The sequence below is a fragment of the Siphateles boraxobius genome, unplaced genomic scaffold, assembly GCF_051911475.1.
Source record: "Siphateles boraxobius isolate OS27281-9 unplaced genomic scaffold, OSU_SipBor_1 19, whole genome shotgun sequence".
Classification (NCBI taxonomy): Eukaryota; Metazoa; Chordata; class Actinopteri; order Cypriniformes; family Leuciscidae; genus Siphateles; species Siphateles boraxobius.
This window is the reverse complement of record NW_027508799.1, coordinates 16,067,903-16,139,664: the sequence shown is the minus strand read 5'-3', so window position 1 is coordinate 16,139,664 and position 71,762 is coordinate 16,067,903. Positions and strand designations below refer to the sequence as shown.

General features: G+C 41.7%; 3 protein-coding genes across 6 annotated transcripts; all 3 read right to left on the bottom strand.

Annotated features, from left to right (window-relative positions):
- Positions 1 to 896: 896 nt before the first annotated feature.
- LOC143741657 (solute carrier organic anion transporter family member 1C1-like) lies at positions 897 to 8,178 on the bottom strand. 3 transcript variants are annotated; one of them, XM_077233949.1, is made up of 14 exons: positions 8,052 to 8,178; positions 7,743 to 7,884; positions 7,413 to 7,545; positions 6,869 to 6,975; positions 6,622 to 6,774; positions 6,409 to 6,507; positions 3,550 to 3,753; positions 2,937 to 3,101; positions 2,649 to 2,844; positions 2,326 to 2,491; positions 2,042 to 2,226; positions 1,850 to 1,914; positions 1,587 to 1,704; positions 897 to 1,515 (listed from the first exon to the last, which is right to left on the bottom strand). In XM_077233949.1, exons 1-14 carry the CDS (start codon positions 8,112 to 8,114, stop codon positions 1,353 to 1,355), a joined length of 1,959 nt encoding a protein of 652 aa, XP_077090064.1. In that variant the 5' UTR covers positions 8,115 to 8,178; the 3' UTR covers positions 897 to 1,352. The 3 variants fall into 3 exon arrangements, with proteins under 3 accessions (XP_077090064.1, XP_077090063.1, XP_077090062.1); XM_077233948.1 differs by lacking the exons at positions 7,743 to 7,884; positions 8,052 to 8,178 and having other exon boundaries at positions 2,649 to 2,693; positions 2,784 to 2,844; positions 7,413 to 7,581; XM_077233947.1 differs by lacking the exons at positions 7,743 to 7,884; positions 8,052 to 8,178 and having other exon boundaries at positions 2,326 to 2,421; positions 2,639 to 2,844; positions 7,413 to 7,581.
- Positions 8,179 to 17,423: 9,245 nt separating this feature from the next.
- On the bottom strand, positions 17,424 to 36,874 carry slco1e1 (solute carrier organic anion transporter family, member 1E1). The gene is made up of 15 exons (XM_077233946.1): positions 36,800 to 36,874; positions 33,066 to 33,174; positions 32,768 to 32,909; positions 31,806 to 31,938; positions 31,566 to 31,693; positions 29,871 to 30,017; positions 29,141 to 29,239; positions 28,497 to 28,727; positions 28,113 to 28,277; positions 26,884 to 27,079; positions 26,152 to 26,317; positions 25,809 to 25,993; positions 18,304 to 18,368; positions 18,061 to 18,178; positions 17,424 to 17,877 (listed from the first exon to the last, which is right to left on the bottom strand). Exons 2-15 carry the CDS (start codon positions 33,168 to 33,170, stop codon positions 17,649 to 17,651), a joined length of 2,109 nt encoding a protein of 702 aa, XP_077090061.1. The 5' UTR covers positions 33,171 to 33,174; positions 36,800 to 36,874; the 3' UTR covers positions 17,424 to 17,648.
- An 11,675-nt stretch (positions 36,875 to 48,549) lies between these two features.
- Positions 48,550 to 68,973, bottom strand: slco1d1 (solute carrier organic anion transporter family, member 1D1). Of its 2 annotated transcripts, XM_077233944.1 has the most exons (15): positions 68,814 to 68,973; positions 67,421 to 67,477; positions 64,402 to 64,543; positions 62,394 to 62,526; positions 62,097 to 62,221; positions 61,423 to 61,569; positions 60,941 to 61,039; positions 59,614 to 59,874; positions 59,341 to 59,505; positions 57,488 to 57,683; positions 56,913 to 57,078; positions 54,690 to 54,874; positions 54,068 to 54,132; positions 53,852 to 53,969; positions 48,550 to 49,415 (listed from the first exon to the last, which is right to left on the bottom strand). In XM_077233944.1, exons 2-15 carry the CDS (start codon positions 67,469 to 67,471, stop codon positions 49,196 to 49,198), a joined length of 2,073 nt encoding a protein of 690 aa, XP_077090059.1. In that variant the 5' UTR covers positions 67,472 to 67,477; positions 68,814 to 68,973; the 3' UTR covers positions 48,550 to 49,195. The 2 variants fall into 2 exon arrangements, with proteins under 2 accessions (XP_077090059.1, XP_077090060.1); XM_077233945.1 differs by lacking the exons at positions 53,852 to 53,969; positions 54,068 to 54,132 and having other exon boundaries at positions 68,814 to 68,951.
- Positions 68,974 to 71,762: the final 2,789 nt, after the last annotated feature.

Sequence of the window (71,762 nt, the reverse complement as noted above, 5' to 3'; positions counted from 1 at the left end):
ATGGTGAACACATCCTCTTCATTACCTCAACAACTCTCATTGATGGGTCAGTCAAGGTCAGAACTCTAATTTTCAATCAGGAGTAGAAATATGGACTGAATAGAACATTTCCAGGCTATCCTAAATACCTCTTGTAAAGAGCAAGAGCTTTATTGTTTTGTTGGCTGTGGATATATATGCTTAACAAAAATGCCTTCCAGCTATAGGTAAAACTCTTTAAAGTGAAAATTCACCCCAAAATTAAAATCCTGTCAACCCTCATGTCATTTCCAAACATGTATAACTGTATTCTTTCTTTTGCAGAACACAAAAGAAGATATTTCAAGAAGAGTTACAAGTCACACTTCTAGGATTTGAGCTGTAATTAAAGAGGCAGGCATTACATAAATGAACACCAGCAAGTACCCAGCAAGCAATTAACCCTAAAGTAACAAGCCTCATGGCTGTGAGTGATCCACTTAAAAATGGTATGCCCTTCCCTTGCTAACTTCCCTCCATCTTGTGGACTCGGATGTTCGTCATTATATTCCGCAAGAGCCCACTTCTGGTGGAACCCATTTTTTTTCCACTTTTTTTTCCAGACAAACATAGAAAAGAGCATTAAAGTTGAGTTAAAAAATAGATTTTCATAGCATTGTTATTGTTATGTAAAATGTTAATTAAGATAATTCATTAAATGTAAATACGATTATATTATATTAGCTAGCATACTCAACCTATCGGTACTGTATAGAACCTGTAATTTTACAATGTGTTTAAATGTTATACTTTTGAACAACACAATATATGTTTCACACATGCATTTTTGATGCCACAGTAAATGCCATGAAAGATGAGTTCAACACCAAAGTTCAATGTTAAATACATAATACTTTAAAAACCTAGGACAACTTGACTTTTGATCTTCATCTTTATTTGATTTATGAATCAATGAAGCAAGGGTCACACACTGATCAAGCAAATTGATTAATACCATTAAACATTTTTAACATTAATGGTACACAGTGTCACTCTGGTGACATGAGCCATTAACCAAGTCTAAATTTTAAATCTAAAATTATATTTGTAACATTTATATTGTGGGGTTATATCTATCTTTTTTGTCTATTTTTATTTGCAAAACACTTTCTTAACATTGATAACAATAAAATAATTAATAATGATATTTTTTTTATCAATTAATTACATTTAAATATAAATATAAATAATGGCACAAAAGATTCTCAGTCTCCTGGCCACAGAAATAAAATGTCATCATATTTTTAAAATGACCAAGGAACAAACTAAAATAAAACAAAGCACATAAAAAAGTAACCAAACAAATACAAAATAAAACAATGCAGAACATTATTTTAGAGTCTTCTGCTTTTCTGGATCAGCACAGGCTCCTGCTGTTCTTTGTCCTTGGACATCCGTTTATCATTCTGTACTTTCCTGTTAATCTGTGTGATGGCCACCCATAACAGGATATATCCTAACACCTGCAGACAGTTGACCAGTCCCAGAAACAGGAACCTGGTGAGGGTCACATTACATTTTAGCATGCATCAGTTGGGGCTACATAGACTCCTGCCAGATTTGCTCACCTAAAAGTGTCAGTGTCATACATTCTGCAAGCCCCTCTTCCACCACATTTCTTGTGACCCCATGTCAGACAGGTAGAGTCAATAAGAGCACCAAAGTAAATAGGAGCAGGAATACCACCTTTAAAAGAGTGAAATTACGTTAAAAACAATGCTGTGCCGTACCTCAATGTGAATAACATCTGTAATTTGATTTAAATTCTTGGGGCACTTCTTCTAAATAAACCAAAACATTACACAACTAGGCAATCCAAATGAGAACTTACCCAGAACTCTTACCACTAACAGTAGCATGCCCATTGAGAGAGACTTCAGCTCAGGATCCACAATCCTGCAAGGACATATTAAACATTTAATACAAATTTCATCCTTATAAATATGGTATATATACCATTGTGGAATGAAACAAAGTTGTGATTAATCACTGCAAGATATGTTGTAAAGTAATTAAACAGAACCTCAATGAGATGATGAAGAAGGGAACAGTGCCCAGACAGAACACAAAGAAGGCGAGAGACTGCAGTGCCAGATAGATGTAAAACATTGCAGTACATCTGCTCTCTCGTGAACACTGTCCAAGCACTGCAGAGGAGTTCCCAGCGCTCATTCCCCAGCTCTGGACACATGCACAGTGGTGGAATGTCTGACAAACACATGCAAATGAAAAAAAGAAAAGAAAGAAAAGACACTCAAACAAATGTAATAATGATTTTGAGGTCAAGAGTTAAAGATAGTTGTTCACCATATTCTGTCCTGTGCCACGAGTGGAACTGCAGCCTGCGTGACAAGGAGAGATGTAGGTCACTCCATTCTGTCCACACACTGGATCCCATTGGAAGTCTGGACACCCACAGTCGGCATTGCAAGAAGTGAGAACATCACGGCTTATATGCTGAACTTCTACAGATCTGACAAATAAACAATAGATTATATTATATTACATATTTCTATGACCCTACATAGGACAAGCAGTTTGTTAAATGGTTAGATTGAATTGATGGATAATGTATAGTTTCCATGATGCAATAAGATGTATACAAAGAGTGTGACTGGAGATGAAAGTACCCTTGATAGGGCACTGTGACCCCAGCGACATCAGTATTTTCACAGCTGAGAGCAAAGTAAGGTATGGTGAGAAACAATGCGGCAATCGCAGTGAAAAACGACATTCTTGCAGATCCCAGCAGATCCAGTTTAAACCTCTTCATTATCCACCCACTCAGGAACATCCCCAGAGCCACAAGCGGAATAGATGTCACTCCTACAGAAAAACATAAGCACACTCAGTTTAAACAGCCAGCAAAAAAAAAAAAAAAAAAAAAAAAACATGGCCATAAATATGGCAGTTGCCACCTATGAGAAAGTTGGTCTTCGATGCACTTTGTCCAAATTGCTGTTCCAAATACTTTGGCGTATATGTTATGAATATGGCAAAGGCATTGAATGCCACTACATTGGAAACCAGGTACAGGAGATAGATCTTGTTGGTGAGCAGACGCTTCAGAGATGGCCCAAAATCTAGAAAACAAACAAATAAGCAAATGTTGAGAACAATCTCTTTTACTTATTTATTTATTTATTTTATTTATTCATAGTAGACCATAATAACCCGTTATAATTTATAATAATAAACTACATTAGTTTCCTGCAAACTTATTTTTTTCCAAACCTGAATTACGTTGATCTGTGTTACATAACAGTTGATTTTCTGGAGGATCTCCTGGCCACCATATTTATTCAATACACACACACACACACACACACACACACACGCACGCACGCACGCACGCACGCACGCACGCACGCACGCACGCACGCACGCACGCACGCACACACACACTCTCACACACACACACACACACACACACACACACACACACACACACACACACACACACACACACACACACACACACACACACACACACACACACACACACACACACACACTACAAGGTTGCCATACCTTTAGCTATCTCTGTAATGCTGGATGTGTGTTCATTATGTTTTGAGGGGTTGTCTAGCTCATAGGTTTGGGGGTTTTCAGGTAAAGCTCTTGGCAGGAACCAGAGAGGCAAAGCAGCAAGCAGAGTCAACAGCCCAGAAACCACATAACCCAACCACCAGGCCCCAACCCAGCGAGAGTCCTGAGGGGTGATGGTCACACTCTCTGATAATGAGAAGAAAATATACAAATAAACAATCTATGTGTTAGAATAATATATATGTGACACCTCCACCGGGCTCCCCACATCGTTTCACTATTCGCCCACTCTATGTATTCTGTCACACCTGCTATCAAGAACAGCATTTATACTCCACAGTCACTCAGTGTCTGATCTCTGATAAGAACAAATGGACTTCTCTGTTCTAAATTAGTAAAGTTACTTACCTCATGTCCATCTCAGCTTTCCTTCATCGAAAGACTCTTTATCTTCATCTGTTCCCCATCTGTGTGGTCCCTATCTTACCAGTCCTGCAATCCCACCTGTTCTTTTTCTGTTATCATCCTTACCCAGTCACTATCCATAACGTTAAAACCCTGCACTTGGGTTCCCCATCAAACTGTGTGTTGTCTACCTGAAAGAAGACCAGGCCTTTATTATGAGCCCAGCGGGATCTTAACTTCTCCCAGAGGACAAGCTGATAACACTCCCTCCTTTATCTTAACCACAGAGAGCAACCAGATCTTCATCCCTGCCTTCTCTGTTGTTGAGATCAACCATTCTTCTTTCCGTTCTGCCAGTGAGGTCTTTCCTGAGTCCCTTTCCCTGACCATAGTGGCCACTTATGGGCTATTTTCTCAGGTAACAGGAGTCTCATTTGAACCTTTTTTTCTGGCCACAAAGATCAACCTTAATCCTCCTTCACCGAATCCTCCTACTACTTCACTGCGAACCGAACCTTCCCCTGAAGCATTGGCGATCCCTGTAGCACCACACACAGCTGGTTCCCTATGGTGGGTTTTAGGGATGCACCGATACCGATACCAGTATCGGTATCGGGCCCGATACCAAGCTCATGTACTTGTACTCGTACTCGTAAAAATACCCCGATACCAAAGACCGATACCTCACGTATATCCTTAGCTTATATTTCTTAATTCTTATGAGCACTCTTCCTGCAGTTATAGTGTTGCTAGATTTAATAGTACACTCTAATATTTCACTTTACACTTTCGGCTGTGATTACATTGTTACTCAGTGTTATGTTAAACATTTGTTCTGTGATTTCTTTGGCACTTTATGACAAATTTGATTGTCTTGTTGTCTGTGATTTCTTTAGAACTTTGACAACTTTGTGACAGGCAGGTAAAAATTACATTCATTATGTCCTTGGTTTTGCCCTTTGGAGGTTATTGGACACTGTGAAATTTGGGCTTTGAAAATTTGTGATAAGCTCAATAAGAATGATTTATTTTTTTAAGTTTATTTAAGTTGTTGAAAATAAAGATGCTGATTTGTTCATTAGTCTCATTGTGTTGTTCTTAGAAAATTGCCACATAAAACGAGAAAACCCCCCAGTACAACAGGCATCGGTATCGGTATCGGCGAGTACCAGGAAAAAAATATCGGTACTCGTACTCGACCCTTAAAAAGTGGTATCGGTGCATCCCTAGTGGGTTTCATTGTTCTATCGGGTTCTCCTCGTCTTTGACATGAAGAAATCTTCTAAAAGAGTTAGTACGCCCAAAAATTAACTTATAATTTACTAAATCACCCTCAAGCCATCCTTGGTGTGTATGACTTTCTTCTTTATAAACTATAATCTCTAGCTTCCGGTAACAACAGTCTGCGAGTCTTGTTCCGGCTGAAGAGTGAACTCTGACCCGATGCATTACATAGGATGTAGGAGTATTGTAAGCTTAGGTGAGAATAGAACACCTCTTATGGTTCAAACAAATAGGTCTGGGCAACAAACTCAAGCTCCTAGACTTCCTGTGTTTTTTGTCAAGCGTCTGGTAAGAGTTCACTCTTACACCGGAACTAGACTCGTGGGCAGAAGCTAGTGATTATAGTTTATAAAGTTATATGAAATATGGATAATTTTTTTCATAAAAAATGCATTGCTCTGCCTCAGAAGGTCTTTATTAACCCCCTGGAGCCGTATTAATTAATTTTATGTTGGATGGATGCACTTTTTTGGGCTTCAAAACCAAGTTACCATTCATTCCCATTATATTATATTATAAAGATTGGAAGAGCCAGAGTATTTTTCAATATAACTCTGATTGTGTTTGGCTGAAAGAAAAAAGTCATATACATCTAGGATGGATTGAGGATGAGTAAATTATGCGATAGTTTTTATTTTTGGGTGAACTAATCCATTGGCTCCACTGTGGCATTCCCCTCAGCTGGCTTTGCTGAGGCCTCATATGCCTCCGTATCCTGGGTCATTTTCTCCACTAACCTTTCATGGGCCCCCTGCTCTGCTGGCTTCCCCAAAGCCTGCTATTCTGCCAGATCCCCTAAGGCCTCCTGCTTCACCTGCTCTCTCATGATCTTCTGCTCCACCATCGTGTTTAACTGCTCTGCCACGATGGTTCCAGTTCTGCTATGGTGGTCTTCTACTCTGACAGTGCTTCTGTGGTAGTCCCCTGTTTTTCAGCTTGAGACCCTACCGACCCTCTCACCCCACCCTGGTCCATTACCATATTCATATAGTATTTTTTTCATATAGTATTCATGGTATTTGTCATGGTACCTCAAGGTACTTCAAAGTGGCAGTACTACCATGGTACAGATCAAAACAAACTAAGTAATACTGCACTTATTTTTGGTACTTTCTTTTTAGTTACTTCTAAGTTATAACAATTTTAACTCACCTCTATTCACTAAGCCAATGTCCACGTAAATAATAGCACACAGAGATCCTAGCGAGTAACCGAAAATAGGCCCGATGACTCCGAGTGTGTGCAGGCAACCTACAGAAAAAAAATTGGACTGAGGGACAAGGGTACTTCAGTTTGAGATAAAAAACAACAACAACATAAAAAACAACAACAACAACAATAAAAAACACACAATAATTTTCTTACCAATGTAAAAAGCAGAGTTTTCTGGTAGTGCATAATCATCTATGAAAGACATTCCCAAAGGACCGATGCTGGCTTCCCCGATGCCACGAATAATGTTTCCAAACAGCACAATCACCCATGTGGGTGAGCTTTCCTCTTCCCCTTTTTGGCATCCTATACAACCCATATAGAGTGCTCTGTTGGGTATTTTACTGCATTTTACAATTAAAATATCCCACATGCTTTTCCACATATAACCATGCATTACCGGACATAAGCTGTTGAACAGTATTCTGGGTGTCAGATGAGCATGTGGATCTCACTGTGAAATTATCAGCATCATTAGTGTGGGCGGCAGCTGTATCATACTTGTACCTGTCAGAAACAAACAGACACATAAATAGTAAAAGCATTTAAATTACGGATCTTGAAGAATACTTATCGTTATGAGGTGGATCTTTATTAAATATTTTAGTATGAATATACTAATTATGTGATGGCCATCAATTAATGTATTCAATATTATAAAATAATTATAAAATAATTGATAGATACAATGACTTGAAAACACATCTTTTATAATCAACTTATCTCTTAAAATATCAGATAAGGAACATTTTACTTAATGCTTGGATTAAAATTGTTGAGTCATTAAATTTGAACTTTTCATGAAAATGTTATAAAAGTGTTTTAAAAACATATGAAAATAAACATGAATACAAAGAGTAAAATTCTAGGGACTTATAAAATATTTGTTTGTGTTCTACATCGCAGACACCCTCATTTGTCATTGACCCATGAACGTTACTCACCGGTCCATAATGAAGTGAGGTAAAGCCATTATCAGTGTCCCTATACCCATCAGCAGGACCCCTGCTCCAATGATCTTGGGCCTATGAAACTTAGCGCCAAAGTAGCTTACCACAGTGATGACCAACAGATTACCTGGAAGCAAATGTGACGTTATTTAACAAGTTCTTTGTTGTTTCATAGCAAACCATCAATTAACTGTCCGAATTTGCAAAGTATGAATGGAAATTCAGTCACATTACAGCCTCAGTGGTGTGACTCACTGCTATAAGTACTCATCTAATGGGTGAACCTCGGCCCTCATTTCTCAGTGCAGCTTGACGCAAACTCACCAATTTCAAAACTGCCATCGATGATACCAACAGTAGAACTTGGGATCTCAAACCGCCTCTCGATCTGAGTGATGGTGCTTTTGGTGTAAGCTCCCGTCAGGGATTTGGAGAAATAACAGAAGGCAAGTACACCAATAAAGATCTTTCCAGTCACAAGGGTAGAAAAAAGATTAAGGCAGAAGATTTAACCTTTTTTTTTTTGTCAGAAGTGTAATAGCTATTATACAACACTATTAAAAATAATCAGCAAATAGTGGCTCTACACTTGTTGCTCAATTAAACTTGCATATGGTCAAATATGTCTCTTGCCTTTAGACTTGGGGAGCAGCATTTGGCCTGAGATGTTTTCTTATTATTGCCTGAAAACTCCATTGGTCTGGACTCAAAGAACCCCTTTGGGCTGCCAGAGAAGTTGTGTTCTTATGTGGAAAAATGGAAAATGAAAAAGAAAAAAAATAATAATAATAAATATACGAATATTAATAAAATAAAAAATAAAATTATTGAAACAAATAAAATAAAATTCTTATAATAAAATGCTGACAGACTAAACTATTTTACCTTTCTTAAAAAATAGACAAAAAAATACAGTTGAGAACCATTGCTTAACGTCATACGTTCGATCTTGATGTTACAGTTTCTTGTAGATACAAATCCATCCACCTCTATCATGTCAGAGAGGATTCAAGGCAAAATGCATTGTAATCAAATGCAAACATGATTAAAATATTATTAATTCACAATTTTGAAACACTCACGTCTAGATGTGTCTGAGAGAAGAAGCAGTTGAATATGCGGTTGAAATATGCCCAATGAGGGATCTCTGAAATTGTCTTTTATATTCACCTACAAGTCATTAGACAGTTTTATTAACCTTTAACTTGCACTGAGTGTTCCTTTAACCCAATTGTAGATCAATCAAAAACCATCACATTTACATTCTGTTACAGTTATGTTCAGTTAGTTTTAGTTTTCATGTACATTTAGTTTGTTTTCATCAGTCACATATTCTTTGTCTTTGTTTCCCGCCACTCATCTGTTTGCATGGACACTAACCACTCATCTCAGCTGCTCATCATTTAGTTCGTCACCACTGTGTATTTCAATTCCTCCTTGTTCACTCTTCAGTTGTCGGTTGTTAATTGTGTTAGTGCACACTGCTATGCCTGCTGCCTTTTAAACCTTGTTGATATTTTATAATCCTGTCGTCCGTCTTCATCTTCATCAGACCCCATGTGACACATAGAGTAGGTTTTTTAACAAGTTTACAGGTTGATGTCTTATTGAAAGAACAAAAATTCAACACTTTTCACCAAATTGAAATTGACTAATTGACTATATTTGTGTTGCAAAAATAGGTTCCCTTTCATTCCGTTCGGCCTTCAAGTGAAACTAAAATGAGCCATTGAAGATTGGCGTGCAAGACTTGCATTCCGCGCCCCGCCTGCCAGTGCGGGTATAAAGCGGAAGCGAGCGCACACACATTTGCTTTTTGCTTCGGAGCCGACCGGTTGTGTCCTCTGAGTGGATGAGCTTTACGGAAGAATTTTCATTTTCTTCACACTCTACGAATCTGCCCTTTCTCAGGATCTCTCTGTGTTGGTGTGACGGCGCTTCAGTGATCTTTGCTAGCTCCCGGGTGCCGGTTGTGACTACACACGATCTACATCTTTCAAAAGAGCTGTTTTCACAGCTGGTACTCGGTTGAGTGCACACAGAGGGCTTGCAGTTTCCCCGCTGTGTTGCCGCGTTGATCCCTGTGTGCTTCAGCACAATAAAGAGAGTATTTTTTCTGTGAAAGAGCAACACGGGTGAAGGTCGCGTCCTTTTCAGGATTACGTTTCATCCGTGTGTTTCTGGATGCGGTCTTATTCTGCCGCCGGTTGATGGTCATGATCGCTGCTTCTCGTGCTTGGGCCTCGCGTACGCTGAGGCAGCATTCGAGAACGAGTCATGTTCTCACTGCGGGAACATGACCGTCGCGGTGCTAAGATCTGAGAACCCTCAAGCGAGGGGGGAGTCCCTTTGGAGATTCCCCAATCTAGTTCTTCTAGTTCACTTCAGAAGAAGGCTACTTCGGCTAATCCCATTGGTATTCTGAGGGTTACTGTGAGGAATGATCCGCCGGGTGAAAGACCCCCGCGGGCTCCTCACTCCTCTGCTTCGCTGCCATTGGAGCCTCTGGAGGAGCGTGCTGGGCCATCTTGTGTTGTCCCAGTTGTTTCCTTCGGGGCTCCGCTGGAGTACCAGATGTCGATCACTGCATCGGAGGGAGAGCGGTCATCTTCTGGAGATGACGACCCGAAGCAGGTAGGTGTTGCCCCGCACACCCAGACCCCTCTCTCAGCTGCAGTAATGCCTCCGGAGTCCGGTCCCTGCCTTCCACCTCGCTGCCCCTCCGCAGGGGTACGCCGGTGGTCCGGGTCGGCTCGCTGGTACGGTCTCTCGAAGCCTGGCTAGCGCTTCCGAGGCCGTCCAGCTGGCTCATCCGTACCATTCGGTTTGGCTTTGTAATTCAGTTTGCCCACCGGCCTCCCGAGTACAGGGGCATCTGCTTCACCCAAGTGCAGAGTGTCGATGCTCCTGTCTTGAGGAAAAAGATCGACGTTCTGCTCACGAAGGACGTGATCGAGCCGGTCTCTCCAGCCGAGATGAGGTCTGGGTCTTCGGTTTGGTTTCGAGGGTCGAGCATATCAGTACAAGGTCCTACCCTTTGGCTTGGCGCTGTCGCCCCGCGTCTTCGCGAAAGTCGTGGAGGCGGCCATTGTTCCCATAAGAGAACATGCCTTTCACATTCTCAACTATCTCGACAACTGGCTCATAATAGCTCACTCGCGAGATGTGTTGTGCGAACACAGCGACTTGGTGCTCCGGCACCTCAGCCGCTTGGGGCTTCAGGTCAACTGGGACAAGAGCAAACTCTGCCCCACACAGAGGATCTCTTATCTCGGTATGGAGTTGGACTCGGTCGGTCAGGCTGCACGGCTCACAGAGGAGTGCGTCCAGTCAGTACTCAACTGCCTCAAGTCTTTTCAAGGCAGGTCTGCGGTCCCACTGAAACAGTTTCAGAGGCTCCTGGGGCATATGGCAGCCGCAACTGCAGTAACAACGCTCAGCCTGCTTCATATGAGACCGCTTCAGCGCTGACTTCACAATCAACTCCCAAGATGGGCATGGCAGAGCGGCACGTTCCGGGTCAACATTACCCCGCATTGTCGCCTAACCTTCAGTCCTTAGTCGGACTCTGCGTTTCTACGAGCCGGAGTGCCCTTAGTCCAGGTGTCCAGGCATGCTGTGGTTTTCACAGATGCCTCTGCCAACGGATGGGGGGCCACGTACAATGGGCATGCAGTTTCAGGTCTGTGGAGGGGGCCTCAACTGCATTGGCACATCAACTGCTTAGAGTTGCAAGCAGTACGCTTAGCCTTGAGCCGCCTCAAGGGGCTGCTTCTGCACAAGCATGTACTGGTCCGTACAGACAGCACTGCGGCCGTTGCGGACATCAACCGCTAAGGTGGTCTACGCTCCCGTCGAATGTCGCGACTCGCCCGCCATCTCCTCCTATGGAGTCAGAAGCATCTGAGGTCGCTTCGGGCCATTCACATCCCTGGTGTGCTCAACTGTGTAGCCGACGAGCTCTCACGGCAGCCGCCTCTTCCAGGAGAATGGCGACTCCATCCCCAGGTGGTTCAGCTGATATGGGGAATCCGGACACAACCCATTGCCGGTTGTTTTATTCCCTGACCGAAGGATCCCTCGGGACGGATACACTGGCACACAGCTGGCCTCGGGGCCTTCGCAAATATGCATTTGCCCCAGTGAGACTTATCGCACAGACTTTGTGCAAGGACAGGGAGGACGAAGAGCAGGTCCTGCTTGTTGCGCCATATTGGCCCAACCGGACTTGGTGCGTGGAACTCATACTACTCGCGACAGCCCTTCCTTGGCCCATTCCTCGGAGGAAGGACCTGCTTTCTCAGAGATGGGGCACTCTATGGCAGTGCTTCTCAATCCTGGTCCTGGGGACCCACAGCTCTGCACAGTTTTGTATGTCTCCCTCATTTAAAACACCTGATTCAGATCATCAGCTCGTTAGGAAAGAAATCTATGAACTGAACTGGCTGTGTCAGATAAAGGAGACATATAAAATGTGCAGAGCAGTGGGTGCCCAGGACCATGATTCAGAACCACTGCTCTATGGCACCCGCGTCCAGACCTCTGGAATCTTCATGTCTGTTCCCTGGACGGGACGTGGAGGTTCTAGGTGGCCTACCACAGGCTGTGGTAGACACCATCACTTCTGCTAGAGCCCCCTCTACGAGGCGTCTCTATGCGTTGAAGTGGAACATATTCGTCGATTGGTATTCTTCCCACCGGGAAGACCCCCGAACTTGCCCGATCAGAGTCGTGCTTTCCTTCCTGCAAGATGGGTTGGAGTGAAGGCTGTCTCACTCCACCCTCAAAGTGTATGTTGCCGCAATAGCCACTCATCACGATGCAGTAGAAGGTAAGTCGTTGGGAAAGCACGACCTGGTCATCAGATTCCTCAAGGGTGCCAGGAGGCTAAATCCGCCTCGTAATCCGCACCCCTTACCCTCTTGGGACTTAACTCTAGTGCTCATAGCACTCCAGAGGCCCCCTTATGAGAACTTGCCTACGGTTGAGTTAAATATCCTGTCTATGAACACAGCTCTCCTGTTTGCTTTGGCCTCTTTTAAGAGGGTAGGGGATCTGCAAGCTTTTTCGGTCAACGAATCGTGCCTTGAGTTCGGGTCGGGCCTTTCTCACGTTGTTCTGAGACCCCGGTTCGGATATGTGCCCAAGGTTCCTACCACTCCGTTTGTACATCAGGTAGTGAACCTGCAAGCGCTGCCCTCGGAGGAGGCAGACCCAGCCCTGGCTTTTCTCTGTCCCGTCCGCGCCCTGCGTTGTTACGTGGACAGAATACAGAGCTTCAGGACCTTCATCTGTTACGGAGGCCAGCAGAAGGGGAAGGCTGTCTCCAAGCAGAGGTTAGCCCACTGGCTAGTGGATGCTATCATCCGAGCTTATGAGTTCCAGGACGTGCAAGGCGCCTCGCTGACAGACATCTATAGAGCTGCGGGCTGGGCGACACCTAACACGTTCGCTAGATTTTATAGCCTCCGTGTTGAACCTGTTTCCTCGTGTACTCGCTACGGCCAGTAGCGCGAGAAATTAGGTTATGTCAGCTTGCTATGCCATTCCCGCCAAATGGCCGGATACCTGCGTCTTTTGCTCTGTTGGTTCCCAAACATACGGTTAACCTCATGAGTTCCTCCATCATCCCTTCGGCTCCAGGCGAGGCGGATCGCCTGGCGCCAGGTCTATTACCTCTCGTAGGAGTTGGTATTAGACTGGGAGGCTCAGTGGTCCCTACGGCGACCCATTTTCTCCACGTTCCAGCTACCCTTCGGGTTAGCATCGTGTCTTCCCCTCGACAGACCCCTTCTGTCGTCTCTGCTGAGTACGCTCCCACCCCTCAGGCTGGGACTACCTCAGGGACTGCCATGTGTTGCACTACCCCACGGGTTAGTACACATCTGTATTCCAGTGCCTCCCTTCGGGCGGTCAGGGACTCCCAAGCATTCCCTCCTACGGGTTGGGCACGCTTTCCCAGTATTATCCATATCCACTGAGCGGGTCTCGCGGAACAGCAGTGCGATTCTTCCTTGCTAGCTCCCACCATAGAAGACACGAAACTGCTCAGGCGGGAAGCTAAGCTGGGCACTGGAAGGGGCCAGCACCATAGCATTTTATTAGGGATCCCAATTCGTTGGTAACTCCTCCGACGAGAGGTAGGAGTACCCGAATAAAAGGGAAGGTCTCGGTTACGTATGGTAGCCCTCGTTCCCTGAGGAGGGAATGGAGACGTCTCATCCCGTCGCCATGCAGGCTGTACCTTCGCGGAGTACTGGACACCGTCCGGCACCTCATCGAAAAGCAAATGTGTGTATGCTCGCTCCCGCTTTATACCCGCACAGGCAGGTGGGGCGCGGAATGCAAATCTTGCATGCCAATCTTCATTGGCTCGTTTTAGTTTCACTCGAAGGCAATTGGTCTCCCTAGCGTGATCCCAATTTGTTGGTAACTCCTCCGACGAGACGCCTCAGTTCCCTCCTCAGGGAACGAGGGTTACCATACGTAACCGAGACGTTTTTGAGATGCATTGAATTGTACTTCTGAGACACTTTACATTCTTCATACTAAGTGATAACAATGTAATACATGCATCTTGAATACATTTATGCTGAGTTACTGTTAGGATGCAATATTGGTCAGTGAGAAGGTTTATTTTTATTTAAGTTCAAAAAGGAAATTCTGGTCAAAAAAGTTACAAAAATGCATTCTTAAGGGAAAAAAGAAATAGAAAATGTGCTCAAATTGAATGTTTAAATAGGCTACCAATTTATATACTAGAAGATAGAATGTGAACCAAGTTAGAGGCCATTAAAACGACACCGTTTTAAACTAAAATTAGAAAACTTTGTATACGTTTTGGCCGTTCATTTACACAACATTGGCATTTTGGGGGTCTGATAACTTTTGAAAACAGTGACATGATGCGCCTGCGTGATACATGTTCTGTCCATAGGAACATAGTGTTTCTTTACAAAGGGACATCGCCAACTACTGGCATGGCATGAATAATAGCATCATTATTAATTTCCGTGGATCCTTGTGAATGGGGATTGTTTCCGTGTGCATGCGAAAAACACATAGGAAAAACTAAGTATGCCTTTAATTTAAATTTAATTTAAATGGCAAAACATTTAAACACCATATATTTACGGAGAGAAAATGAACTTTAGACAGATATAAAAGTAATAATGAATTAAAACAAGATGAGCCATTAACAGCATCAAAAACACGCAATGACACCAACCAACTCTGCTCTTTCTTTGTGCAATATGTATCTATTGGCAGTTCATATATGTGCATTCTTAAGACATCACTTTCTTACAAAAAATTGCAGGTTGCAAACAGGTTTGCAATGTTTCAACAGTTTTTCAGCTACTGGCAAACCCAGTGCCCTGTTCAGACCGTTTTGGCGTCCTATACACAATGTACCAGTTAGTCATTTGTAGGTACTCTTTGGTCATTTCATGACTTACTAATTGACAAAGTAACTGCTAACTTCAGCAAAGGAAAATAATGGACAATTTCCATTCTCTATTGGAACAGGAAGGCAGTTCCCAATCCTGGTCCTGTAAATTCAATAACATGTGATATAAACAATTTATATTACAACTGTATTCCATTATATGATATGTAATTAAAATAAAGTGTCAGCTATCCAATATTCTGTGTGTGTTTTTTTTATTAAACACTAACTTGCACTAAAACCAAATCTATTGCCAGTTGATGAGGTCAGATTACCTGATGTGTTCCCTCACCAACACCATTAAAGGGCAGCTACATCATCACATCCCCAGTTTTCCACTGAAGGAAAGACGTGCAGGCATGCCTAGTGACAAAACTCAACATCTTGTTCCCTACTCAGAACCAGGGAACCAAGGTTATATGGATAACTGAGATATCCCCTTTCAAAGGTAACTCAACGCTGCATCAAGAGCCGATGCTAAGATGAACTGCATACCTACAGCATGCCTGGCTAACAAAACTGTGAAACAGCAAGTTTAGCACAAGTTTTATGAGCAAATTAATGAATCAACCCAGAAGCACCTGGGATCGAATTCATATCTACAAAAACGTAGATTAAAAACGCACCCTTAGGCCTTGTTTACACTGCAGGTCTTGATGCCCAATTCTGATTTGTTGCCTATATTCGATTTTTTTGACCGTCCGTTTACACATTCTTTCAATTGTGACCTATATCCGATTCATGTGTTTACACTTGACATAGATCTGAAACGTCGCGCATGCTTAAAGGGGAACTTCACCCATTTCAACATTAATCTTTATTGAAAGTGGGTCATATATGTAGTCGAAATGTAAAATACATTTTAAATTTGGTGCCTTCTTGACCGAGAAAAGACAGAAAATAACTTTAGGGCACATTTTTATGTAAGACAACAACTCCCACAATGCACCACATTGCACAGCTCCAGAACAGCGCCTATGAGTTATCGGCCTATTAGAGAAATCACTCTTCCGTCTACAAGGCTAGCTACCACCAGAGTTTGAAATTCATTTCACACAAAATTTCTAGTCAGTTGGCAAACTCATTAATGAATTACTCCTTGTTTGTATATCTTTCGAAATAGTTAATTATTGCATGAACAAGGAAAGGACAAAAAGTGAGTTTTCATTCCTTACCGAGAGACAGGCAGGTTCCTGCACAGATGGACGAACGTGAAATATGCTTGATTCTAACTCTGCGATATATGCGAAGTTTGCCAAACATCAGCATGATTTTGAGGCTGAAGAGGACGCAAAGGGCCATCATTGCAGAGAGAGATCTCAGAACTGGTGGTAATATACAACACGATCACATTTGTGCTATAGATACGCATGAATGTGCATATCTATAGCACAAATAGTTTTTGCGTGCATATGATACGCACTGTAAACTCCTTGGATAGGATTAGGGGTGTGTGGAGTGTGTGCATATTACACGCCATAAAGTGCGTATCATATGCACGCGTCGCGAAAACTGCTCATATGCACGCAAAAACTATTTTTGGCATAAATGGCATGAGAAATAAAATTTGTGCTGTAGATACGCACTTTCATGAGATCGTGGCTGGCTTTAACGAGGAGCAGTTGGTCTATGGTATTATGAGCAAGCCAACCTTTGATATGTTGTGTCGACGTGTGTCCACATTCCTCTCCTACGACGACACCATCCGTCCTTATGCTGATGCTCTCGTCATTAAACCGCAGAGACGGAGCCTAATGCCTCCGAAAATCCAATCTGCCTGTTTACATGACAGTCGCATTGGCACATATCTGATTTATTTACACATATGAACAAGGCCTGAAACCGATCTAGAAATATCCGAATGTTTACACGGTTATAGAACACATCCGATCTGTGTCACATATGAGCAAAAAATCAGAATTGGGACACATTTCCCTGACAGTGTAAACGAGGCTTTAAGCCCCGTTCACACTACAAGCAACTTTGTCGCTGCATGTCGCCAGTGGCTGGCGATGAGGTCGCTAGTGGGCGTTCCCACTACTGGTTGCCTTTATGAATGACATCCAATGATGTGGAGAAGGATCATGCGAGCTCCACTCCTATTTGTTGTCGCTCCCGAAAGTCGCTCTTCATTTGCATAAAGTTAAACAGATCTCAACTTTGTCGCGTCGCCAGACACGCCCCATCCGGTCGCCAACAGTCGCTGTCGCGCGTGTCGCCGGAAGTCGCCCGCTAACCATTGAAATGAATGGTATCGCGTCGCTTGGTCGCGTGTAGTGTGAACGGGGCTTTAGATAGCGCCTTAGAAGAGGCTAAACTAATGGTGGAGTTGACCCTCCCTAACCAACAGCAAAACCAACTTAAGGGTCAGAAAACAGCTAGGGTCAGGTCGGGGGAACTTGTTTTCCGACAAACGGAAGATCGGCAGAATGTTTGAGGAAACTGCATGAAAGTAGGTATTATTTCAGCAATTACATTTGTTGCCACATTTACTTATAGCTGTACTATTCCAAGATTTTTTTTTAAATATTATATAAAATAATGTACAGAGCCACATATTAAAGAATGGATATTTATTTTTTCAAATAGAGAGACAAACTTTGGATCATGAAACAGATAGTACAGTAGAAGAGGATAAAACGTGTTATGGAAAGTGACATTGCTTTCCATATTGCCTGTGATTCTGTTCACTGAATTTATTAGTAGTTCTCCACCCATTACCGTCTCAGGAGTCTCCTGAATTCCCTGAAAGAGTTGCATAGCGATGTTGCGGGTGCTCATCGCTAGCCTTCAGTATTGGTTGCTTCTGTTTTTTCTGTGGTATCAGTTTTAGATCCATCATGATGGCGCTTCTCTGGGGCCTGAAGTTCAATTTCATGTTGTTTGCTGGCTGTTTGTTGTAATGCTTTGACCTTTTCTTTACTAAACTGCTTCTGCAGCAGCACGATGACAGCAATGATGAAGAAGTAGGAGCATCCCCTTAAACATGTGGTCAGGCTCAAGAAGATAACTCTGAAAACAGGACACCAAGGTTTTTGCACAGACATCCAAGGTTTTCCAAATGTGAGCTTTAGGACTTTGTTTAGTAAATATCCAATAAATGGGCATTTAAAGACGTTATAGGCATTAAATGCCTTTTCCCATATTTGATACTAATAAAGACAATGGCATGTAATTACATACACAAATACACACCTGTACATATCTGAGTCGTACATACGACAGGCTCCTCGCCCCCCGCACTTCTTCATTCCCCATTTTAAACACGTTGAGTCAATGAGAGCTCCAAAATATACCGGAGCAGGAATACCACCTCAAGAAAAATATTAGACATTAATGCAGATGCACAAAACATAATACTGTATGCATAAAATGTAAAATATTGTAAAGTGTGTATAAAGTAATACTGAATAGCATTGAACTGAATATTAATTGTACCTAGAGTTCGCATCACAAGAGTTTGAATACCCAGTGCCAGTGACTTCAGCTCAGGTGTAATGCATCTAAAAACACGTTATATACAGTAAATACATAACATACAGGGATGGAATTTGAATGCCTGAATTTTACATGGAATTTACATTTAATCTGTAACACGTTAGTTTGGGGAACACATTCACTATCAGTACACACTATTCACTTTTGCCTCAATAAACTCCTAATTTACTGTTTATTAATAGTTAGTAAGGTAGATGTTAAATGAATGGATTAAGGAATGTAGAATATGGTCATGCAGATTATGGCATTAATATGTGCTTTGTAAGTACTAATAAACAGCCAATACACTAGTAATATGCATACTAATAAGCAACTAATTAATAGTGAGAATCGGACCTTAAATCATAAAGGTCCAAATATCTAATATATAGCCAACTTATTAAATATTTTCACACACACACACACACACACACACACACACACACACACACACACACACACACACACACACACACACACACACACACACACACACACACACTAGGTATATTAGATATGTTTTTTACAATAGCGGGGCCGAGGACACATTTTTCAATCCTTTGGTCACTTTTTCAAAACTTTTCACATAGTTCTCCTAACCAAATTTCAGCTTTGCACAGCAGTTCAAAGCACTAGAACGTCCTGGTTGCGTATGCAACCCACCGTTCCCTGAAGGAGGGAACGGAGGACGTAGTCGACGCCGACTGAAATGGGATCTCGCTAGAGAGCCTGTCTTCTTCGAGTACTATTGAACGAGCCAATGTAATTGGCGTGCGTGATTCGCATCACACACTCCGCCCCCGCGGCGCGGGTATAAATACGGAAGTGGATGCACGCACTAGTTGCTTTTCGCTGAGGAGCCGAGAGTAACCCGGGGTCAGCGGTGGTCCAGCGGTAGTGGCAAGGGGACTACGTCCTCCGTTCCCTCCTTCAGGGAACGGTGGGTTGCATACGCAACCAGGACGTTCCCTTTCAGTCGATGGGGATCAACCATTGAACACGCCACTAACGCTGCCACCTTCCAGTGCCTAAACCAAAGCCTCCTGATGCCCCCGCAAACTTAAGGCGGGGAAGGACAGGGCTTAGGCCAGGGAAGTCACTGCTGTTCCTACAGGACCACTGGGAAAGCGTTCCCCGTACGTTGGAAGGAAGGGACGCTGCGGAAGCCACATCCAACCCAGAGGGAGGTAATGTGGAGAATACACATATGAACTGGGCGGAAACCGGGCAGTCTAACAGATGGAATGTCACTGGGGTGGCTCCAGCCTAAGACGGGGGGAGACACACCGGACAGTGACGGCAGAGAGACTCTGCCGAGGGAAGACACGGGCTCACCGCAGGGAGCCGTATCGTGGAAGAATACACATATGGGGTCACCGAAGGGACCGCAACATATGGACCCAGCCTAACACAGGTTCCACACTGCTTACGAGTGGTAGGCCTAACACCAGACGTTCCGCACGTCCGACGTCGGAGGGGTGTGGAGGAACTCAACAGGGTTCAATTTTAAGGGAACTCAACTGGAGTAGAAAGGCGCACGTATCCAGTCCATAGGAGGGGAATGGCGCAGCAAGCCGACACTTGAACCGGGCTCACGGTGAAACTGGCTTCATGAGAAGGGAGCCCACGGGAAGCAGCGGTTCAACTAGGTGTCGTCCAGCCCCCAACTCTAGAATCTGTTTAGCAAAGTATATCGTCAACGCCCAGGCGGAGCACTTTACACTCATCATAGAGGAGCTCAACACCTAAGTGGACATGTTGCATCTCGGATTTTTGCCGAAATGAAGGCAAGCACTAAGTGCAACTTTGCATGGAAACAGCCTTCCCTCTCTGCTGAATTCCAACAGATATTTGAAGAGCTGGTCTGAGGTCTATGACTTGCATTCTGTACACGTCCAAGCGAACGGACAGAGAAGCCAGGGCTGGATCTGCCTCCTCCAGGGCAGCGCTTGCAGGCTCACCACCTGCTCCTATTACGGGAGAGGTAGGAACCTTGGGCACAATCCGAGCCGGGGTCTCAGCTTGTGAGAGTTAGCCGGCCCAGACTCCAGGCACAGTACGTTGACCGAAAGCGAGCAAGTCCCTACCCTCTAGTAGAGACCACGCGAGCAGGAGAACTGATATAACAGAATTTTTAACTCACTGCCTGCAGTGGCTCAGGGGCGGTCTCTGCAGTGCAGTCGCACCAGGGACAAGGCCCAAGAGGATAAAGAGGGACACAAGGATTTACAAGACCTTGCTCCTCAGGAACCTGACGATCAGAACGTGCTACTGCATACTTCTGCAACACGATGAGCGTCGTTTAAACACCGAGGCAACATCATTTTGAGGGTGAAGGAAAACAGCCTACTGCAACCCATTTTGCAGGAAAGAGAGCACTGAAGTGATCGAAAGCTTTCAGGATCTCCTCTGGAGAGAAGACGCACTCAACGACTAGGTTCCACTTCTAAAGGCGTAAGCAAGCTACCCAATTCTAGGGGGAGCTCGCAGAAGTGATGGTAACTATCACATGTTCTTGTGATAGCCACGTGAACCTCCACGTTCAGATGTAAGACCGCCCGGAATCTCCGGGGGAAGAACGCGTGTGCCATCGTGCCCCGTCCCCGAAAGAGTTTTCAGGGGAAGTCAGGAAGGCTGTTGAAGGGAACCAGGTCTAGTTGGGCCAATAAGGGGCAACTATGAAGACCTGTTCCTCTCCTGACTTGGCACGTAGGTGCAAGCGACGGGCGCAAAAGACAGGAGCATTGCTCAACACAACATGTGAAGATCACTGGGCTTCAGGAGCATTTTCTGCTCAGCACTTGGGTGTGACAAGTTCACTGAGCTTCAGGAGCATTCCTGCTAAACACCTGAGTGTGATAAACTCACCGAGCTTCAGGACCATTTCTGCTCAACACTTGAGTGCGAAGAACTTCACTGAACGACAGGAGCATTTCTGCTCAGCACTTGAGTGTGACAAGTTCACTGAGCTTCAGGAGCATTACTGCTCAACACCTGAGTGTGATAAACTCACTGAGCTGCAGGAGCATTTCTGCTCAACACTTGAGTGCGAAGAACTTCACTGAGCACCAGGAGCATTTCTGCTCAGCACTGCGTGTGACGAATTCACTGAGCTACCTGTGATGAACTCACAGAGCTACAGGAGCATTGCTGCTCAACACCTGAGTGCGATGAACTTCACTGAGTTTCAGGAGCAATTCTGCTCAACATGAAGAGTGATGATTTCACTGACTTGAGCAGGCGCAAGGCGACCATGAGTCGCAGTCACTTTTAGAAGGCTCACTGGGGTTAAACGCATTTCTGCGGGCCCCTGGGGCAGCTGAGGCCCAGTGTTTGTCCAAGGGTAGTCCGCTCGGTTTACCCAAACACTGGCGGAAAAATAAAACCGGGGGGGCAACTGAGCGGCCCCGGAATGGTCATGACCCAGCCGGACCCAGGGGATGGAGTCTCCACTTGCCCTGGCTATAACTGTCGTGAGGCTCGATGGCGGCACGATTGAGTAAGCGGGAGGAGTGGAACAAGGCGCTCTCAGAAGCGTCTGACTCCAAGGAGGAGGTGACGGGTGAGTTTGTGACATGCAGGGGAAGCTTGCGCAACGGTCGCAATGTCTAACAACTCGAGGCACGAATGCCCGTGTAGTCGGGGGTCGCCCAGGCCCCCGTTAAAACACGCCCTTTGTACATGGCCCCTCTGTTGAAGAGGGTTTGGCAGCAGACCGGGATGAACTATAGTCACACAGGGTGAGCTGCTCTGCCACGGTCACCTCGGGACTCGATCGTGAAGCTAGCGCTGAAGCGGTCACATATGGAGGAAGCCAAAGGCTGCGACTACCATATACCCCAGGAGCCTCTGAAAGTTCTTTCAGTGGGACCCTTTCTCACTTCAACACCAGCTGAACACATTCTCATTGGAGAGACATGTTGGACCGAGTACCTCTCCAAAACTAAGAAAGAGATACTCAGCCTGTGGGCGAGACTACTCTCTTCCAGTTGACCTGACGACCCAACGGGCTCTGGAGCACTCGAGGGGAAGGACACTGTACTGATACTCCACCCTTAGACGCAACACACAGGATGGCCTGCGGTGCGGGAGGTAGAGATCTGAAGCACATGTCTTTCAGGTCAAAGCTGCAGACCAATCTTGGGCCAAGATGGTCACGACCCACCCCCTAGTAGCACGAAGAACGAGTTTACAACTGGCCTTCGTACCGGCTGGAGGAGCGGCTATATCAAATCCTTCGCCAGCAGGATAAGATAAGCACGCACAAGTCAGGAGCACTGCTCAACACTCGGTGTGATGAATATCAATGAATTTTCAGGAGCACGTCTGCTCAACACCTAATGTGATGACTATCATTGACTTGAGCGGGGTAGCCGAGCCTGAGGTGGGGCAGCAAAGTAGAGAGAGTGGTGTTAGTGTGCTGTGCAACACTTACCTGTCTCCACAAGCGGCAGGGGGCGCGTGAGAAGGCGGATGACCGGGTCCTCGAACGCACCAAGCTGCCTGCTGGCGACCAAGGGGGAGCTGAGGGGTGTAAGGCTATACAGGGTCACACCCGCCAGACTGGCCCTCTTGGGACCCAGGAACAGATGAAATTGCTCTCTCTTTGAAGTGTGGGTACCGCTTGCTCCGCTTTTTTTTTTTTTTTTTTTTAGGGAGCCAGCGGCGGAACAGACACACACACAAACAAAGGCTCCACCCGGCCCTCACCCGGGGGGAGGGAGTGATCGTGCCACTCCAAGAGCATCTCATCCATTCCTGGGCGGCCCGCTCCGGAATGCTTTCGCTGTCGCTTGCCACCTGGCTTGGCAGCGCCTGGAGCGGGCTGGGCGTCTCTACTGCGGCCGGCTCCATGCTGAGGCCTGGGTGGAGGCTGCTGCGGAGGGCCAGCAGGAGCGGCGGCCGGAGAACGCCCACGGCGACGAGCAGGCGGAGGAGCTGCCACCGGCGGCGGGTGGAGGCAGCAGCTGGCCACCGGGGCAGGATGTGCCGGATGACCTCCGTCTGCGCTTGAGCAGCAGAGAACTGTTTGATGCAGTTCTCCACCGCGTTGCCGACCAGCCCAACCTGGGAAATTGGGGAGACCAGGAACCGAACCTTGTCCGCATCCGCCATACCAACCAGGCTGAGCCAACGAAGGCGCTACTGGACCACCAAGGTGGACATCGCCAGACCGATCACGCACGCTACGACACCCGTACCCCGGAGGGTGAGGTCGGATGCAGTGCGGTGCTCACCTATGAGCGCACGGTCTGGATTACCCTCGTGCATGCCATGGGTGCCCTAGCCTGCAGCAACGCCATGGCACGCAAGAGGAAGGGGCTTGCCCACAGGCTTTGTAAGCTCTGCCCGTCGGAACAGACGAAACTCACAGGCCTTAGGGGGGAGACGAGGATCCCCCCAAAAGGCAGCGGCCGCCGGACACAGGTGCACCTGTGTCGACAGACCGCTCCAATGGAGGGACACCTCGCAACCCTTCACCGTTCCTCCATCAAGGGTAATGAGGGGGAAAAGCTATTCAGGCAGTTTCTGGCAGAGAAAGATGCTGTTCACCACCTGATAAGCTCTCCATGCATTTCGGGAAAGAAAGGCGCTGGGGCGGCGAGCTGAGAACCAGCGCGGCCCGCCCCAAGATACCAAACTCCAGATTCCAACCGAGACTGCACGGGACACGGTGGAGGTTCCACTCGAGCCCGGCAGCCTCGGCGGCCAGTTTCAGCATAGCTGATAATTCTGGATCCGGCTCGGGCAACATTGAACTCCCGGAGGGAGACAATGCAGCCGAGTCATCATCTCCAGAAGTCAGCTCACCCTCCGATGCTGCAATCGGCGTCCTGTCCTCCAGGGGAGCCCCGAGTGAAACCGCTGGCCCACCCATTACAGATGGACCAGCAGACAACACAGGAGGCTCCAATGGTTGCAGTGGAAGGGAGGAGTGAGGAGCCCCCAGGGAATGGTTACCGGGCGGGACATCCAACACTATCCTCCGGTCACCCATCCCACACAGCACCCGAGGGTGGGGCATGGTAATGGGGACTCGCTCTCCGCGAACGAAGGCGAGTCTCGCCCTCAACACTGCGACAGTCATGTTCCCACAGTGAAAACATGAGCTGTCCACAAAAGCTGTCTCAGCGTGCTGTAAGCCAAACACGTGACACAACAGTTGTGACCATCAGAGAGAGACAGGGAACGACCGCACCCAGAAACGCACGGGCGGAATGACATCTTGAAAAAGACGCAAACGCACCCGTGTTGCTCTTTCAGAAAATAGGACCGTCACCAGTGCCGGAGCACACAGGGGAATGACCGCGGCAACACTGAACAGAGAACTGAAACAGTGAAGCACTCACTTTTCCGCCCTCTAACCAGCCATCAACACACACAAACATTTAGAAATTTGTTGCTGTTAAAACAGCAGTTGAGAGCTCAAAGCTCGCGATCACCGCTGCACTCGCGCTGTAGAACACCAGCACTGGGAGAGTCTTCCTGAAGAATACCGACACACTCGCTCGTTGTAGACAACAGCACTCTCAGAGACATCAAACGATCGGCTCCGAAGCGAAAGGCAACTAGTGCGTGCATCCACTTCCGTGTTTATACCCGCGCCGCGGGGGCGGAGTGTGTGATGCGAATCACGCACGCCAATTACATTGGCTCGTTCAATAGTACTCGAAGAAGACAGGCTCTCTAGCGAGATCCCATTTCAGTCGGCGTCGACTACGTCCGACGTTATCGACTGAAAGGGAACTACCAAAACACTTCATTCATGTCTCAGATCAACTCATATGTACTTCCATAACGCTGGCAAAGATTTTCATTCACCAAAACAAAGTTTGTCACTCATTAAACAACAGTCTAAAAAACACTAACAGGTACCATTATGCAATGTTTTCTTTTGTAAAGTTTATTCACAAAGCAAGAATGACACTCTCTATTGTTTATAATTCACTGCAGTGCGTTACATGGTCTATGTTTACATTGTAGTATAAAATATTATATATATAAAGTTTTCCCCTTTTGTATACTGTAATGAAATTGAAAGACTAACACCTGTGTTCAGCTACATCTAATTGTTTTGAAAGTATTTCAGTTTTTAGATTCGGAATATATTTCGATATGGTATTACTGTAGGAATGTAGCAAATTGCTTATGTTTTGAACTTAAGTTTACCAGTTTTGAAAAGAGTATGTAAAGGTGCAAATTCTTCTGTAGGTTCGTAGAGTTTTGGTGGTGTTTGTGTCTAAGTGAGAAAAGAATTCATGTAAATTGAAAGATGAAGAGTTTAGCCTAAATAAACTGCTGTTGTGGTCACTGTGAAGAGATTTAAAAAAGTGACCTATATAAGTATCAAGAAATGTGTCATAGCGGTTGAAAAAAAACAAAAAAAACAAAAAAAAATACAATTGCTGCCACATTCTTGCCTTACCAAAGATCACTAAATCAATTATATCCTGGTGGTAACTGACCGTATAGTGATCATGTATCCAGGAGTAGTGCCCAGAGAGCTAATGAAGGAGCTGAGGACAGTTACAGCCATGTAAGAGGTGAAACTCCGGGTACATACTGACCCACGGGGACACTGGCCCAAAGACACAGATCTGCTGCCCTCTACTGGTGAGGGGGTTAAGACACAGCTGCAGTTTTGGAAAACCTGTGATAATCAAACGTAAACGAGAAGAAAAAAATACCATGTTTGTTCAAATTACAGTATGTAAAGGAAGGCTTGCAATACTCCTTGGGTGCCTTGGATTTAGAAAAAAGAGTTTGCGAGAAAAAAGTTTTAGGTAGATCCAATTATACTCGAGATACCGTGTTTTTGCCTTGTCCAGTGGAGGCGGTGCATCCTGCCAAACAGGGTGAAATGTATGTAATGCCACTGTCAGAGCACACAGGATCCCATTCAGACGTAGAGCAGGAACAGTTCTGGTTACACTGAGACATGAGGGAGCGCTCATCATAAGATGTATCAGGAGTCCTGGGGAGGAATTCTGAGATTGGTGATTGTTTCCAGTTTTGAAACAGTGGCTTTATATACCGGCTGAGAGCCAATGTTCACTTATAATAGTGGTTCTCAATTGTGTTTTCAACTTATTGGCTGCATTAGAAATCGCTAAAAACAGTATGTGACAAAATAAGTATGTCCGAATTCTCTAAACTCGTTAAAGAAAAAGTACCTGGATTACCTACATCTTCCGGCGAGTTTCTTAAGTGCGCATACGATGGACTCTTTACTATCCCTTGAGGCCACCATAGATGATTTATGAATGGCATCAGAACTGATGCTGGTAGGTTACATGATAATGAGAACATGATGAATGTAGAATGTCCATATTAAATTCATACTACACAGATTCATACTACAGAACATACTTTTTTAGTGGTCGTGAAATAATTGCTTATTTAAAATCAGAGTATGCGATTTTGTTTCATATATTGTCAATGATTTGAATGTGAGGAAGTAAATTAGATTTGAGAGTGTATTCCTCCACACCCCACACATTTTGAGAACCACTGACTTACAGAGGTGTACAAACATTTTACCCATTGTAAGACACAGTGAGCCCCGCCACAGGCAAATTGTCACACTTTGTGCCGAAATGGAGGAGGAGGAGAAGGAAGGAAGAGAAGGAGGTGATGAAGGAGAGCTGAGCCCCTGCCACAACGCTCAACTTGTATCTTTTCATTAACAAACCACCCAAAAATATTCCCACGGCAACCACAGGCAGGATCAGGACACCTGCGGGACATGACAGGTCTTTAGTTTCAATTAATGTCAAGCCTGACAAACTTCGCTGTATGCTTGGGTTTCTTGGGTTCGGTGTGACAGATGAATCTGCACTAAAATACTGTAACTGAATTTGACAAAAGATATGAGAAGTCAAAATAATTATTAAAAGTTTGACCTCAGATGACATGTTGAATCATGTTTTAATCTTTTGTCATGCTTTAAGGGACTAAAGCACATGTAAAGTAATTTATTTTTACTGTAGTGTGTTATTCAATAGTGTACATTTAAAGTTCATTTATTTGAAAATGTACTAAACTGCAAGTTTATCATTACAAATGGGTAATTAAAAATATATTTAAACACATGTTTCATAAAAAAATGGGTATTAGTCTACCATAAATGCTTGTCAGTACATTTGAAAAAGACAACAGAAGTAATTATGAAATTAAATATGAAGATGTACTCAAGTCCTACTTAAGTGGGTCAAAAAGCATTCTAAAGTTCAGCTAATTGCTTTTAATATCAATTAAATAAATGTAAATTGATTTGCAATTAACATTCAATCAATGGTTCAAAAACATTACATTCAGTTAAAAACTTGTAACAGATTTTAAAGTTATAAGTCCTCTTTTTTAAAAGTATGCTGAAGTGTATTTATCTTAAAATTAATGAAATAGAAAATATATACTGTAAATAAAATTCCATATATAAACTGTAATAACATTGAGAAAAATTACAAAAAGTTTGCTTGTACAATAATTGCTGCAAAAAAATCTGATTTGCCACTAAACACTAGTATTTTATTCACTAGGTGTTTCTGCCTAAAAAAGCTATTTGTAGTATTATTATTTTATTTTGGTATATCATTTATATATTGTTAAATATAAATCTACAATCTAAATCTAAATATTACATTGAAATACACATCTTAAATTTATATTTGGAATTCAAAATGGTAGGGGTTGTTCATAACCCCAATTAGGCACCAGACCATGAACAAAACAATCAACGGCCTGGACATTTACATGAAAAGACGTCTTACCAATAAGGAAGTTTGCTCTGGATGCAGACTGGCCAAACTGTTGCTCCATGTATTTGGCTTTGAAGGTGAGCAATCCGATGAAAGAGTTGAACTTCAAAACAGTCCCACACAGCAACAGGAAGTATGCAGGAGTGCACAGTAGTTTTTTCAGGGAAGGCAGGAATCCTTAACATTTACAAATAGAATACAGAGAGTGAGATTTGCATAGATGTTAGCTTAACTTCAGTTAAAACATGTGATCATCTTTAAGACCTGTTTTAAAGGTCTTACAAATTAGAGTGAGTCCTGGTGAATTTATTAGTTTTAAAGAGAGAAGGGAAAAGGAATAGAAAAACAAATAGTTCAAACAATACTGCATTTATTACAATGGTGGAAAGAAGTTGCCTTTTGCAATGTCGGACAGGTTCATTGAGTTTGTGATTGGGAGGACAGGTTGCTCTTTGTTTCCCTGATCCGTGGTAGAGTTTTCCGTCCCTTCCTCTCCTTGTTTGGTTAAAGACCTGGGCAGGAACCAAAAAGGAACACCAGAAAGTAGTAAGATGGCAGATGACACGAAGAAGCCCAGCCACCAAGCGCCGACCCAGCGCGCATCCTGTGGAGTAATGGTCACACTGTCTGCAGGAGAATGAGGGAATATATATATATTAAATGTAAAATTGTTACAGCTCTGAGATAATAATTTTATAATCTAATGAATTCACCGGGATACAAATTGCATGGTCTCACTTTATATTAGGTGTCTTTAATCCTAATTATTATGTACTTATTATAAAATTAGACATTTTATACAATTAACTTATTGAGCACATGCATATTGTTCTGCCAAACTCTAGCCAGGCTGTGATACAGGTATGTTTAAGAGATGGTTTAGGGATGGTGTACGGACAAATATGTAATTACACGTGTAATTACAAGCTGTACACACAATTACATTGTAACTACAATGTAACATTATATATATATCAAACACAAATGAAACTACATGAATACACACAGCACTGGTGACATTAATTAAACTGGATGCTTACCAACACTGACAAATCCAATATCCACATACAGTCTGGCACACATAGAGCCCAGTATGAATCCAAACATGGGACCCAGCAGCATAATGGTCTGAAGACATGCTAAACATCAAAACAGAGTTTTTAACTAAATATTTCCAGGAGGGAAAAATATTATTTATTGCGCTGAGTTTGCTCTTCCCCTGGTGAAAAAGTATATTTAGTATATTTTAGCATACTTTATACTTTAGCAGAATATAATTGAGTGCGAAGTAACTGTAATGTTTTTGGACACTTTATTGCGCGTTAATTGCAATTAAATGAAAATGTATTATAGTTTAAATTTATAATAAATGCAGTTAGCTGAACTATACGTGTAATTTCATAATATTTACTTCTTTTGACTTATGAATATTGTTACATTTACAACATATTGTTACAATTGGTACACTTACAACAAGTGGCCTTTTTATTTCAGTGCAGTTTTTGTAAATATATTTAAATATTTGAAGTACACTACAAGTGCACATTCAATACAATTAGGCACTATTATTTTTCCCGAGAGTTTAAAAGCTCACAAACACAATAGCTGACATGCAGAGAAAGCTATAAAATGTATGTGGATGACATAATCCAGATATTGTTTTTTGTTGTCCTAATGTAATTTATACTTCTACAGTATGCTGTAACACAAAAGAGTTTCTGACCTCTAGTAAAAAAAAAATTATAAATACAATCTCCAAATTTTACTTACAAATGTAAAATGCTGAGTTTTCTGCTTCTGCAAAGTCATCAATATAAGATATGCCGAGCGGTGTGACTGGAGTCTCTCCGATTCCTCTGAGCGCATTACCCAAGAACACATAGATCCACATACTAGATCCAGGGTCCTTCACGCAGTCTAAGGTTAAAAAGGTAGAAATCATATCCATGAAGTACTTTCAGTGTGTGTTTGTGATCATGGTCAACTTTGTTTTAATAGATTTTTGAAAGAATTGTATATGTTGAACTGTTTAACAATTGTTCAAATACTGAAACCTAAGACGGGTTATTATTCCTTTATGCTACGAGGCTGTTGAATGCTTGATTCTGATTGGTTGATGTATGTTCTAAGGTGTGCATTTATTTTTCAGGAAATGCACAGCTAAAATAGGCAGGTATGAATGTATTACAGTTCCATATCACTTCTCCAAGTTATTTCAAAAGTCCTTAAAGCCTACAAAAGCAAATTAACTGCGAAATACTGTTAGCGAACATCCCAATTTTGTTCACACTGCTGGAAGTAGCGTTTAGATGAATATGCAAATATGGGCTGTGTGCTTTCCTCTCTATAACAAAATAAGTATGTAACAAAATAACAGCAGTGAGAAAACAGCAGTTTAGAAAGAACGTGTCTAATCATAGTGATGTGGATCTGTTTGCACAATCTCATCTGGTACTCCAGTCAAGTTATGTCACTTGACTCTCACTTCACTTTGGAAAGCTGTTTCAAACTCCTGAATCGAACTCTAAACTACTTTAATTTTATGTTCGAAAGGATAGTAGTTCACAGTAGTTCACTTAAAGGATTAGTTCACTTTTTTTAAAAAACTTTTGCTGATAATTTAGTCACCCCCATGTCATCCAAGATGTCCATGTCTTTCTTTCTTCAGTCGAAAAGAAATTAAGGTTTTTGATGAAAACATTCCAGGATTTTTCTCCATATAATGGACTTCAATGGGTCCCAAATGGTTCAAGGTCCAAATGACAGTTTCAGTTCAGCTTCAAAGGGCTTTAAACGATACCGTGGAAAAGGTCACGCTTGACGTAAGCGGAAGTACCGAGTCAGTGTTTACAACTGTTTTACAATAGTGTTTACAGTGTGAGGAAGGAGGACCACACATGTAATATAACATATTCAAATGTCTTTGTGTCATTTTACCGTTTAAAATGCCCATTCCGTGTGTGTATCCTGGGTGTTTTAATATTAAAAAGGCTAAAAGTATACATTTGTAAACACTGACTCGGTACTTCCGCTTACGTCAAGCGTGACCTTTTCAACGTAATTGCGTATTATGTGCCGTCACAAACGCGTATCACAGAACAGAGCAAGGCGAGCATTTGTGCTTATAAAACTTAAACTTTTTTATTTATTTTTGAAATGACAGATCGTTTTGCTAGATAAGACCCTTATTCATTGTCTGGTATCATTTAAAGCCCTTTGAAGCTGCACTGAAACTGTAATCTGGACATTGAACCGTTTGGGGCCCATTGAAGTCCATTATATGGAGAAAATTCCTGGAATGTTTTCATCAAAAACCTTAATTTCTTTCCGACTGAAGAAAGAAAGACATGGACATCTTGGATGACACGGGGGTGAGTAAATTATCAGCAAAAGTTTTTTTTTAAAGTGAAGTAATCCTTTAAATAATATCAGGGTCTATATCAGGCTATGGGATAAAGCAGTTACCTGTTCCAATTGTATTAGAAGGCTTGATGTGTGCATTTGAATAATTGTTGGAAACCATGGAATACGGACAAGGAGATATACTGACAGTCTTGTTTAAAGAGCGTTGCATTACAGAGTCATACTTGTACCTGTAGGAGTATAACCGACAAGGAGAAAGAAAGAAACATGAGAAACTTTATAAGAAATTATAAACTAAGCTAACTGTGTTTAGAAATAATATGCATGTGTGAATGAATTTACCGCCCCATGAAAAAGTGTGGCAGTCCAGTGAGAGCTGAGCCAATGGCCATGAGGAAACAGCCCATTCCTATGAGCCGTGGTCTGTGCAGTCTCGCTCCAAAATGACTAACTGCTGCCAAAAAGAGCAGGTTACCTGCAGAAGAACAACCAGTTAATCAAGAAAATCAAAATACGCAAAGCATGTAAGCACACTTATTTTAGCATGATATAGAAAACTCCATGGTCCATTCACTGATCATTGTATTTTGTAACCCAGGCTCATTGAAAAAAGAGCCTGTGACAACATTACTGCAAAAATGACACTATGTTGCTTCTTGCACATTTTGTGACAATTGTATGGTGAAATATCCAGATAGTGGCGCTTAAAGCATGTTCAGTTTTATCCGAAACAGATGAACATGAAACTGACAACATTTTATTATATTGGTCGTCATGTGTATTATGGCAGTTTGGAAATGAAATGTCCAGTTAATGGTGGTAAAAAGTGTTTGAAAACAACGTTTGACCTACATTAAACCCTAGCTTAGCTTGCTTTTACAAGTCTTTTAGCTCTTTTATCATGAAGTACAATGCTGTACCACATGAACCTTGGAGTTTACAACATCAGAAAAGCTATACCTATGGAGATGGTTATGTAAGGAAAATGTATTACTTGTATTACTTTACAAATCATGCACTACGGTAAAAGTGGTTTGAGGTTATAACATAGAATAAAATGTTTTCAATTAGAGCCATGGTTTTCCAATAAGCCTATGTTGGTAGTTTGGACAATATATGGCACAGTAGGGGAAAAAACACTCAATTCAGATTTCTAGAATACAATGCGGCTTCCAGGAATGTTTTAAAATAAAATGTTAAAATACTTAAACCTTTTTTATTATTATTACTTAAACCTTTTTTATTATTATTACTTTTATTATTAGGCCATTTTTGTTGACCCATTGTGGGATCCTTATACAAACCCATTTCAAAACTTCCATCAACGAGGCCCACTGCAGAGCTGGAAAGGTCAAATCTCCTCTCAATCTGAGTTATAGCGCTTTTCATGTAGGTCCCACACAGAGTTTTGGAGAAGTAGGCAAAGGAGAGGGCCACAATGAAAATCTTGAAGAAAAGTTACAATGGAAGGAGAACTGATTTATCAGACTTGTGATAAATACTGTAGACAGTAATCAAATGATCTTTATTCACATTAAGACTCATTCAAATGACCACATACAGATTTTTTTTTTACACCCAAACTCAGTAAAGTACAAGTACCTTTAGGCTCGAGCAGCAGGAGTCTTTTGGGGCCTCTTTTTCTGGAATGCGAAGGTCTTGTTGGCTGGTCGGCTTTCCATTGTCCTCTGAAGTAGGCTCAGACATTTTGCTGCCATGATATTATCAAACAATTATATTTTAGTATTTTCGGTCAAGCTTCACCTCATTAGATTGTATTCTGACTTTTCTGCATTTCAGTTAATTTATGAATTAAGTTTAAATGTATGCTTATTGTAACTTTCCCTTATTTCTCTGAGTTTAACAGTTGCTTTATAAATCCTTATCCCTTTAATAATATTCACAGGGTAAATCCACAAGATTATAACCATGTACCTACAGCCACACATTGACATTCTGCTGACGTACATTCATATGTATAGACGAGACCGGACAAAGGTGAACTGAACACACACAGTAGTCCATTACAGATTTGCGCAAAACTTTTGAGATATTTTCTAAATGTAGATAAACTATTGCAAAATGACAGCGTTTCCATTAACCAATGTTTTGCGAATAAAACGTCATTTTTTTCCTCTCGCGATAAGTCATTCCAAGAAATCATGACAACAGATGTTGATAGGTTTATGTATATCCCAGCCACCGCACTAGCCATTATTTTTTAATAGAAAGCATGTTATCCTATCATTAATGGCAAGAAAAGCCCTTTATACTTGGAAGCAGCACAGATGAGGTGTTTCTTCCTCCTCTCTGCTTTAAGGTCTTGATAAATTGTGGCATTTCTTTGTTGTTTAGAATCCAGTATTCCGGCGATACTTTTGTCTTTTATGAGTTTAATAAAGAACTCTGTCTTGTCTTCTGTCAAAACATACCACACCATCTTTAGAGAGTGAACGACTTTTCCGTACGCCAGGGATCTGTAAATGCGAAAAAAAACTTTGCAGGTTTGCAAAATATTCCTTTTCCGAATTGCCTAAAAATATCCACCTCATGCGAGCCTAAAAACTAGTTTGCGATATATGGGATGTTTGGCTAAATTGTTTCCATTGGGCGTATTTTCATTTCAATTTCAATTTGCGCAATTTGAAGGGTACTGGAAACGCAGCTAGTGATTAAATACACAGAGAAACAAGGAGATTACAAGTGACAGCTGAATCTGATAATATATCAAATAGTAACTAAGGTGACATCTAGTGATGGGAAATTGTGCAAACAGTCCAAACAGTTTGATATTGTGACATCACGCCCACTTTACGAAAGGCGTGATCTTGTGCTGGCTGACGAATGGACGAGGTTTCCGTGGAGGACGGGAATCTGGGGGAAGGAATAATAGGAGGTCCAGTGTGGTGCTGATGGTTGTGTAATCAAGGGGGTGGCCTTGAGCATGAATGGGGCTCCAGGCTACAGCCAGGATGACGTCACACGGTGGCGCTACTGGAGGGAGGAGTCATGGTGGTGAAGGATACCCTGGGGATGAGCGGAGGTGACAGAGCCGATGGAGGTGGACAGACAGAGAGCCGAAGGAGTGGAGTGACACTGAAGGTCTCTGAGTCCATGACGAGCTGCAGAGACGACCCCCCTGGATGGAAACAAGGTACCGGAGGCCTGAGATGGAACTGCAATGACTGAAGGCTGAGGCACAGCTTGAGGGAAGGGGGAGCCAAACAGAGCCGGAGAGGGACTGAGAAAAGCGAACGGCCCGCAATCTGTTACAAAATGATGGCGATGTCTGAGCTAGGCAGAGCCAATGGTCCGAGGGAATCCAACACAGCTTAAAGCTCAACGGTTGCTGTTGGAGTCAAGGGAGGAAGAAGAGAAGGCGGAGGAGTTGGGCCGAGGTGGCACGCTGGGATCTGAGGCCGAAGGCGGAGGCATGGGATCTCCACGACTAGGGGTTCCAAAATCGAAACCAGCGAGTCCAAAATAAAACAGACGGGCTCGGGAGGGATTAATAGGGGAAGGGGTATTTCCTCTCCAAAATTTAAATAACTGTTCATAGAGCGGGCCAGAAAGGGACTCTCTGTGGAGGGAGTATGGACAGAGATTCATTATCTCCTCACAAACTGATGCAGCCAGCTTGCACACCCGGTCAGACACGCGAGGCACCTAGCTCCGGCTCCAGGGGAATGTTTAGCTCAGCGGTTCCTTTAATCGCTGGCTTCTGCATTGCGGTCAAGGCAGGCTATCTGTCTTCTGTGGGCTCATGCTGCTGCTCCTTGCCATCTGGTGGCTCATGGTTGGGCCAGGTGTCTTTGTGCAGTTGTAGCCTAATGTTTAGACAGGCGGACTTGTAACCCGAAGGTCGCAGGTTCGCGTCTCAGTACTGGAAGGTAGGTAGGGGGATTGAAGGAACAGCGCACTCTTTCACTCTCATTACCCTCAACTAAGGTGCCCCTGAGCAAGACACCAAACCACCAATCGCTCCTCGGGCGCTCCAGCAATAATGGCTGCCCACTGCTTAGGGTGTGTGTTCAAGGTGTGTGTTCAATACTCACTGCAGTGTGTGCTCTTGGATGGGTGAAAAGCAGAGCACAAATTCCGAGTGGCTAAACATCACGTCAATTTCATTTTCACTTTCCCTGGAAGTCCTTCCCTGGACAACTGTGCCTTTGTCGATGAAAGAAGTCGTACAAAGAAGACTTAACAAAGGCAGTTGTCCGGGAAGCTTGACTGATGTGCTAGGTCGAGGAATTCTGTCACATGTGCCTCGAGGGAGTGATTTCCCTGCTCAAGGCACAATAACAGGAACGAGGGAGAGTCCATGTTGACGGGAAAAATAAACATGAACGTACTGACACAAAACAAAACAAAAACACACCGTAATCTCTATATTGACACTTATGGGTCCGGTCTTCTTTCACAGCTGTGCTGCATACAAAGGCCTGAAGACGAAGATGAAAGGTTCAAACGGTATTTAATAATATCCACAGGGTAAATCCACAAGATTACAAGAAGGTACACACAATTGCATGTTGACGTTCTGCTGACGTACATTTACGAGTATAGAAGAGACTGGACAAATGTGAACTGAAGACACAGGGATTAAGTACAAAGACAAACGAGGTGATTACAGGTGACTCAGCTGATTGTGATAATGAATCAAATAACTATATTGACATCTAGTGACGGGAAACGGTGCAAACTGAGTCCATATGGTGATATTGTGACAGACATGTTTTTGGCAGTCTGGTGAGATATTTATAAATGGACACTGTCAGTATTAGAGATGCACTAATTTTATGTGCCAATGCTGATTACTGTACAAATATCAAAAGACATCTGCTGATACTGATAGTTTCTGCTTTATAAATCACTGATAATTAGTTGCACAACATCAACATAATTAAAAAAAAAACTGGGCATAATTGGGCATTGGGCATAATAGGGCATTGAGCGTAATTGGCCCTGCTCTTTAAAATAATTGGCCAATGCCTAATTTTTTGCTTATACTACACTATATGATTGGACGATACATTAGTGCATTGCTAGCTAATACAGTGAGCAATTAAATGCTTATTTTAAGAAAAAAAATGTGTAGGAGTTAAGATTCCGAGGAATTAATTACTAGCCTTTACCTAATTTCCTCAATTATTTCCATATTAATCTGAACATTTAATAAGATTCAAATAAATAGTTAGCACCATGTACATACAAAGGAATTTCTATATAACAAGAAGCTTTTAGTCAAATCCAAGTTTAATGGCCAGTGTCTCAAATTTCAAAACAGTTGAAACTTCATTCAAATTTAAAAGGAATTTAAAAAAATCATTACTCACCTTATATTTAAACTTTCAGAAAGACTGAAATATTCCAATCTATGCAGCAGGCAAAGGCTAGCTTCTTTTCTATTGCCCCATCTTCAGAATAGTTGAAGGGAAAGACAAATACAAAATTTTTTAATACAAATACTACCGCTATTACTACTATTACTACTTCTACTAATAATAATAATACATATATAAGAATAAAAAAACAACAAGGAAAAGCCAACCTCGTGAAACAGAGAAAGCCTTTTACTGTGTTTTTATGACTTAATCAGATAATCCTCTCAGAATTAGTTCGGTTTAAATCTCCCCTCCCAGTCAGAAACCCTTCAACCAGCCATTCATCTAAGGCAAAGAAAATTAAAGTTAGGAGGTTCTGAGAAAACAAAGGGACCAAGAGAAACAAATCATGTGCCAAAGTATGCTGTACCTGACATGGGCAGAGGGAATATCCTCCCAACTTGGAGAGAAGACGTGTTTCTGGGTCTCTGCATAAGCCTGTGGTTTATTCTCAAAGCTCATCCACACAAAAGCTCAGCACATTTCTATTCCAACAACGTGCCAGCTCAAGAGACACCAAAAGCTCAACACATGCTGCTAAAAGAGAGTGGTTTTGCTCCAAGAAAAACTTAGAACCTGATATTTTACAGCCTTCATTCTCATAACATGCATATATTTATATTGTTAGTTATTTTATTAAAATAGGGGACACCAGTGGAAGATTCATTTTAGTTTTTAGCTGCTTTTGCTGTGTACAGGTTCATCTAAAAAAATTAGCATATTGTGATAAAGTTCATTATTTTCCATAATGTAATGAAAAAAATTAAACTTTCATATATTTTAGATTCATTGCACACCAACTGAAATATTTCAGGTCTTTTATTGTTTTAATACTGATGATTTTGGCATACAGCTCTTGAAAACCCAAAATTCCTATCTCAAAAAATTAGCATATCATGAAAAGGTTCTCTAAACGAGCTATTAACCTAATCATCTGAATCAACTAATTAACTCTAAACACCTGCAAAAGATTCCTGAGGCTTTTAAAAACTCCCATCCGGTTTCATTACTCAAAACCGCAATCATGGGTAAGACTGCTGACCTGACTGCTGTCGAGAAGGCCATCATTGACACACTCAAGAGGGTAAGACACAGAAAGAAATTTCTGAACAAATAGGCTGTTCCCAGAGTGCTGTATCAAGGCACCTCAGTGGGAAGTCTGTGGGAAGGAAAAAGTGTGGCAAAAAACGCTGCACAACGAGAAGAGGTGACCGGACCCTGAGGAAGATTGTGGAGAAGGACCGATTCCAGACCTTGGGGGACCTGCAGAAGCAGTGGACTGAGTCTGGAGTAGAAACATCCAGAGCCACCGTGCACAGGTGTGTGCAGGAAATGGGCTACAGGTGCCGCATTCCCCAGGTCAAGCCACTTTTGAACCAGAAACAGCGGCAGAAGCGCCTGACCTGGGCTACAGATAAGCAGCACTGGAGTACCCACAGTCAGTGATGGTCTGGGGTGCCATGTCAGCTGCTGGTGTTGGTCCACTGTGTTTTATCAAGGGCAGGGTCAATGCAGCTAGCTATCAGGAGATTTTGGAGCACTTCATGCTTCCATCTGCTGAAAAGCTTTATGGAGATGAAGATTTCATTTTTCAGCACGACCTGGCACCTGCTCACAGTGCCAAAACCACTGGTAAATGGTTTACTGACCATGGTATTACTGTGCTCAATTGGCCTGCCAACTCTCCTGACCTGAACCCCATAGAGAATCTGTGGGATATTGTGAAGAGAAAGTTGAGAGACGCAAGACCCAACAATCTGGATGAGCTTAAGGCCGCTATCGAAGCATCCTGGGCCTCCATAACACCTCAGCAGTGCCACAGCCTGATTGCCTCCATGCCACGCCGCAGTTTCTTTCTGTGTCTTACCCTCTTGCTTGAGGGTGTCAATGATGGCCTTCTGGACAGCAGGCAGGTCGGCAGTCTTACCCATGATTGCGGTTTTGAGTAATGAAACAGGCTGGGAGTTTTTAAAAGCCTCAGGAATCTTTTACAGGTGTTTAGAGTTAATTAGTTGATTCAGATGATTAGGTTAATAGCTCGTTTAGAGACCCTTTTCATGATATGCTAATTCTTTGAGATAGGAATTTTGGGTTTTCATGAGCTGTATGCCAAAATCATCAGTATTAAAACAATAAAAGACCTGAAATATTTCAGTTGGTGTGCAATGAATCTAAAATATATGAAAGTTTAATTTTTATCATTACATTATGGAAAATAATGAACTTTATCACAATATGCTAATTTTTTTAGAAGGACCTGTATAATACGAACATTAACACGACATTAACGACAAGACAAGATGATGTAGCGGTTGTGTAAAAACTAAGTATACCAATCACAGCAGCAATCGTTCTTCCTTCCACCATGTTTAAAGTTTGTGACCAGCCCATCTCGGGAACTTACTTGGATATCAAAATTATCCCCAAACTACCCAGTGGTAAATACAACTTGAGAGGGCGTTCATTTCCAATTTTTAACTAGGAATCTCGCATTTACAATAATTTTCATTGCGCGTGAAGACAGCTTTAAACAATAGTAGCATCAGTGTTATTTTAATATCATTGAGATACTATTAGAGTTTTTATTAATATTTTGAATCTGTTAGTTATTTTACTACATTAAATTGAACCAAATAAAAGGTAAATTTAGGTGTCTTTCCAAAGAAAAGTACACTTTAATAACCAAATGATATAAGGAGTCCATATAATTCATAAATGTATGCACACCAAAGCACCCATAAAAATTACAGAAAAAAACACTTTTCAGAATTCACAGTGTATAGTATGTGTAAGTGCAACAGCAAAGAGCTTGTCCACCTAAGTTACCCCTGCCTTGTTTCCGGACTCTGACTGTTATCCGCCTGCCCTGTTCTCAGCCTGGTATTTGTATTACAATTTAGCCCTGCCTACACTGCTGTGTCTGCTGGTTTTGACTCTCGCCTGTTTGACTACTCTACTAAATAAAGAAAGCTGCAAATGGATCTCTCTGACTTCACAACAGAAGACTTCGCCATTGCCAGACCCAGCAGCTATGTCCGCAGCCTACTCAGCCCAAGCAGATCAGCTCACTGCCAATCATCATCAGTTGAGTCATCTCACCTCTTTAATGGACAAGCTGGTCAAAACTGTTCGAGGTCTTCAAGCTTCCTCATTGGAGCAAGCGCCCACGCAAGCCGCCGCCGCTGTTGTCCGTCCCACACTAATCCCACCTACCGCGGTTCCTCATGTCGCACTTCCAGAATAGTTTGACAGAGATCCTTGCAAATGTAAAGGGTTCATTCTCCAATGCTCGCTACTATTCATTGCGCAACAACCGACGCTGTATTCCACCGAAGCTGGTAAGATCGTCTTTGTCTGTTTGTTAATCACAGGGAGGGCGTTGGATTGGAAACGGCAGAGTGGAGAGATGATGGAACTGTATTTCCGTCATTCACTGTGTTTCTCCAGCGCTTCTGTGGGGTCTTCAAACATTCCAAAGAGGGGATAAATGCGGGTGATTGCTTGCTTGAACTCACGCAGGGCAGATTAACCGCGGCTGAATATGCTCTTACTCATCGCACCCTCGCTGCGCAGACTTCCTGGAATAACGACACGCTTAAAGTGATCTTCCGAAGGAGCTTGAATCACAAACTGCAGTCCGAGTTGGCCTGTCGTGATGAGGGTAGAGACCTCGACCAATTCATAAACCTCACCTTTCAAATAGACAATCTCATACGATCATGCCAAGCGAGCCACCGCACTGTTCCTGCTCCCCGCAACGTTCAAATTCCCCAAGCCTCGATCCCCGTTCGCACTGACGAACCCGAGCCTATGCAAATCAACACTTACCATCTGTCTGCGGAGGAGAGAGAACGAAGGATCTTTCATCACCTGTGTTTGTACTGCGGCAAGGCCGGTCATCTTCGCATTGCCTGGCCGTCCAGACCACGTCCGACAGCTTCTCGACCGGTGAGTTTAAATGACAATGCATTAAACCCAAACTCCTGTGTATCCATGCCCGTTGAGATCACGGCCAATGGCAGGCAGATCACCACCAGAGCTTTAGTGGAATCTGGAGCCTTTGCTCGACAGTACAACATAACATTAATCCGTTGCCCTTCTTCCCTCACAGTCAAAGCCATCGATGGACGGCCACTAGGCACTAGGATGAATTGTAATCATACAATTCTAAGTCTTCCACTTTCCACATTACACTGTGATCCTAGGCCTACCCTGGCTCCACAAGCACGATCCACAAATCTTCTGGAGAACCAATCAAATTGCCCACTGGAGCGCGTCATGCCACTCCAAATGTTTCGTCCAGGGCACTCCATCACTCGTCCAAGTGAATACCATGCCCGTGGAGGGTCAGCACGAACAACCTCCCTTTGGAATATCACGATCTATCAGAAACCTTCAGCAAATTAAACGCCTCGAAACTCCCGCCTCATCGTGCTAGTGACTGCGCTATTGACCTGCTACCAGGGTCCAGACCTCCCAAGGGGCCGTGTATTTACTCTCTCCCAACCTGAGTCCAAATCCATGAGGAAATATATTGAGGAGGAGCTCATAAAGGGCTTCATTCGACCCTCCACGGCTCCGGTGTCCGCCGGATTCTTCTTTGTCCAGAAGAAGGACGGAGGACACCGACCTTGCATTGACTATCGCGCCCTGAATAACATCACCGTCAAGTTCCGCTACCCACTCCCCTTGGTGCCAGCTGTCCTGAAATAGCTCCGCACCGCGAGGTATTACACCTCATCTGTATCAGGGAGGGGGACGAGGGGAAGACGGCCTTCTCCACCAGCACAGGGTACTACGAATATTTGGTCATGCCTTTCGGCTTGACAAACAGTCCTTCCATCTTCTCTCGTAAACGAAATGCTGCCAAAAGGAATTACGATGTGGGAGATAGAGAACTTTTAGCCATGAAAGCCGTCTTCGAAGAGTGGCGACATTGGTTAGAGGGTGCGACCCACTGCAACCAGGGTGCAACCTGGAGTACCTAAGCACCGCCAAGAGACTGAACCCCAGACAAGCTTGCTGGTCACTGTTCTTTACTCGATTCCACTTCACAGTCACCTATCGTCCAGGCTCCAAGAACACCAAGGCAGATGCTCTATCACGTCAATGCGACCTTGAGCCCACACCACAAGACCCCAAGACAATTCTGGCAACAAACCTCATCGTCGCTCCCATTCAGTGGGACGTCGACACCGAGATCTAGCAGATCAACTTTCGGTCTGAGATTCCGTATGCCTGTTCAACCAACCGGGTCTATGTCCCTGATACGCTCCGGGAACCAGATCCTGGAGCATGTTCATGCTCTTCCTACCTCTGGACATCCAGGAATCACGACACCATCCAGCTGCTCCAAAATTGCTACTGGTGGCCCTCTTTAGCTCAAGATACCACAACCTTCGTCCGACACTGCCAAATCTGCAATACCCAGAAATTATCACGTCAACTACCTGCCTGTCTGTTACATCCTCTTCCCATTCCACAACGCCCTTGGTCACGTATCGCCATTGATTTCATTACCGATTTGCCTGTCTCCGAAGGTCACACCACCATCCTTATCGTTGTAGACCGGTTCTCCAAGGCCTGCCGCTTAATACACGGCCTACCTGAGGACATTGTCTCCGATAGAGGACCTCAGTTCACGTCTCAATTCTGGCCAGCCTTCTTATAGACCCTTCAGGTCAACGTCAGTCTCACGTCAGGGTATCATCCTCAATCAAACGGGCAGGCCGAACGCATTAACCAAGAGGTCATCCGATTCCTACGATCCTACTGCCATCAACATCAGATGGACTGGAGCTGGTATCTGATATGGGCCGAGTATGCCAAGAATTCCATCCAGAAACACTCCACCAGCGTGACCCCCTTCCAGTGCATCCTGGGGTTTCAACCACCCCTCTTCCATGGTCAGGACGACTCAGGAGAACCCACAAACGTCCCAGCTTTGAACAACTGGCTACTATGCAGTGAAGAAACCTGGAATTAAGCCCATACCCACCTTCAACGAGCCATCCGCCGTCAGACGGTACAAGCTGACCGACGACGTTGTCCTGGTCCGGGCTACCACCAGGGCCAGTGGGTCTGGCTATCGACCCGAGACGTATGCCTGCGGCTCCTCTGTAAAAAGCTCTACCCCAGGTATTAGGGTCCGTTCAAAATAACACAACAAATCACACCAGTCTGTTTCCGTCTTGCCCTGCCTAATAATTACCGTCTTGCTCCCACCTTCCATGTCTCACTGCTCAAACCTGCTGATGGTCCCAACGAGAGGGAGGAGGAGAGGTCCCAGGAGCAGAGCCCCAACCCATTCTGGTGGAGGCCGAGGATGCCTATCGAGTCCAGGAACTTTTAGATTCCAGACGTCGGGGCAGCTCCCTGCAGTACCTGGTTGATTGAGAGGGATACGGCCCAGAGGAACATTCATGGGTTAGTGCCATGGACATTCTGGACCCCAGTCTAATCACTGACTTCCATCATGTTCATCCCAACAAACCTGCTCCCCAACCACGTGGTAGACCCCGACGTCATCAGGCCCCTCGCGCCAGGAGCCGCTTGCTGGGGGGGGCGCTCTGTCACGATCCCTGACTCCGTAACCTCCCTCTCCGGCCATCAGTGGGCGCACTCGCCCGAATATTGACTCTTTCCTTTTCACACTACATTTCCCAACAGCTCCAGGTTTGACTCTGATCACTATGGCCAGCTGTAGCTCATCTATCAGGCTTTTTAGCTGCGCTGCACGCAGCTCTCTGTGCAAAGTCTAGTTTTGCTACTGTGAACATTACTAAGCGTTTATCCATGTGATTGCCTGATCGTTTGTGACCCCATCTGTCTTTGATATCTCTTTGTCTGTCGCCCGCCTACATTACCCCTGCCTTGTTCTCGGCCGCCTGCCCTGATTCTCTGCTCGGTATTTGTATTACGATTTAGCCCTGTCTACACTGCTGTGCAGGGCCGGAGTGGGGCCACTTTTCAGCCCGGAAGTTTCAGGCCTAAGTCTGGCCACTTTTTCCAAGGTGGTGGAAATTGGATAAATAAAAGCATCAGTTCAGCTCTTACTATTGTGTAGTTTTTATTAATACTGTTTACCCCGCTGGGGTAAACTGCACTGAGCAGTTGAATCACCCAGAAGTGCATATACAAGGGGTGTCAGACTCAGATTAGGCAGTAAGCCGGATTTGTTGGAATGAGACCTCATTTGGACCGTCATTGTCATGGTCATTATCATTTTTCTGCATGTGTATCATATTTGGGTAATTTATTCCTTTACTACACCCACTTCTGAACAAACAATACATATTGGTTTATCATGTACCACCATATACTGCTCTTTCTTTCATTAAATAACTTTAATTCATAATATTTACTCTGGTATCCTCTCTACTTGTAGTCATGGCCTCCTCATTTTCAGACTGGCTTATCTGCTGCTCAGAAGCTACAAAAAAATTATTAAGTCATCTTATGACTTAATTATAAATAATCTGTCTAAAATTGTCTAAAATTATAATATATCTAAATAAATAATCTGTCATCTTATGATCTCATGAAACATTTAAACACAGCCTATCATCCAGACCATGTTTGCTTGTCTGACTGATATTTGGTTGTATTGATGAGGAATTAAATAATAATATGAGAAATCATGTGTGTAGTAATATATTGTCTGGCTATTCTTTGGCCACATTTAAGTCTGAGGAATTAAATATATAAAAAAGCCATCTAAAAAAGATAAAAAATAAATAAAATAAGAATGATGGACTCCTATTAGCACTTCTCTCGTTATGATAAAGCGTGTGAGAGGTTACTCAAGGTGGTGACACGTGTAGTGGCCATGGCGTTAACTCATTCATGGGAAAAACCTTATTCTGTTTGCGTTTCTGTGCCCTTGACATAAACTTATTAGACTATCATCTTATTAGACCAGGGGTGTGTGGTTATACAATGATGCGTCAGTCCGAAGAGACGCTCGCAGGCTGTCTCTTCTCTGGGGCTCATTGTCATTTAAGGAGTCAGCACTCTCCCCCAAGCCGTGTATAATAGCATCCACGCTGGTGTGGGTCAAACTGGTGCTGCTCTGCACACTATAGCAGTGTTTTATACAAGGCTGATCTACTTAAAAACAAAAAACAAACCAAAAGGGGGGCTCAAAAGCAGAGTTGCTTTGATCTTTGACCAGCTCGTTGTGCTCAGCAAGCCTCATAATAGACCTGAGACAAAAATCCTGAGTTTTTTTTTTGTGTCCCATATCTGTGGGGATGTGCCCCTTCGGGACAGGGCATACCTGACACCCTCATGAAACCACTGTAACATCCCCGCCACCTCTGGTGATTCGAGGGGCAGCGGTTTCCAGCGAAATGTTGAATGTTCTGTTTATTCCTGTTATCGCCCAGGACACAGAACATTTAACATTCCCCCAACAGGAAGTATTAAAATTGCCAAAAGACTTTGGCAGCGTAAAAGCTACGGGTATCTCTCTTTGTGTCCAATAAAAAGGAAAACGTTGCCCTCCTCGTTTTAACAGCGTGGTTCCCACGACTGTGAAACAGGAGTAGGCGCATCCGCTGTCACAGGGAAAAATGGGGGACTGCATCCATTTTTAGTTCTTTGAGGCTTGAACGCTCAACGTCAGAACGCTCAAGTTCAAGATGCTAACTATCAAGAAGATCGTGTTGCAAATTCAACATCGCGATTGGCTCTTCATGGTTGATCTTAAAGACGCATATTTTCACATAATAATATTGCCACAAAGCAGGAAGTTCCAGAGGTTTGCTTTTAGGGGTGAAGCTTACCAATATCGGGTCCCTTCCACCCATTCGACCAAGCCATGGTATATAAACGATTGGCTGATACTGGCCCAGTCTCAAGAGCTTGCGCTTCGGCATCGAGATCGATCCCCGCTCATCTTCTCTCTTTGGGGCTGAGATGCAACACGAAGAAGAGCGTTCTCTCTCCCGCCCAGAGGGTAGCGTGCTTGGGGGTCAAATGGCGCTCTGTCATCATCGGGAGCATAACTGTCTTCCGCTCATGTCAAGACCATTTTAAACACCCTAAGCAACATCTCATGGCAGCTGTGTCCACAGTGATCCCTCTGGCCCTTTTGCGCATGAGACCACTTCAGTTGTGGCTCAAAACTGGGGGATTTCATCTATACCATCCCCAAAGGCAAATAAGGGCAAGGGCATGCACTGAGTGCTTCGTGTCCTTTCTAAAAATCCATGTTTATGGTAAGTCACGTGCTGAACACTTCGTGCACTTTCTAAAATCCAAGTTTATGGTAAGTGTTACGCACTGCGGCTTCGTTCCCTTTCTACGTGGTTCAGACCCTTACCTTGGGTCCCACTCTAGGTGCGTCTTGCCGTCGCAGAATGCTAACAACAGCATCATCTCGATTGGCACATCAATTGCCTCGAATTGATGACTGTATTTCTGGCCCTGAAGAATTTCCTCCAGCAGTTAAGGGGCTAACATGTCCCAGTGGGAGTCCTGGCCAAGTTTTGTCATCAAGGGTCCTTGCCTCTTACTGATAGCACCTTGGAGACGGCTCGCACTGATTAATACCGAACAGGAGAGATCTTCAGTCTCAAACGCAGGGGACAAAATCCCCAGCCCAAGTTGTGGAACCTTCATGCTTGGCCACAGAAGGGTACCAACTGAGAGATACTGGGTTTTCAGCTGATATCATAGAGACCATTCTCAGTGCTAGGGCGTCCTCCACAAGAGGATGTTATGCCAATAAATGGGGTGTCTTTGAGAGGTGGTGCACTGCACGTAATGCAGTTCCAGTTAACTGCCAGATTGCTTCAGTTCTGGACTTCCTGCAAAGAAAAAATTACCAGCAGACACATACCCCGCCACTCTCAGGGTTAACGTGGCCGCTTTATCGGCTTACCATGCCCTGTCCTTGCCCACTTCATTCAGCTGAGGCCTCCTGTTAAAACCAAGATCCCTTCATGGGACTCCTGGATGTAGGCCCAGTCCCAATTCGCCTACCTATACTACAATCTAAAAGTATGTACTCTTTTTGTGAAGAAAAAGTACATACTTTTGAGTGTGTAGCAAAAGAGTAGGCAAGCTTTGGGACATACTATCATGTAATTTTTAACGGACAGATCTGTTGAGTGCATCCTGTCACTGTAAACTGCCCTGTCAATCATCTTGTCACAGTTAAAATCCTCCATTCAATCTTATTTGATATCTAGCAGTTATAACTCAGATACAACTGCTAAACAAAATATTATGTTAACAGTTTAAGGGTCATGAGCCCAACTAAAGCAAACACTGATCACCATAATGGTGGCTTAAAATTCGATTTTCAAAACACTAATTTAGTTGGCTGAACTTATTGGATGTAGTTTAGAAAACTTAACTTTAGTTGGCCGAACCCAACAAGCTATGTTTAGTCAACAGAAAATATTTAATTGACACAACATTCTATTTCAAGTTCAGTCTACATGCAGGGGTAGTCAGCACAACACAAAAAAGTTGGTTTCCGCAACTTAAATTGGGCCAGCTAAAAATTTTAGGTGCAACGGGTCACTAGCAATGTTTATGTTGGAGAGGCATATTTTTTTTACAGTGTACTAATTCTATTTTCGAATACTATTAAGGGCGGATAGTATGCGAATTGGGACTGGGTATACACTAGATGTCGCCTTGGGGTTCTAAGTATGCGTCAAAACCGCCACCATCTTGGAACAGGGGTCTTGTCATAGGAAGTAGCTAGGTAACTTTAGCTAGGTCCGACGTCCTCGGACTTTTGTTCTGCGTATGGATGTTCACACGAACAAAATCTAAAAACCAGACAGCAAGGTATTACATTTCACAAGAATGTGAAATTTTGTAAAAATTTTTACATTTCTCTGGACTCAATGATAAATAAATGTCTGACCGTTGGAATGAACCAAAACAACTAGAAAATCGCGTTCATGATGATTTATGGTGATTTTATTTCCGTTAGACCTTTTCCTACATTGACGCTGATGCTTAAAGAGGGGCTCCCCTGTTGCATGAATGCGGCTCTATTGACGCATTCGTTCCAATGAACTGCCGTAGCCAAGGCGACATCTAGTGTATATATCTATGCATGAGACTTAGCGATAGTCCTGGAGGGTCTGGTTGAGACCCCCTTTGAAACTCTAGGGTCTAGTGTCTGATAAACTTCTGACATTTAAGATTTTTTTTCTTATGGTTATCACTTCTTTAAAAATAATCTTGCATCCTCATCCTGACTACCCTAAGGTCCCCTTCTCGATCGTATATCCGGTCACTCTTGAGGCCTTCTGCCCTCCGCCGTTCACAACGCTGGGTCAGGAGAGACTTCACATACTGTGTCCAGACCGTGCTCTTCAGACCTACATCCACCACACTAGCCTGTGGCGTAAGTCAGGGCAACTATTTTTTTTGTCATGGAGGCCATAACAGAAGCGGCTGCCACAAAACAGCCTGCCGCATCAAAAACATGCTGTAGGGGTTACCCCAAAGCTAGGGAAGAAGTGACCCCCCTAGTAGAATGAGCCCTGATGCCTAACATAATGAAAAACACAATGTAAACATAATGTAAACATAATGAAATATGGACAATAAAGATTGTTTACTCGGTTTTAAACCTGTGCAGAAAATGTCACTCCCTTCAATATGATGTCATTTAGACCAGAACATTATTTAAAAAATGGGATGTCACAGCATAACAGGGTTGAGAGCAGGGACACAGACAAATTATTTTATTCTATATGTATAGGACTTACAAAGAAAGAATTTTAATTTCATAAGCACTGTTGCAAAAGGATCCAATTTTCCATGTACATGACATACTGTCCATTATTTACAGCTGCATACGTACAATTTTATTCCATTCAGAATTTTTACAAAACATTTATATATATAAATGACAAAATAAGATGATGTGACCCAAATGTATATCATAATGACATGACAAGCAGCTCCTAAGAAAAAGGAAACAGTGAGCTCACAATGACCTGACACTATAACAGTGATTCTACGTAACAATGTTCTGGTCTGAGAAAACACATTATTATCCATACATACAGTAGGCATGGTTTCTTTGAGTATAATATATTACTTTCTAGCTTATAGTTGTTTGATTGGATACTGCTTGAATGTGGTTCTTTAAATGTGTAAATGATACAAATAAATGTATTAGATCCAGGAAATATCTGAAAATGAAGGTGAAGTTTAACCTAATGTAGAAAGTCTGTAGATGAGTTCACAAACAGTATTTTCTTATCAATAAATGTACAAGTGGCAGTTGTAACTTCACTAACACTCTATTACGTTGGTGCAACCCACACATTTGACTTTGCAGTTGTCTTGAAACTTGACATAGTAGTCTCTTTAGATAGTAGTCTCCTGGTCTGGATTTTCATTGCATTTTACAATAGCTGAAGGGGCATTCATATTGCCATTAGATACCCCACTGCCATCCTGTTCTGGAGCTTTTAACTGATCCTTTAGTGCAAGCTTCTTTTCACGATGAGACAGTCTGTTGTACATGATCCCCCACAACAGGTAGGATGAGGCATAAAGGCCATAAATAAGACCGAAGAAAGAATTTCTGTAGGGAAAAAAAAGAGACCAGAATCTGTAGTTAGAAAATAAACATTTTGTACACTATTGGTCAAAAGTTTGGACTAATTATGTTTTTTTTTGTTTTTGTTTTAAATGTTTTTTAAGTCTGATGCTCACCAAGGCTGCATTTATTTAATTAAAAATATAGCTATAGCCAAAAGCATTGGAAGTGACAAAAAGTCATTTGGTTTGCAAAGTTTGCTTATTCAGTGGTGATGATTCACATTGTTACTAGATTATTGTGCATAGATTATTTGAGTGATCAAATGGCCAAAAACATTAACTTCATCCTAAATTTCACTTTAGCCCTGGCACAAAATAACAAGCTAACATCATTTCACTAATCATATCATCAGATAATGGGAAAGTGTGAAAAAGTACTAGTCAGGTAAAACCACTCTGTCATTTGGATGGTGTCCTGGTCTCACCAGGCTACACTGTCTCACACACCCAATGCTCATTCTCACCTGAATACTGTTCACCTGCACCTGTCTCTCCTAAGCATGCCAATCAGGACCTATATAAGAGCACACACCTCACAGTCACACTTTGTCTGGTCTCCAAGGTGGATTATGGACTCCTTACCTGTTATACTCACCTAGCAATATTCCAAGTGATCTACTCGTAAGACTCCTAATATCTAATACTCCTGCTTCAGTAGCAGTCAATAGCTTTGAAACTTGGTGAAGAAACAAAGACTCATGTATCTGCTCATATCGTCATTGTCCTCTTGTGTTACCAATGGTTACCTCCAAAAAAAGATGTGCAGCAATCATTGCATTGCATCAAAATAGCCTCACATGCAAGGAAATTTCTGCAAAGAATATTGCACCTGAAAGAACCATTTACCCGATCATCAAGAACTTCAAGGAGGGGTTCAACTGCAGTAAAGAAGGCTTCAGGACATCCCAGAGTTTCCAGCAAGTGGCAACTGTCTATTTCTAAAGACTCAGCTACGGAATTGTGTCACCAACAGTGCAGAGCTTGCTCAATATCTTTATAGACTTTGGGACAACGGCCTTATGTCAAGAACGGCTGCAAAGGAGCCTCTTCTCACCAATAAAAACATCAAGAACAGACTGGAATTCTGTAGGATGTACAAGGATTGGACAGCAGAAAACTGGGGCAAATTAATTTTCTCTGATGAAGCCCCCTTCCGACTGATTGGGACATCTGGAAAATGGATTATCCGGAGAAGAAAAGGTGAATGCTATCCATCTATGTGTGGGGTTGCAATTCATCCAAGGGAGTGAGCTTACACAGAAGAAGGGACAGCTGACGGAGACAGAGATGATGGAGGTGAAGACCCAGGCGGTGGAGAAGAGTCGCTGAGACCAAGCGACAATGAAGGTTCAGGAGACTGAGGTAGAGCCACAACAACAAGCATCCAAGGTGGACCCAGGGTACGGGAGGATAGCGGCAGAGCCGGAGGGAAGGTGGAGCCCAATGGAGCCGAAGGGGTGGAGGGATGAAGCGCAGGTGATGGCCCAGAAGTCCATGGCGAATGCAGAGCAATGTCTGACCAAGGCAGAGCTGGAGGGACGAGGGAGCCCGGTGGAGCCGTGAAAGCATTTGTTCCAGATGGAGCCGAGGGAGGCAGGAGCCAAGGTGGAGCCGAATGGTCGCTGAGCCGAGGTGGAGTGATGGGTTTGGCAGCTTGAGGTGGAGCCATGCTGCAATCCTCTAGCCATGGCGGAGCTGGTATCCACGCAGCATAGTGAGGAGCAAAGGAGCCCAATGGAGCCAAAGGGGTGGAGGGACGAAGCGCAGGTGATGGCCCAGAAGTCCATGGCGAAGGCAGAGCAATGTCTGACCAAGGCAGAGCTGGAGGGACGAGGGAGCCCGGTGGAGCCGTGAAAGCATTTGTCCCAGGTGGAGCCGAGGGAGGCAGGAGCCAAGGTGGAGCCGAATGGTAGCTAAGCCGAGGTGGAGTGATGGGCTTGGCAGCTTGAGGTGGAGCCATGCTGCAATCCTCTAGCCATGGCGGAGCTGGTATCCACGCAGCATAGTGAGGAGCAAAGGAGGAGCCGAGGAGCAGAAGGGAACCAGCAGAGGCGGGGCAGATAGACTGGCTGGCTTTGGAAGAGGAGGCAGGAGAGGGAGGCTATGCGGGATCTTTCAGAAACACAGGAGACTTGGAGCTCGACCAGTGGAGACGCAGGAGACTTGGAGCTGGGCAGGACCAGCGGAGATGCAGGAGACTTGGTGCTAAGCAGGAGCAACAAGGACGAGAGATTCAGGGAAATATCAGTGGTGGGAGTCTGAGCGGGGCTTTCCTCTATGTCCTCGTACACTACGAGCAACCATGGACAATGGAGCCGGCTCGCATACCTGGTCAGACTTATTATCGAGCTCGGGCTCAAGGGCGATGGTCGGCTCAGTCACTCTCTTTGGCCTTATCATCGTGGCAGGCTCAGGCTCTATGTCTGGGGCTCTGGCATAATGTCGTACAGAGTGGCTGGCTGGGCTCTGGGTCCCGTGTGGGGCTGGTGACGTCCTCCTCAGATGGGCAGATGGTGAAAGCAGACCCGCAGTTCACCTGCACCCACTCCAAAAACCCCAGAGGAGCATTACCGGGCAGGTGTGTCTTGGTGTATTCATACCATCTTGTAAGATAGTACACACACAGTGAGTTATCCGGGAAGTTAGTGAGGCACGCCAATGGTAAAAATCCTATTGTGTGGTCCTCGAGGGATTACTAATTCTGCTCTTTGGAGACATAGGAGATTTGAGCTGGGCAGAACCAGCAGAGACGCAGGAGACCATTAAAAAGTTTGGGGTAAGTAAGATTAAAAAATAATCCTTTGATTCATCAAGGATGCATTCAATTGTTCAAATCTGACAGTAAGGCATCTATAATGTTACAAAATATGGTAACACTTTATAATAAGTATACAGTAATAAAGTACTTACAAATAATTAATACTAATTCATATTTAGTGTTTAATATATTGCATTTTATTTTTCCATTTTCCTAATCTAAAGTGGGAACTATTTACAGTTAATTAGTTGTTAAAAAAACACATAAAAACACAATTTAACTCTTTACATATGAGCAAATTAAACAATATTATTTGGTTAATTACAGTGACAATGAATAACAAACTCAATATTCTAACAGCCTGTGGCTGTAGTAAGGTGCACGACGACAACATGATGAATGAAGTTGCACTGTTCCACTATTCCTGCTGTGCTGCAAATATTTCATGCTTGTCATGAAAGCTTTTCGTCAAATGAAATTTAAGGTCATAATTTTTTTGTTAATGTTATAGTGCTTTCACCTTTTCCAGTACTATTTGGAAAGATGACTACGATGACTGGTGGGCTAATTTCCCCAAAAGTGCAAAAACATTGTTTTTGCCAATGGCTGCCAGTTTTGGGTCAAGTTATCTTTTTGTCTGATCAATGATACAAGGGGCCCTATTTTAACGATCTAAAACACAAGTATCAAACGCGAAACGCAAGTAACTTTGTGGGCGGATCTCCGATAAATTACTCTTGCGCCTGACGCAAATCTAAAATGAGTTGGTCTGAAGTAGCTACATTACTCCTAGGTGTGGTTTGGGTGTAACGTGCAATAAACCAATCAGTGCGTCATCTCACATTCCCTTTAAAAGCAGGCGCTCTTGTTCCATGGCGGATTGCTATTACTATAATGGCTGATTTGCCAGGCACACGCCAGGAGCAGTTCACAGCCGAGGAGACCGACGTTCTCATCAGGGCCGTAAAAGACAGAGAAGTGACATTGTGTGGGGATGGGAGAACCCCACCCAAATTAGCTTTGGTTAAACAAGCGTATAATAATTTAGGTAAATGTGTCAGCTAGATTTATGCCTAATTTTTCACATCTTAATGGACATCACAATGATTTCCCTCGTGTGGTAATATTTTTCCTTGTAATTATGAATGGTTTGCAATTGCAAAAATGGGAACTGCTGCATCTGTGTGAATGAGAGAAGCAAAGTGTATGCGCGTTGTGCACATGCTACATTATGGCCAAGCATGTGCACTTAAAATAGCATCTGAATTACACGCCACTGACTTTAGACTAGGTTTTTCCTGGTCTGTGGCGGAATTGTTTCCTGAAACTGCAAAATAGGACCAGGGAACGTTTGCGCTGGAACACACCGCCTCTTTCCGCTGAACTGCCCCTGGGAGCGCAAGTTCATTCCCAAATTTACCGACGTGCGTATGTGGAGGGAAAAATCCGCTGTGCGTCGGGTGCAAAATAGGAATGATACATGCGTACAAAGTCAATTCCGCTGGGTAAAAGATAGTGCCCTTGATATCTTGATATCTTTTATTTATTTACAAGATATTTACAAGTTTGTAATGTGAAATTTCACATTCATCTTTAAGGAAGACTTGGTTTAACTTTTATCTGTTCAACTTCTTAAAACAATGTAAGTTTCCAGTACTAACCTGAAGGCGCCTGTTTCGTAGATACGACACGCTCCTTTCCCTCCACATTGTTTTGTGCCCCATTTCAGACAGGTCTTGTCAATCAAGGCTCCGAAATAAATTGGAGGGGGAATGCCACCTAGAAAAGTTTCTCAGATCAGCTGAAGATACTTTTTTTCTGCTGTTTTACAATATTGCGTTAAGAATAAGTAAAAAAATAAAATAAAATACTCTTACCCAGAGTCCGAACAACCAACGTATGCATACCAAGAGCAAAAGACTTCAGTTCTGGTTTTATGGATCTAAGAAAAGGTCAATCATGAGAACATTTATCATCATTAAAAAAATAAATTAAAAAAATCTGTTTTGTTTTTATGTATGTATGTATGTAACAGGGAGGAATTTCTAACAGGGTGGAATAGGCTAAGATAAAATATAACTTGAAAAAGGTCTGTTTGCTATGATACACATTATGTATTTTTAAGGAAATGTTGGTGTTACTTCAACCTCGTTAGTCTACCTGTTATTCCTTTTCACAATATTTCATGCATTATAATAACTATAATTGGGTTAAAACTCTTACAGGAACATACTTATGAAAAAGTTAGAACAATCAAATTAAAGGATTACGTATTGTAACAGTAATGTTTATGACCCTAACAGAGTGAAAATATGGCATCATATATTAGTACGTGACTTCAACTAGTCTGTTCCCTAAGGCGATTTATTTTTGTCTTTGTGCCGTTTAATGAGGATGAAAAGGCACCACAAAGGACCCACATATTGCATTGTACAGTTTTCCTCAAACACATTCAAGTCTCTCAAATGAGTGTGTTGCACAGTTAGGAACATTTGTTACCTGAGTAGAATAATGTAACTTGGTGTGGCCCCACAAGCTGAGATAAAGGCACCAATTACTGATACCCCCATGTAGAACTTAAACATGTAGTCACAATCATTCTTTCGAGGACACTGGCCGAGCACTGCTGACATATTTGCATAGGGGAAAGACGACTCTCCAATACAGGTGCAGTTGTGGAATTCCTTTGAAAAGAATGAGATTATGTTATCAAATGCAGTACCAGCCAATGCAGTGGGGTCCAAACATCTTGGATTTTTTGTATTATTTTGTATTTAATTTTTTTTAGCAATAAACACATTTTTAGGATGTTGAAAATGTCTCTAATTAAGAAATTTAGTTTAAACAAATATTTAACACCAATTCTGGGACACTAATCAAATGTAAGTGAACCATGTTCATTCGTTTGTACAAAAGGTCAGCTCCTCCACAAGGCTCACAACCTGCTCTTTGGAACACTCTTACATCATGCTGGCATAACATGAATCATCAGGTTTACATAAACTAGTCCATGCCGGAGCGAGTTTAACTGCCCCTTGGGGGACATACTTAACCCTTTTGTATTGTTCAGTTGGGAATCACACTTGTGTTGTTCGTGGTCAAAAGTGACTGAACACCTGAAATGTAACTTTTTAAAATTTTCAGTAAAGAGAGTTTCATTGTACTTAGTAATGTTTATGCAATAATTATGATCATATTTTCCCCATTGGAAAAAAATAATATTTTGTATTACTTTTCAATTAAAGCTATATTTCATGTTAAAATCGGCACAACTGTTAAAATCAAATTTTTGAAGGCATATTATTGCCGTGGTGTATCTAGATTCATATATGACTATATACAAAAGCTTACAAATTCTCTAGTTGATTTTAGACATAAATACTTATTTTGATTATTTGATCTTCTGGTTGTGGATTTAATTATATACAGACATTCTTGAAGACTACTTTTTGTCAAGGTTTTTGTTTTTGAAATCTTGTTTTGCAGTGTAAGTTTTTAAATTAATTTTACTACCCAGGCATTTTGTTACACATAACATCAAAATTCATTAGAAATGTTAAAAAAATTAACCAGATTTTCTTTTTTATCAGAGCTTAATGAACCTGATTTTAACCTCTTATTTACATTTAAATTTATTAATTTAGCTGACGCTTTTATCCAAAGCGACTTCCAATTGCTATATATGTCAGAGGTCGCACGCCTCTGGAGCAACTAGGGGTTAAGTGTCTTGCTCAGGGAAACAATGGTGTCTCACAGTGGATTCGAACCCAGGTCTCTCACACCAAAGACATGCATCTTATCTACTGCGCCATCACCACCCATATTTGAGTCTTCTGGTTGAATTTTGCCATATTCTTACAGCTAAAGTGTCTATTTTTCCCTCTTGATATTTTAGGGTGTCACCCTTTCATTGCTGTGCACTTTGTTCTGCATTATTGCTTATTTGTAAATTGTACACACAAAAAGTCTCTGTATTTTTGTAATTTTGCCTATTTTCCATTCAATGTCTATGGCAGTCATTTTTGACCGCGAACAACAAGAGTGTGACTATTTTTTACGACCATTAAGTGTTTTTGAATTGAAGCCCACGATTTTTATCAAAACAAGTTTTTGACGTCACATAGCAAATGCAACACAATTCACAGAGTTTTGTACCATTCTGATGATGTAGGAATTTTTTATTTATTTTTTTTGGTCTATAATGACCATACAACAACAGAAGGTTAATACCAAATCATTACAAATTTGCTAATTAGAATCAGTTTCTACAAGACAAGTGGTCTTAGACTTTTGGACCCCGTGGTCTAAAAAGAAAATGCAAATTTAGGAGTTCACAATATTTCACAACTAGGTTTTGATTTTAGTTAACTATAATGATCCTTGTCCATGGTCTATGATTCAATCAAATCTTTATCGCTAAAATCTGTTTCACAAAGAAATGTATCACATGACAGCAGTTTCACGTCTAATAGATTGTTTACTCAAATGTGTCATAGTACAGATGTTGTATAATATCACAATAACACCCCAGACAGCAACATAGTGTCAGACCAGATCAGGGTACATGTTGATTCAACGAGTACCAGATGTGGGCTGGATATGGACACTATGTTGCTGTCTGGGACACACACAAATAAAATTGGTATAAATGTATAGAGGCCTGTGGCCAAAACAGATTCAGCAACAGGCATGTAGTTATCTGGAAAAGTGTGAATAGCTTACCATCTCCTTGCCAACACCAGTGGAGGATTGGCAGCCAGCGAGGCAGGGGGAGACATAGGTCATGCCATTGCTTGCGCATATCGGATCCCAGTGCTTGAGGGAGCAGGAGCAACCAATGTTACACTGAGAGAGGAGTGCGTTCTTCTGGTAGGACACCTCTGGAGCCCTTTTAGAAATAAACAGAATAATAAAACCACTTAAAATTCAATATAGTTGTACTTATGGACATAAATATTATAGTAATTTTCTCGGATTACAAAAAAAATGAATTATTGTTCAAAGATGGCAACGGCCATTTGAATGCCTGAAAAATGCATTACAAATTTATTTTCCTAATCGTATTTAATATTTTGATTTGATATGAGGAAATTATAAAAGAAATGGCACCAAAAGAAGTTAATGTCAAAATTGCTACTTGTTTTTTTTCCCGCAAAAGAAATCTGGGTCTCTGAGACCTAAATAGGACACGAGGGTTAGAAGATGCCATTCATCAATTCCATTGACCACTCAAAGCTGCCACAGAAAATGATGATCAATAACACAATGAACTGTAGGACTATTTCTGGAGTGTTTACCCTTGATATGACACTGTAAGTCCAGCCACTTGTGAGTTGTCACACTGCAGGAAATACTGAATGATCAGCGAAATGAAAGCTATAATAGAGGCACCAATGCAGATCTTGGCAGCTCCTAAAACATTCAGTTTGAACTTCTTCATTATAAACCCTCCAGTGATGATTCCAAAGGCCACAGCTGGTAGATTCATAATGCCTGAAAAGATAATTTAACAAATGTCATACATGCATTTCAATTGAGTCCTCAAACTTATAACACAGTTCCTTTTATAAAAGGGAACTCGCTCAGCGTTCTACAGGGGTCGCTATATTCTAAAAACGACAATGAATATGACATTGTCAGGTGGCAGCCTATGACATCACCACTGGTATAAAAGGGCAGCTGTGCAATACGTCATCCTCTTCTTGTCTTCAAGATCCGTCTGTTTGAATGTTTTTCTAAACGAAGGTGACCATGCTAAAGCGCTTTAGGAAGTGTGTACATCCGTGTCAGCGTTTCTGACGCTTGATGACATACGATATATGCATTGTTTGCATGGGTGATTAGCGTGCACGCTCAGTCCTCGGGCTGTTTGCCTGCATTGTGTGCATTCTTCATCATCTGCTCAATGAAGAAACCCGGGCAGCTCTCAGTGAGCCTCCTTAGTTACTGCATTCAGGTACACTACATTCAGAGCTTTGCTCTCTTAAGTAGAGTCAGGTAGTTAGGATTTCTGTGAGCCTCCTTGACTGTTTATTTATGGAAGTAGTCTTTTGCTCCTCTCACTTGAGAGTCGTTAGGCTAAAGATCCGCTTCCTAGAGCTCCGTTCAGATAGCGCCATCAAATGGTTGGCTCTATGTAGTCGCCATGCTGAGGCATCTGCCTCTAGAGCTTAGCCAGGCAGTTTGCTAAGTTGTTAGGCTCTCTGTGAGCCTCCTGGGCTACAGCGTCGTTAGGCCACCTCTTGCTAGAGAGAGTTTTCTTACTGAGGCTTCCGCTCCTCAGAGCTTGGCCCGGATATCAACGTCGAATAGCTAGTCTAGCTGTGAACCTCCTTGGTAGCTGTCCTTGGTGTAGAACATAGTTAGGACTCCTCTCACTTCAGAGAGTTGTTATGCTGAGGCCTCCGTCCTCAGAGCTGTACCAGGCAGTAGTGCTGAGTCGTTAGGCTCTCCCTGAGCCTCCTTGATCACTGCCTTTACGTGGAGCGTTATCAGGCCTCTTCTCGCCATAGAGAGTCGTTTTATAGAGGTCTCCGCTTCTCAGAGCTACGCTCGGATAGTGATGTCAAGGGGTTAGGTTCTCTGTGAGCCTCCTTGTAGCAGTCGCGGGTAAGGGTAGAGGTGATAGAGGTTCTGGGCAACATGCACAAGACCCATCTCAGTCCCAGCTTGAACGAGACGCTGCATCCCTTTTCCATGCTTTCGGTATTCCTGCAGATGTCTCCTTTAGATGAGAAGTGGATGACGTATTGCACAGGTGCCCTTTTATACCAGTGGTGACTTCATAGGCTACTCCCTGCCAATCTTAAGTTCATTGTCGTGTTTAGACTCATTCTTGAGACACCGGATATGCCGGTGGCATTCCCCATAGCGACCCCTAGGGGAAGCAGCGTCTCATTCCCTTTTCTCAGGGAACCATGGTTACATGGATAACTTAAGACATTTTGTTTTATTTATATATATATATATAAGATTGGGATGGATTATTGTATTATTGTTGATGTGTCAACATCAGCTAGATTTTGTGAAAGTATTTTTTTTACATATGAATAAGAGGGACACAATTAACCTCACTATGTGTTTTTATATGGAAATTAATATTTAAGAGGCTTAAACAAAGTCAGTTAACGTAAAATAAATGTAAACCCACCTATCAAAAATATGGCCCTTGATGGTGATTGACCATAAGTTTGCTCCATGAACTTTGGTTTGAATGTGATCATTCCTATGAAACCATTGACTTGCACAAAAGCAGTGCCCAGGAGGAGCACATAAATCTGGTTGCTGAAGAGTTTCTTCAGAGATGGCAGAAAATCTAAAAACATTAATAAGCTTTACACAAGGGTCATGTATGCTTAATGTCTCAACGATATCCTAGTAATAAACATATTGCAAAAAATATATATATTAATGAAATGCACACCTTTAGCCAGAGCTGCCATGGTAACCGGAGCAGGTTTTTTGGGAGGAGTGCTGTGTTTGTTGTTGTCAGGAATGAAGCGGTCCTGCTCGCCCTCTAGAACATTCAACTTTTTCTCAGTTTCAGTCTCACCCTGCTTAGAAAGAGATTTGGGAAGGAACCAAAAGGGAATTCCAGCCAGTAGCATCACTCCACCAGTTATCAAAAAGCCCAGCCACCAGGCACCAACCCAACGTGAGTCTTTGTGGTTGATGGTGATGATATCTACATGAAAAAAAACAGACATGGACATTTTGTTCACAAATCAGGCAGTTTATATTTGAAATCCTAATGAACAGTATGACTGAAGACCCTTTATGTCAAAGGGAAACTAAGTTAGTCAGTCAGTAAGTAATTGTATAGAAGACTAGTTGAATTTTACTCAGAAAACACTGTGAATGTGTCACATATATGCATATCATAAAGTCATGTCATTCATTAACATCACATAAGCACATGACTTCAGGTATTAATGTGTATTATACTGCATGCATGAATCCTCTTGAGTAAACAGAGTGATTTTTAAAGTTAACCTTCTGAACCAACTGACCAAGTGACCTGACCAATCGATTAGACTAAAGGACAAACATCTACTTTTCACATTATTTGCATGCAAACAAGCAACTATGACACAGTAAAACTGAAGGTACAAGTGCTATTTTTTATGTATCAAACGTCTTTAGGAAAGGTTGCTGGGAGTTTTTTTCTAGAAATGCGCAGAAAATTATTATCATGTCAGTTTTGGTCAATTATATGTTTTGCAATGCCATACATCATTTTCTTGACTTCTATTTTTAGTTTTCCTGAATATTTTAATGAAAAGAACATTATTAATAACATTATATTATATTATATTATATTATATTATATTATATTATATTATATTATATTATATTATATTATATTATATTATATTATACAATTTTGCTTGCAGATTATAAAATTATAGATTGGTTTAGTTAGTTAGTTAGTTTATTAAGATTAAACAGACAAACAGTATACATTTTTAATATTGGCTATATTGTCTGTAAAAATATATATATTTATTTAAAACATTTATTTAGATTTATTTATTGTCCAAAAATTTAATTTAATGTATCAAATATTTATGTATGTTTTATATATTTTCTTCCCATATTGTATAACCATGAAAAGTTCTTAAATCACCAATTTGGTATAGTCAAATGTAAGATCAGTTTAGGGCAAAGAGCCATTATCAGTTCTAGTCTCTATTGGTTGAACAGGTGAATACCAGCATCTGATTGTTTACAGTTTGAAAGAACAGTGTTACTTAAGTCAACGGCGCCGATGTCCACATAGAGCTTGGCACAGAAAGATCCTAACATGAATCCGAACATGGGCCCCATTATTCCCACCGTCTGTATGAGAGCTGAAAAAACAAGACCTCAATCAGAACAAAAATGCTGATTCACACTGACATCGTCTTAATCAGAGAAAAAGCAGGATGGTGATGTTTATCACATGTCAAGAAAATGTCGTGAACCCATCCTATTTCACTCCCTCCCTCAACCCCCCAACCCCAATCCCCCCTCCAAATGAATTTTTTGCCTGACATTTTCATAACAATGTTATAAATCATCAGAAATCAAATCAAGCACAGTACGCTATTAAAATAAGGAACAATTATCTTGAAAAATTTCAATTGCGAAATTGAGCGCAATCTTATGGGGTTGCTTTGTAACTAGCAGGATGTTAACAGGCTTAAATGTATGACAGAATTGGTAATATAGTAAAACCGGCAATCAATTATACCTAGGTAAAAAGCTGTGTTTTCATGCTTCGAAAAGTCATCTAGGTAAGATAACCCTAGAGGCATGACTGGTGTCTCCCCCACCCCACGAAGCATGTTCCCAAGAAAGACGTAGAGCCACATGGAGGAACTGGTTGCTTTCTCACACTCTGGAGGAACAAAAACACCACAAATGAACAACTACACACAAGACTCTGCTAACATACCTCAAAGCATCTCAATGAAGTCAAAGTCTAAGTATCAATTACATAAAAAAACGATCAATTTCAACGTATTGGGTCTCCAAAAGTTCAGAGTTCAGAAATACAAAGCTAGATAAGCAATCTAGAGTGGTAGGTCAATGTTGGTGGTACATTCATATTACAAGCCAAACATGAAAACTGATTTTACAGCTCCACTTTCCCAACTTATGTCTGGTATCTTCTCAGAATAACTGTTCTTTCATAAGAATGTGGATGCCAGTATTAGGTTGAATCTGTATATGTCTGGCTCATATTTCTGTTACTTAAATAAAATGTAATGCCATTTTTATAGTTTAATTGAATATATATTATTGGATTTTTATTGGATTTTTGGAAGAAGAAACTTAAGTGGAGAGGCTTGATCTTAGCAGCGAACATTGTGAAGGAAGGCCCATCACCTTAATCTGTGTCAGGTTCAAACTCGAACAACTTACCTGCTTGAACTTCCATTGTGTGAATTTCATTATCTTGTGAAATACTTCTATTGGTTAAGCATGGTAGAATACTCTCTGTCCCATTGGAGGCAGAAGAATGTGTAATTGTTGTCTCGTATTTGTACCTGTGGAATATAAACACACGTTTGACACATACTACCAGTATTTACTTGGATCCAGAAATGTGAACTTGCTGTTACAAATACAGTAACCGAAGTGGGTTTAAGTGTAGTTCATGTGTATTTCTAAAAGCCGTACATTGTCAAATGTTAAATATGTTCATCCACTTAAACTTACAGTCCTTGGAATAAATGTGGTGCCGCGGTAATGAAGGATCCCATGGCCATGAGTAAACATCCAGCTCCTATCAGTCGTGGTCTATGTAGTTGAGCGCCAAAGTAACTCACAAAAGCTATTACCAACAGATTACCTGAAAAACAAACAAACAATTGGTATCCTGTTAAAATCGCTGTATTGCCTAAGAGAGAAATATATAGCAAATGTACTCGCAATTACACAATTTTTTATTCTTCGCTTAGGGGTAAAAGGATGTTCGAAATACGTGACCAACAATATACTGTTATCGAACATCTGACACGCCCACACTGCTGAGAACGACGGTTAGATTAATCGAGCGCAGCGTTAGTTCAGACAGGACACGTAGGCATTGGTCGCGATCATCTGACACGGTCAGCTGTCAAATCGCTCCAACCACCACCATTCTCCTATTAGACCGGGAGGATATATATACGTGGCACTACTGCCCGGGAAACATACTCAAACTGCTCGCAACCCTCCCGCCCCTACCACTATAAGTATCAAGCATACTTCCATGCACCTTCTGGCTGTTAACTTCTTTGTTTCAGATTACCAAGGCTTCCAAGGCTTCCAAGTCCTAGCGTTACGGACATCATCGCCAAGAAACACTCATCCTCATAGCCAAGCTACAGTATAGACATCCCAGATTTCACTGCTACGTTTACATGTTAAAACTGTTGCTTAAATACATTACTAAACTGTCTTAAATCTGTATATCACCATAAGCTGATGGTTCTATGAGGGGTTAATGCTAAAACTCTGTATGTTAGTAATTATGGCAAGAACTCCCATAAGGAGCCATACCGCCAAAGATTAATTGTGTTCAATAAACTCAAGTAACTTGCCAAAGTGGTCTCATCGGAAATATGTAAATATGTGCTGCGCACTTTCCTTTCAATAACAAAATAAACACAACACAATTGAGAAAACAGCAAGCATTTTTTATCAGAAAAGCATCTGATCATAGCAACAATATATTTGCACGAGCTCTGCAATTCGGCACTCTAGTATAGTCACGTCACGTTTATTTCATACAATAGATTGCCTAGAATCAAGCAGCTTTACCGTATTAAACATGAAAAAACATTATCAGTGTCTCATTTCATCAGAAATACAAGTTCATTGTTTCACTCGTGGATGTCTGACCTTGACAGACTGAACCGGAGAAATGAACCAGAGAAGATTTCCATGTGAAAGAAGTGAACTTTTCCGGAAAGTTTGCTTTGGCAAGCTGTTTCAAACTCCCAAAACAAACTCCAAACAAAGCGAGTTTTGGCGTAATTTGGTTTTGAAACGACATCACATCAGTTTGTTCTTTGATTTCGCTTAAGTATACCTGTGTCTTAATGAAACAGTGTGGCCCCTGAAAATACAATGTCATCTACATATAAAAACACATTTATATATTTTTAAGTGCCACTTAGGTGTCTATATACTTTTTGGGGCCAAAGTACAGTATATGTAATTCGATCTCATGAGAAAATGTAACTATTTGGTGGGGTTGTGATGAGACAGTGATAAACAGGAAAGTAAAGATTCAATGATGCAAACAGGATTTAATTCTGATGTAAAGCGGCTTTAAAAGACAATAGTTAACATAAACAGTCATTATTCAGTTGAAATCAGTTCAGTGCTGATTCAGTTTATTTCAACATCTATGTAAAGTTGGAAAGAGTAAATTATGGAATGAGTGCAAGCAGCTCTGGAGAAAACAGTGATAAATTCGTATGAATTTGTACATTGTGATTTGAATGGAACCGTAAGACTTTTTATAAAAACATAAGCATCAAGGTTCACCCCCTACCCCATACCTAAAGCTATGGGGAGTAAGACGACTGAACGAAAACTCTCGAATGAATTCATACATATCAGTCACCAGTTCGCCAAAATAATGAATTAACATGAGAGGGTTTTTTTTTTATATGAAGGTATTTGTTTATAGCATTCTGCTACATTAAGGCCCAACATATGTAATTTTGATTCTTACCAATTTCAAAACTTCCGTCAATGAATCCAATTAGTGAGCTGGGAATGTCAAAGCGTCTCTCAATCTGTGTGATGGAGCTCTTCATGTAGCTGCCCTGAAATGCTTTGGCAAAGAACACAAGGCACATGGAAGCCAAAAACAACTGAAAAAGACAAACACAAGATTTTTTAGAAAATGCAAGTAAGCATGACGGTCCACCCCTAACCCTAACCTTAAAACTGACTGTCTGTTGGGCAGTAAGCAGATCGTATAACATGTGAATTAGATTGTACAGGTTTGCCAAAACAGATCATAAAAAAATAATAAATTGTGCAAATTCTGAAAAGTTCCCTCTAAAACTAGCCTTACCAGCTACGAACTATGCTAGTTTGAGTTGTACCATAATTTAATTATAATGCCGTGATAGTATGTTTTGTAGACAGCTCTGTGGAACCAATGACAATCCCTTACAAATTGTCCATTGAAAAAAAAACAAAAAAAACTTTGAAAATGACCTTCAAAAAAAGTGCTGCTTTGGAACACATGTATTTTGTAGGTCATGTATTGACATGGCAGTGACACATTACACACTGAGAGTTCACAGACATTTAACCCATATTTTGATGACTAGTCAAACTAGTTTCTACACATTGTATGTTCATGTTGCATGAGTTAACCATTAAAAAGTGTATGCTGTAGTTTGGGTCAGAAGCCATGCCATTGATTTGTTTAACCAAAAGGAAGTACACTAATCATCAACTGCCTTAAAACTCTGTCTCTGCCCCAAACATTGACCTTCTAATTTCTTCCGAACGATAAGGCCAGAAAATTTCCTAGTAGAGTATTGCTTGGGAATGGAAAGTTTCCCATGCACTGTTTGAGTAACGTTTTAATTCTTTTGCAGTTTGGGACTCAAAATTAATAACTTACTCACCCTGGTGTCTTTACAACCCTGAATGTCTGGTTATACTTTATTTGGTTAGACTCTATTTTACAATGTCCTTGTTACATGTTACATGTAGTTATTGTAGTAATAACTATAATTATGCATAATTACATGCATTTAATCCTAAATCAAATCATCTGTACTACCTAAACCAACTCATCTTAACCCTAACCCTATAGTAAGAATATGTAGTTTATTTTTATTACTATGAACTTAAATGTATAATTACACTGTAATACTGACACCTTAAAATAAAGTATAAAACTTTATTTTAAGGTGTCCTTGTTAAACTGTAATTATTCGTGTAGATATACTGAGTAATATTAATTATCTACATACTTAGGGATAGGATTAGGGTATGGCTTTAGTTTGTTTTATGTGTATGCATAATTTATAGTTATTACTATAGTAACTACTTGTAACCTGTAACAAGGAGACTATAAATTAAAGTGTTACCTTTTTTGGACCTCATTGACTCTCAAACAGTCTTTTAAAATACCTTATTTTGTTTTCCACAGAAGAAAGAAAGTCAAACAGGTTTGGAATGATACGAAGGTGAGTAAATAATAGCAGAATTTATATTTTGGGGTAAATGTGATGTGTCTGGATGTCCATTGACTGTTTTTGATGGTGATGAACTGAAGTCAATACAGTGGCCACAAAAAGTGATTGCACATTGAAGCCTCACTTGCTTGTAAACAAATGATTTCATGTGATTTTTAGTCAAGTCAAGTAACCTTTATTTATATAGTGGTTTATACAAAACGGATTGCTTCAAAGCAGCTTTACAGTGATAAACAGGAAAATAATGATTCAATGATGCAAACAGAATTTAATTCCACTGTAAAGCAGCTCTTAAAGACAATAGTGAACGGTCATTATTCAGTTGAAATCAGTTCAGTGTTGATTCAGTTTATTTCAGTAATTGATGTTAAGTTCATCAATTATGAGTTCAATGAACTCTGGAGAAAACAGTAATGTCATCATGTCAGGTCAGTTCAAATGCAATAGTGTCAGTACATTCAAGTCAATAATATAACAGAATATTAAGTGTCCCCAACAAAGCAAGCCAAAAGGCATCATTGGATGTACAGTATGAAGTCAGTACAAGTCAGTAAAGTTCACACAGGTGTCTTAAAGGGATAGTTTTAGCACCCACAAATAAAAAAAAATGTCATCAGTTACCTCAAATTGTTCCAAATCTCAAGAGGATATTTTGAAGAATATTGGTAACCAGACAGTTGATGGACCCCATTGACTTTCATATATATTTTCCTATGAAGGATAATGGTTACCATCAACTGTCTGGTTAATAACATTCTTCAAAATATCTTCTTTTGTGTTCAACAAAAGAAAGAAACTCATACAGGTTTGAAACAAAATGAGGGTGAGTAAATGATGACAGAATTTTCATTTTTGGACAGAACAACCACTGGTTATTAGCTATAAACATGGTCCACTTACGTTTGAAAACCAGAAAGTGTCCAAATACTTTGTCAATATGCAATTTATATATATATATATATATATATATATATATATATATATATATATATATATATATATATATATATATATATATATATCTTTATATATATATATATATATATATATATCAAAAAATTGCATATTGACAAAGTATTTGGACACTTTCTGGTTTTCAAACTTTCAAAATGTATATAAAAATATTATATATATATATATATATATATATATATATATATATATATATATATATATATATATATATATATATATATATATATACATATATATATGCAATTTCCACTAAATGCTATTTCATAGTTTTTTAATGATTTGCTTGGAAAATGTGCTAATGCTAATTTTTCCCCCAAAAAAATTCACTTGGCTGATTTTTTATTTATTTATTTTTTTACTGTGTGTGACTTAAATGTCCAAATTTCTTTTTGGGGCTACTAAACAAAATCTCTGCAGACGAACTGAATGTATGCAGAGAAAGTCAATAGAAAGTAAAGTTGTTGATGGGATTAAATGGGCTGTTTCATGTCTTTGATCATAATTGGTCAATGTAATCAGGAAGTTACAGAGCAGAAGAAGATTAATGAAAATTACCTTTAATTTGGAGCAGCATGGCTCTCGTGCCGTCTTCTGTTCCACGCTCATGATGCCCTGGAAGCAAACGATACGAATGAAAGATGACAGAACAGTGTGGAGCATGTTAACACCAGGACCATTATGTCCAGCATCATGTTATTGTCGTGCAAACAGCATTTTTTGTTTTCAGGGTCCATTGTTCTGGGGAGTAAGAAAACATAATCTGAGGGGAAAGACCCCTGAGGGTAGAGCTGAGCGTGGATTCAGAAATTGCACCACATTTCCTGCCAGAGGAAGGGTGTTTGAAAAAATCAAAGTTTTCAAGAATCATGGACAGCAGGACAAACTTTGTTGGTGTTGGTTTGATGCTGAAGACAATGAAACGTGTTGTGAGGAATATTTAAAATAAATAAATTGCTTGACGCTGCTACAAAAAAAAAGTAATTATTTAAGCTGACTAGTTGTCACAAGTGGTTGCAAATCTAAATTAGTATAAGGTTTAGAGTCAAAAGTCTAATAAATGCTCAGTTTAAAGGTTTGTACTGTACATTCACCAATTTAATCCTCTAAGCTTGTATGCAAAGACAAATTTTATATAATGTTCATCAAAACAATGGTCATTTTTGCATACCTTTTAAATTCTACTGTTATGTTTAACGGTTAAACTCTTTATTTATTTTATGAAAATCATATAATAAGGCAGATTGCTATTGAGACCTTTTATAGTGTGACCAGCTTTTATAGACATGTTACAAAATTCACAGATTCACAAAAAGAAAGTGACAAACAGCTCTGGTCATACAGTATGTATAATATAATAGAACAAAATCCATAATCACTACAGATAAATCGTTTGCACTTTACAGTGAAGTATCATCTGTTAAAATTATTTGTAATTTACGTAACACGTTACAACCGTAAATTATTAGTTGTATTAACATGAACAAACAATGAGCAATTTTTTACAGTATTTAATAATATTTGTTAATGTTAGTTAATACAGTCATTCATTGTTTGTTCATGTTAGTTCACCGTGCATTACTTAATGAAACAAATATAATTTTTATTTTAAATGAACAGTAGTCAAAGTCTGAAGTGTATCAAAACCTTTCATCAAAGATACACATGAATTTTGAACAATCCACGTTCTTGTCTTAGGACAACTTTGATTTTTTTGATCCACTTCAAACGTTGACTACTGTATTAGGAAATGTTGAAATTAACATCAACTACTAAGATTAATAAATGCTGCAGTATTGTTCATTCTTAGTTCATGGTAACTAATGTAGTTTATTGTAAAGTGTAACCGATATAAATCAGCTCTGCAAACAGGAATTTTTTTTTTTATAAACAACAAGAAATCGATCAGACTTATAGTAAAGACAGTAAGGCATACAGAGATCATATGTACCTGTGCTGTTGCCGATGTCCCTCGGTGAATTGATAGAGAACTCTGACACTTTGCTCACAGGTAAGGCCTTATCATGCAATGTTATAACATTTCATCTAATAAGTAACCAAACAATCAAGTCCATTTGCTAATCCTGTCAACAGACCACTTCTCTACAAGTGAGGGGGGGCTGGGTTTTCTCAGAGTTACAAGGGGGCACAGCAGACCAATGCTGTCTCATAACGCTTTGGACAAACATAGATGGGTGAGGCTTTCACTCAAATGCTTGTACTGTCAAATGACCCTTCATTCTAATTCAAATACTCTATATGTTTGGTAAGAATACTGCAGTTCCAGAAGTCCATCAAAATATCAATATTTGTCAATAATAATTATAATTATTATAAGAATAATAAAAAACAAAAGGTATATTGAAGTTATAACAGCGTTGTTTTTTTTATTATTATAATTCAGGGTTTTTTTTGTTCATTAGATCTAGAAATAAACTAATTAGTCAAACTAACAAAAACATTTTTAAATTAATTTAATCAACTTCTATCATGACAACTCTCTGAGTGTCTGAGTGTGGCATGGTAATGGTTGACAATGTCTATATACAGTATTTGGTCTTGGTGGAATAGATACACTGCTATGCTGCTGCTGCTGCTTTTATTGCTGCTGTTGTTGTAGATCATTGCTGCTGCAGCTGCTGAAGAGCAAGTACGGGACTTGCTACTGCCAATACATACACAACACACTGCTTTGAGCAAGTAAGACATGCAGCTGCTGTACAATATAGTGTACATAAGTTACCCGTAGCAGATCTATACAGGTGGAGCTGGGGAAGGAGGAGAGTTTCTGAAACTACTACAGCAAATGCTGACCAAGTATTTGAAGGTTGAGCAGTGAGTTCATTGGCTACTGACACTGCAGGAACCAATTAGCTGTGCCTTATAGAGATGATGTAATTGCAAGCAGATTGAGTTAATGACAGTTAATGATCAGCCTACACAATCTAGAGTTTCATGACAGAACTTTGCATTATGTTAACATTAGTGATGCATGATATATCGGCCGCCGATATGGAACATTTTTTACACATCGGAATCGGTCCGATGTCAAAATAGGGCCGATGTGAACAGGCCGATAATCATTCCTGTGTATTTGACGTATGTGTAGGCTTATGTGGGGGCGGGGATGTTTGTTTTTGCACAAGCGCATACATTACACACATAATGTGCTAAAGCAGGTGCTGGAGGCGGCAAGTTACGGCACTCTGCCTTGTTCTGACCGACCATCAAAGTATTGCTGCGCTGGAGTTACGGGGTTATGATGTAGCAATTAAATCACCTCATACACACACGTAAGTTACATGTTTCACAGTGATTGCTTTTGTTTCGATTACTGAATAATGGCATACTCTCGTGGGGAAATGATGGTGAAAATGAAAATGATCAAGGTAAGTACACACGACACGGGTGCATAAAAAAGATAATTTTTGTAGGGGACATATCATGCTAAATCCCCTTTTTTAGCCCGTAAACGCATTTAGTTGTATATTTGGCGTGTTTATAAGTACAGAAAAGTTGAAATTAGTCTCTTCAGGTGCTTCGTTGATATCTTTATATTCTTTTTTGGTCATATTTTGCAACCTGTTCCAATTTTTCTATTCTCTATTACGTTTTTTGAACAATTACGTCACAATATTTGTAGCGGAGCTGCCAAATAAGGACATCGACTCCCGGCCCAACACTTCGAGCAATCCGCCATTTTTATTTCTCGCTGATATTTTGTAGTCCAAGCTAGTAGTGGGAAGTTCGGATCATTTTACTGACTCGGATCTTTGAGTCTCGTTCAGCAAAATGAATCATTTCGTCATTTCGTTCATTTCAGCATAATATAATTAAAATGGCATGTTAAATATCCCAACAGCCAACACATCTAGTACTTATGAAAATGTTGATTACATTTTAAAAAGAATAAAAATAAACTATAGGGTAATGCAGCCAAAGCCAAATTATAAGAAACCGAAATGTTTTATTAATTGATTAGTTGTTGGGTCTTAAGTTCAGGCTATTGCAGTCTGATTCTGTTAGTTCACCTCACCTCCTGATCCGAGACGTTCTTTCCTTTGTAACTTCATATTTATTAGGTTAGTTCTCCTCTCGTGTCTCGAGACGTTGTCGACTCGTCAGTGTCTGACTTTGATCTGTCTGTTGGGCCCACCGTGCCGTTTGTGATAGAGCAGGGCCGGAAAGAGAAATGATCTTTCGAGTCTCGAGTTCGGGTTCGGACGGGTCCGAGTCTTTCGTTCTTCCTGTCAGTCCCATAGAGGCTATGCTGTCAGTACCGGAAAGAGAAATGATGTTCTTTCATGTTCATGAAGAAAATCGTTCATCACTAAGCTCAAGGATGCAGAAGTTACGAGAGGGTAAGTCAAAATGTTCGGTTGTTGGATGTAGTAGGCTAACCCCAGTGCCGCTGCTAGCCATTTTGGTGCCCTAAGCATAATTCCTTTATGATGCCCCCCGTTTACGCACCCCTTTTTAACACGCAAACCAATGGACCACTGAGGTGGCGGCGGCACCATCGTTACTTTCTAGAGCAATTAAATACTCTTGTCCCGCCTTTTTTGTTATATATACATCCCTAAAAAGTGCCTAATATAATATTTCTATACTGAAATAATATCGGCATTATAATTATTATGTCTATGATATGATGATTGATTTTTCATTAGGCCGTGTGTCCACCAAAGCGTTTTTAGTCAGCTGAAAACGGTAGACGCTCTGCTGAAAACGCCTAGCTGTGGGCGCTTGAGAGCGTTTTGGCAGTGCTGCGTTTTTTCAGTTGAGACGATTTGTTACTATGATACATAATATCCGCTACATAGTTTACTTATAACTGATTTTCGTGGATAATTTGTTTCATACTAAAAATTTATTTTTCATCCATTTTGTTCGGTTAGCT

Excerpts from the sequence above, each read along its gene's own strand:
- LOC143741657 (XM_077233949.1), bottom strand. The coding sequence starts at position 8,114 with ATGGAGTTTTCAGGCAATAATAAGAAAACATCTCAGGCCAAATGCTGC. Across the intron at positions 3,754-6,408 it reads CATTGGCTTAGTGAATAGAG|AGAGTGTGACCATCACCCCT; the intron begins GTGAGTTAAAAT and ends TCTCATTATCAG. Across the intron at positions 3,102-3,549 it reads CATTACAGAGATAGCTAAAG|ATTTTGGGCCATCTCTGAAG; the intron begins GTATGGCAACCT and ends TTTGTTTTCTAG.
- slco1e1 (XM_077233946.1), bottom strand. The coding sequence starts at position 33,170 with ATGTCTGAGCCTACTTCAGAGGACAATGGAAAGCCGACCAGCCAACAA. Across the intron at positions 30,018-31,565 it reads TTCTAATACAATTGGAACAG|ACTGCGTGAAGGACCCTGGA; the intron begins GTAACTGCTTTA and ends TTTTAACCTTAG. Across the intron at positions 27,080-28,112 it reads CAGAGCAAACTTCCTTATTG|GTGTCCTGATCCTGCCTGTG; the intron begins GTAAGACGTCTT and ends CATGTCCCGCAG.
- slco1d1 (XM_077233944.1), bottom strand. The coding sequence starts at position 67,471 with ATGAGCGTGGAACAGAAGACGGCACGAGAGCCATGCTGCTCCAAATTA. Across the intron at positions 54,133-54,689 it reads AGTTACATTATTCTACTCAG|ATCCATAAAACCAGAACTGA; the intron begins GTAACAAATGTT and ends ACCTTTTCTTAG. Across the intron at positions 53,970-54,067 it reads GTTGGTTGTTCGGACTCTGG|GTGGCATTCCCCCTCCAATT; the intron begins GTAAGAGTATTT and ends AAACTTTTCTAG.